Below are 72,089 nucleotides of genomic sequence, written 5' to 3'. Positions count from 1 at the left end.
AAGATATCTGCTACGGCTGTGTCATAGACCACCCGAGTCAGACTCAACATGAGTGTCTCTGGGGGATCCCGGAACATTTCCTTTGGACCCACTTTGACGAGGTGAAGAGAAGGCTGTGGAACGTGAAATTAATCCCCGCTGTGCTCCGACTTCTGGATTCCTACGGCCTGCATGCGTCAGAGAGTAAAATTCAAGGGGTGATTGAAACTTTCTTGTATGAGTGGAAACAAAAGCCGAATATAATCAATGAGATCGCTGAAATAAATGAAGGGTTAGTGGGTGACGATCTGGAGAAACAAACCAGAATTGATGAAGCTGTGGCTATCTGGCAAGGTTAAAAAATGGGGAATTGTTTTAGAAAATTATTTGTGGTTGTCGGCGAGTACATAGTTGTCGCTGAGCTATCAAATTTGTTGGATAATGTTATTGAAAGACGTGTTGCTGATGTAGCCCTGTATAAAAGTAGTAGTACAGTGTGTGAGAATGAAGTATGTGTGTTTGAAAAAGTAATGGACCTAGTGAGAGAAAGTTCTAAAAACCAGCCTTGGAATAACCTAGTAGAGTCAGCTGGTGAAAACGCTGGACTTGCATTTTGTAAAGTTGTGGATGAATTTCCTGAGAATGAAATCACTTTGTTTCATCTGTTTACCCTATACGCTTTATTTGTTGACACAATGACTTGCCTTGTAAAAAATATGCATACTGTTGATGTGTTGCTTGAGTTGAAAAAACTGCATTCCAGCATCATATGTAAGAACGGTTGTGGTGTGCTTACTCATGCTTTGAAAGTGATCAAATACCATGATGTCATGTGAACCATTATGCTTGTATCATGATACACAATAAAAACTTTATGCTTATACTAACATGAGTCTTCTGATTATTTTTTTTTTTTTATGAATTATAAACCATGAAAGTCTCACTTTAGCTTTAGTTTGTAAAATTAAAACGTAAGTGTAAAGATGTCTCGTAAACTCAAATCCTTAATGAGAAAAATATATCTGGACCCACGGCATCCAGCGAGTTTCGGTGGCGTGAGACGACTACAGAAAGCGGTAGAAGAAGAAACTGGTAAAAAAGTAAACATCGATGTAATCAGAGATTTCCTCTCTTCTGAAGACACGTATACATTACACAAGCCAGCTAGAATAAGTTTCCCAAGAAACAGGGTGTTTGTCTCAGGACCCCTCGTACAATTTCAAGCCGACCTTTGTGATATGCAGGCAGTTTCATCTTACAACGACGGCTATAATTATCTACTGACGGTTATCGACGTGTTTTCCAAAAAGGCCTATGTACGTCCTTTAAAGAGAAAAACGGCGGCTGATGTGACAAAGGCTTTTGCCTCCATTTTGAAAGACAGCGGACTTCCGCGTTTTCTGCAAACGGATAAGGGGAGAGAGTTCCACAATAAGACTTTTAAATCACTTTTGGAAAAACACAATATCAGCTTATTTAGCACAGCCAGCGATACGAAAGCTTGCGTAGTAGAAAGGTTCAATCGAACGCTGAAAACGAGACTCTATAGGTATTTTACTGCCGAAAACAGTCTGAGGTATGTTGACGTCATTCAGGATGTGGTTTCAAGCTACAACAACGCTCATCATAGCAGTATAAAAATGAAGCCCGTGGATGTGACGCCTGAGAATACGCTACAAGTATTTCAAAACCTTTACGGATCATTCCCCATACGTTATAAAGACAAATTTAAAATGAACTTTCGTAAGGGTGATGTCGTCCGAATCTCCAAACTACGTGGTGTGTTTGAGAAGAAATATACACAAAGTTTCACGAATGAGCTTTTTATTGTAGACGCCTGCATTCCACGCATTCCACCGGTTTACAAGCTGAAGGATTATCAAGGGGAGCCGATTGAGGGGAGTTTTTACGAAGCTGAGATACAGAAAGTTAATGTAACAGGAGATAAAGTCTTCCACATAGAGAAAATATTGGGTGAGCGTAAAATTAGAGGGGTCAAACAGTATCTGGTCAAATGGAAAAACTGGCCTGAAAAGTTTAACTCCTACGTCCGAGCCAGCACTGTTGTGGATGTATAAGAAAGTACTACAACTCCCAGCAGCCTCCAGTTTCGCCGTCGCCATGGCTGAAGGGTTTTACATCACACTGCCGTCCAATGCCAGCTGTGATATTTTTAAAAACAACACGAGTTCAAATTTCCGAGTGGATTTAGCACATCACATCGACCTGGAAGGGGCGTGGGAGGTGGCCGTCACTGATATCACTTACCCTCATAGTTGGTACACTGTGAATAAGGAACAGGCATTTTTCCACTATGTCGACTCGTGGCAAAACGGTGCCCCAGCAGTGGGGGTGAATAAACCCCTAACCGTGTATGCAAATTTAAAACAAACCAGTGTGACTTTTCAAGATGGCGTGTACGAGGATAAATTTACGATTCTACAACAATTAAATGATCGCTTTAAAGCACAAGCCACGGATATTCGATTGTCTTATGATGAAATCAAAAGAAAATTTAAGTGGGTGGGGAGCGGGCGTTACGCCGTGTGTTTCTTTCCACCATTGTGTTATGTGCTCGGCTTAAAAGAGGGTGAGATGTTTCAGGTTGGGCCGGGGCCGCACCTGTCCCCCTACCCGGAGGATATCAAAGCAGGGTTCGATCATATGTACTTTTACAGCGACATCGTGAAGCATCAGATTGTGGGAGACGCCTACGCCCCCCTACTACGGTCGTTTAAAATAGACGGCAAGTATGGCGAAATCATCAGTCACTCATTTAATCCACCGCAGTACATTCCTGTGGCTAAAAACCATATAGAAAACATTCATATAGAAATTAAAACGGATCAGAATATTCCGGTAAACTTCAAATACGGCAAGACGATAGTTAAGCTACATTTCAGGCCGAATAAAACAACATGGCTCCAGTAAGTTACCAGCCCGACCCCCACCGCTTTGTGAGTTATTATGAAAATCAGGTCGGCGGAGGTCTAGCTGGATTTCACGGGGCGCCTGTGATGTACGGACGAGGAATTGGATCAATTTTTTCTAAATTGTTCCGTTTCGTTGTACCGTTCTTAAAGAAAGGTGTTTCCGTCGTTAAACCACATCTGGCTTCTGCGGCAAAAAACATTGCGTCTGATTTGTTAACTAACGCAGTACAGCGAATCGGAACCAATAATGGGGACAACCGTCAGGAGGGATCAGGAATCATGGTTCTTTCCAGGAGACCTAGAAAACACCCCCCCGGTGAGCGTGTGAGACGGAAGAGTAAAAAGGAGAAGCGCTCCTCCAAAATAAAGTCAGTTGAGCCCAGCAGCTCAAAAAGAAGGAAGTCTGATTGGAGTAAGAGTGATATTTTTTGAGAATTAACATGGCTCTTTTACATGAGAAATCGTCTGAATGCACCATGTCGGAGCTGGATTTGTTCAGCTGTCCCCTCTCACAGCTGAGTGTAGAAGATAAGCAATATTGTGAAATCAGACCAATATCTGCAATCACCGATCAAGGACCGATCGAGTTTTTTATCCCTGGAGATGGTGAAAAATATCTGGATTTAAACGACACCTTGTTATTTTTACGGTTAAAAATTACAAACGCTGACGGATCTAATCTAGCTCAAGACGCTGCAGTTTCAGTTATTAATTATCCTATAAATACTATCTTCTCCCAATGCGATGTGACGCTGGGGGATCGTCTCATCTCGCAATCGAGTGCGACTCATCCATACAGAGCAATAATTGAAACGTTACTCAATTTCTCTGAGGACACCCTAAAGTCTCAGTTCAGCGCAGGTCTTTTTTATAAAGATACAGCCGGGGCCATGGATTCCTTCGTCGTTAATAACGGACCAAACAGAGGTCTAGTGAAGAGAGCAACATTCAGTGAGCAATCTGCAGAGTTCCACGTGATTGGTCCTCTGCATGCGGACATTTTTTTCTGCGAGAGGCTCCTTTTGAACTCTGTGGATTTGAGAATTAAGCTGACCAGAGCGAGTAACGCGTTCTGCTTAATGCATGCAGCAAATGCCGATTACAGGTTAAACGTATTGGGTGCATCTATGTATGTGAAGAAAGTGACAGTTTCACCGGCGGTGCGCCTCGGACATTCGGCCGCATTAATGAGAGGGAATGCTTTATACCCACTCTCGCGCATTAATGTAAAGACATATTCTATTCCTGAGAATTCCCGTGTGTGCACACAAGAAAACCTGTTTCTAGGTAATATGCCTCGGTATCTAGCGATCGGTTTGGTGAACCACGAAGCGTTTACAGGCCGATCAAACCTATCCCCGTTCAACTTTATGCATAATGATATCGAATACTTGGCTCTGTGTCAAAACGGAAAACAAATCCCTGCTAAGGCCTTCCAACCTAACTTCACCGAGAATCAAGCCGTGCGTGAGTTCTATTCCCTGTACACAGCGACAGGCAGACATCTAAAAGATTTACCTCTATGCATTGACAGAAATGATTTTTCGGAAGGTTATGCTTTTAGATGTCTGCCTGTCGCTGTGTACAGGGAATAGAACTCACGCACGGCTTGATTCTCGGTGAAGTTAGGTTGGAAGGCCTTAGCAGGGATTTGTTTTCCGTTTTGACACAGAGCCAAGTATTCGATATCATTATGCATAAAGTTGAACGGGGATAGGTTTGATCGGCCTGTAAACGCTTCGTGGTTCACCAAACCGATCGCTAGATACCGAGGCATATTACCTAGAAACAGGTTTTCTTGTGTGCACACACGGGAATTCTCAGGAATAGAATATGTCTTTACATTAATGCGCGAGAGTGGGTATAAAGCATTCCCTCTCATTAATGCGGCCGAATGTCCGAGGCGCACCGCCGGTGAAACTGTCACTTTCTTCACATACATAGATGCACCCAATACGTTTAACCTGTAATCGGCATTTGCTGCATGCATTAAGCAGAACGCGTTACTCGCTCTGGTCAGCTTAATTCTCAAATCCACAGAGTTCAAAAGGAGCCTCTCGCAGAAAAAAATGTCCGCATGCAGAGGACCAATCACGTGGAACTCTGCAGATTGCTCACTGAATGTTGCTCTCTTCACTAGACCTCTGTTTGGTCCGTTATTAACGACGAAGGAATCCATGGCCCCGGCTGTATCTTTATAAAAAAGACCTGCGCTGAACTGAGACTTTAGGGTGTCCTCAGAGAAATTGAGTAACGTTTCAATTATTGCTCTGTATGGATGAGTCGCACTCGATTGCGAGATGAGACGATCCCCCAGCGTCACATCGCATTGGGAGAAGATAGTATTTATAGGATAATTAATAACTGAAACTGCAGCGTCTTGAGCTAGATTAGATCCGTCAGCGTTTGTAATTTTTAACCGTAAAAATAACAAGGTGTCGTTTAAATCCAGATATTTTTCACCATCTCCAGGGATAAAAAACTCGATCGGTCCTTGATCGGTGATTGCAGATATTGGTCTGATTTCACAATATTGCTTATCTTCTACACTCAGCTGTGAGAGGGGACAGCTGAACAAATCCAGCTCCGACATGGTGCATTCAGACGATTTCTCATGTAAAAGAGCCATGTTAATTCTCAAAAAATATCACTCTTACTCCAATCAGACTTCCTTCTTTTTGAGCTGCTGGGCTCAACTGACTTTATTTTGGAGGAGCGCTTCTCCTTTTTACTCTTCCGTCTCACACGCTCACCGGGGGGGTGTTTTCTAGGTCTCCTGGAAAGAACCATGATTCCTGATCCCTCCTGACGGTTGTCCCCATTATTGGTTCCGATTCGCTGTACTGCGTTAGTTAACAAATCAGACGCAATGTTTTTTGCCGCAGAAGCCAGATGTGGTTTAACGACGGAAACACCTTTCTTTAAGAACGGTACAACGAAACGGAACAATTTAGAAAAAATTGATCCAATTCCTCGTCCGTACATCACAGGCGCCCCGTGAAATCCAGCTAGACCTCCGCCGACCTGATTTTCATAATAACTCACAAAGCGGTGGGGGTCGGGCTGGTAACTTACTGGAGCCATGTTGTTTTATTCGGCCTGAAATGTAGCTTAACTATCGTCTTGCCGTATTTGAAGTTTACCGGAATATTCTGATCCGTTTTAATTTCTATATGAATGTTTTCTATATGGTTTTTAGCCACAGGAATGTACTGCGGTGGATTAAATGAGTGACTGATGATTTCGCCATACTTGCCGTCTATTTTAAACGACCGTAGTAGGGGGGCGTAGGCGTCTCCCACAATCTGATGCTTCACGATGTCGCTGTAAAAGTACATATGATCGAACCCTGCTTTGATATCCTCCGGGTAGGGGGACAGGTGCGGCCCCGGCCCAACCTGAAACATCTCACCCTCTTTTAAGCCGAGCACATAACACAATGGTGGAAAGAAACACACGGCGTAACGCCCGCTCCCCACCCACTTAAATTTTCTTTTGATTTCATCATAAGACAATCGAATATCCGTGGCTTGTGCTTTAAAGCGATCATTTAATTGTTGTAGAATCGTAAATTTATCCTCGTACACGCCATCTTGAAAAGTCACACTGGTTTGTTTTAAATTTGCATACACGGTTAGGGGTTTATTCACCCCCACTGCTGGGGCACCGTTTTGCCACGAGTCGACATAGTGGAAAAATGCCTGTTCCTTATTCACAGTGTACCAACTATGAGGGTAAGTGATATCAGTGACGGCCACCTCCCACGCCCCTTCCAGGTCGATGTGATGTGCTAAATCCACTCGGAAATTTGAACTCGTGTTGTTTTTAAAAATATCACAGCTGGCATTGGACGGCAGTGTGATGTAAAACCCTTCAGCCATGGCGACGGCGAAACTGGAGGCTGCTGGGAGTTGTAGTACTTTCTTATACATCCACAACAGTGCTGGCTCGGACGTAGGAGTTAAACTTTTCAGGCCAGTTTTTCCATTTGACCAGATACTGTTTGACCCCTCTAATTTTACGCTCACCCAATATTTTCTCTATGTGGAAGACTTTATCTCCTGTTACATTAACTTTCTGTATCTCAGCTTCGTAAAAACTCCCCTCAATCGGCTCCCCTTGATAATCCTTCAGCTTGTAAACCGGTGGAATGCGTGGAATGCAGGCGTCTACAATAAAAAGCTCATTCGTGAAACTTTGTGTATATTTCTTCTCAAACACACCACGTAGTTTGGAGATTCGGACGACATCACCCTTACGAAAGTTCATTTTAAATTTGTCTTTATAACGTATGGGGAATGATCCGTAAAGGTTTTGAAATACTTGTAGCGTATTCTCAGGCGTCACATCCACGGGCTTCATTTTTATACTGCTATGATGAGCGTTGTTGTAGCTTGAAACCACATCCTGAATGACGTCAACATACCTCAGACTGTTTTCGGCAGTAAAATACCTATAGAGTCTCGTTTTCAGCGTTCGATTGAACCTTTCTACTACGCAAGCTTTCGTATCGCTGGCTGTGCTAAATAAGCTGATATTGTGTTTTTCCAAAAGTGATTTAAAAGTCTTATTGTGGAACTCTCTCCCCTTATCCGTTTGCAGAAAACGCGGAAGTCCGCTGTCTTTCAAAATGGAGGCAAAAGCCTTTGTCACATCAGCCGCCGTTTTTCTCTTTAAAGGACGTACATAGGCCTTTTTGGAAAACACGTCGATAACCGTCAGTAGATAATTATAGCCGTCGTTGTAAGATGAAACTGCCTGCATATCACAAAGGTCGGCTTGAAATTGTACGAGGGGTCCTGAGACAAACACCCTGTTTCTTGGGAAACTTATTCTAGCTGGCTTGTGTAATGTATACGTGTCTTCAGAAGAGAGGAAATCTCTGATTACATCGATGTTTACTTTTTTACCAGTTTCTTCTTCTACCGCTTTCTGTAGTCGTCTCACGCCACCGAAACTCGCTGGATGCCGTGGGTCCAGATATATTTTTCTCATTAAGGATTTGAGTTTACGAGACATCTTTACACTTACGTTTTAATTTTACAAACTAAAGCTAAAGTGAGACTTTCATGGTTTATAATTCATAAAAAAAAAAAAATAATCAGAAGACTCATGTTAGTATAAGCATAAAGTTTTTATTGTGTATCATGATACAAGCATAATGGTTCACATGACATCATGGTATTTGATCACTTTCAAAGCATGAGTAAGCACACCACAACCGTTCTTACATATGATGCTGGAATGCAGTTTTTTCAACTCAAGCAACACATCAACAGTATGCATATTTTTTACAAGGCAAGTCATTGTGTCAACAAATAAAGCGTATAGGGTAAACAGATGAAACAAAGTGATTTCATTCTCAGGAAATTCATCCACAACTTTACAAAATGCAAGTCCAGCGTTTTCACCAGCTGACTCTACTAGGTTATTCCAAGGCTGGTTTTTAGAACTTTCTCTCACTAGGTCCATTACTTTTTCAAACACACATACTTCATTCTCACACACTGTACTACTACTTTTATACAGGGCTACATCAGCAACACGTCTTTCAATAACATTATCCAACAAATTTGATAGCTCAGCGACAACTATGTACTCGCCGACAACCACAAATAATTTTCTAAAACAATTCCCCATTTTTAACCTTGCCAGATAGCCACAGCTTCATCAATTCTGGTTTGTTTCTCCAGATCGTCACCCACTAACCCTTCATTTATTTCAGCGATCTCATTGATTATATTCGGCTTTTGTTTCCACTCATACAAGAAAGTTTCAATCACCCCTTGAATTTTACTCTCTGACGCATGCAGGCCGTAGGAATCCAGAAGTCGGAGCACAGCGGGGATTAATTTCACGTTCCACAGCCTTCTCTTCACCTCGTCAAAGTGGGTCCAAAGGAAATGTTCCGGGATCCCCCAGAGACACTCATGTTGAGTCTGACTCGGGTGGTCTATGACACAGCCGTAGCAGATATCTTTCTGGTGTGTGTACAGAGTTATTTGCAGCAAACGACTGACCAATGCCTTTACGACGTCCAGCAATAAACTCGATAATAATCCATCTGTGACGTCAGAGCCACTCTCCTCAGCCGGCGAGGCCTCGGGTGGGGGCGGGGAATGCTGGGCTGATTCAGGCGCATCTGAAGGAGCAGGAAATAACGTTGAGTTAAGTAACTCTTTGTAGGTACCGCAGTGCCTGCAGTGTGTGGAAGTACAGCTGGTCCAATCCACTGGCCATGAATTCGGGTAGTAGCTGACATTCACCGGCAGCTCCGGTAAGGGGGCGCACCCGGTACACTCCCCACAATCACACACCGGGGACGGTAGTGGTGACGGCGTTGCTGACGACGTAGGTGACAAACTCACAGTTGAGGGGTCCTCATCTTCTATCTCAAAGACTTGAGTTGGCTCTATGGGTGAGTAGTTGAACAATGTTGGCATGCTTTCTTCCCAAGTCATGTTTTTTTTCTTTGGGGGAAAATAACACAATAGGGATACATCAACTCAGCCCTCAACGTTAAAATCACATCTCTACAAGCAGTTTTGTTAAGTTTTAATAAATAATTACAATTTAGCTTAAGTTTTATACAACAAATTAGCTTTATTTTAGCACAAAGTAAAGAAACTTACCGTTTTCAGAGTCAACGGTGTCTTAAAATGGCGATACTTGCTGAGGCACGACCGGTCTGTAATGGCGATGGCGGCGTCTCGAACACTGGGCAACTTAAATGCTAGTTTTTCCGCGGGGTGGGTGGTGCCGTTTTCTGATTGGCTAAGAGGGTGGTTGTACCACCCCTCGTGTGATCAGATCCACCAATTGCGAGACCCAATGGGCGTAACGCTTGATGCAAATGTGTGTGTGTGTGGCACCGTTCTCACGGATTACCAGACAATCTTGAACTTCTAAGTTATTCCTTTGTATATTATCCCTGTCTTAGACGGGTCTGACGGATGTCTGAAAGTCAATAAAAGGTCATCTAGACGTAGTGAAAGGTCATCTAGACGCCATTACAATGACATCATTATACCCTTATTGGAAAGGGGGGGGGGGGGGGGGGGGGGGCCGTGGGAAAGTAAGGTCACAGTGACCTTTGACCTTAAGATCATCAATCATAATTAAACAATAGATCCTGACAGGAAGTGGTCAGGAGCATCTCTAACGTGGTTTTAACTCTAACCACCTCTAATGACATGTTTTTAAGACTGACTCATCGCTGCTTGTGAAGGGAGTGTGTGTTTTTCAGGGATGATGTGAAAGGGCTCTTGCACAATTTTTATACTGTAATGATTTTGCTGCTCCAGTCTTAGTTCACTGATGTGGCCAGATCTGACTGTTAGTGAAATGTACATAGGTGTTAGTTAGATTACATAAAATGGAGTGTGCATTATTTATCATATCCCAAATATAATATTGACTCTATTGTGACATGGTTTGTGTAAAATGTTAACATGGTAAGTATTGATTTATATATAGAAAACTAATTTAATGGAGGCATGAAGTAAAAATTATGAAGTTCTTGGCATAATCTTTCCTAATTAGTGACATTTCTTATCTGATGTTTATTTATTACATATGTCATGCACAGTAATTATCAAGCTAAATAATTCAATTGGAGATGATGCCAAACCAAAGCTGATACAGAGTACGGAGTACAGAGAGAGGGAGACAGAGAGGAGGAAGCACAACTGTGGGAGAGAGGAGAGGAGAGGAGAGGAGATCAGTGCATCAGTAGCGGTCTAATCTATAGCAGTATAGCTAAGCGATGGTTCAGAGTCACCTGAGCCATCTCTAACTATAAGCTTTATAAAAATGGAAAGTCTAGTGTTGAATGTAGAGAGGGCGTCTGCTTCACGAACCTGAACTGGCGGCTGGTTCCACAGGAGAAGAACTAATGTGTAGGGGAAATATAATATCTCTTGCTAATTCCAGTCAGAACTCTGGCTGCAGCATTTTGGATTCACTTTTTAAGGAGTTGTTTATCCTATTAATAGTGAATTACAGTAGTTCAGTCTGGAAGTAACAAATGCAGGAACTAGTTTTTCAGCATCACTTTGAGACAGGATGCTGCTAGAGATTTCTTTTATGTTTGATGTGAAGGAGATATCCTGGTCAAAGATGCCTCACAGTGTTACTTGAGGCCAATGCCATGTCAATATTTTTTAAGATGTCTTCATAATTCCTAAAAATTACTATTTAGCTGCTCCTCAGTACCTTCATCTCTTTTCCTTTTTATATACTAATGGATGACATGCCTGATAGATAGATTTTTTGACCGCAGCTGGCTAATAGTAAATAAAGTGCACAAGTACTTTTCTCACTAAATGTAACATTTTCATTCAATGTGAATTGAGGTTTAAAAAAATCAAAGCACTTTTTATTATTTTGATGAAAGACCTGCTGAATGTCCACATGAACATAGCAAGAACAATTGAAATACTCATCTGGTGTGGTTTAGCATTATCCAACACAGTGCCTCGTGACAATGTGGTGAACTTGTGTATTTCAGTACTGAGAGCCGCGCTGTTACAGTAAGTATGTCAGAAAACACATTGCTCACGAAACAGGAATGTCAAACTAAATCTGCTGTTACATATCTTCTTCAAAAAGCAAGAGAGTATGCCGCGCTCTTCTGCTTCTTCAACCACAATAATTTATGCATTGACGAGGAGATGCTGCAGACTGTGGCATGTATTCAGTGATACAACCCAGGCGGCTTTATCACGAGACTTTTTACATTCGCACTGTCTGGATGATGTATTAAGCTGAATATATCAGTTAAAGTTGTGTTTGCGACATGCAGTAAATATGCAGACACTGAAATCCCAACATTCAAACCAACACACAAATTTAGTTTGAATCTTGAAGATTTTATTTGATTTTTTCTGTCTCCGTCTTGGAAGCAGCTCTGTGTGGGCAGAGGACACAGCTAAAGTGCAAAACAGCATTTCATCTTTTTAACTGCTTGAGAAAAGCGAGGTGTTATCTAATGAAATCTAATGAAAACGAGAAACACTATTCCCCCTGCAGAGCCTCTGCCAGAAGAATGTCAGAACAACTGAGCTCGAGCCCCCGATGTTGCTCCTGCTTCCTTCTTTCATAATGAATTTAACAGGCTTCCATAACGAGGCTATTATAGACTCCAGCCTTCCAGCAGAACAGAGAATTAGATAAGAGGGCACCTGGACACTTCAGCAGCCATCAAAATAGATGCCAATCAAATTAGCCGAAGTCTGTGTTTCTCTCTTGTTTTTCTCCTGAAAGACAAGACTACACACTCGTCCACAGAAGGTCCCCTCACATCCAGAGTTACTGTTTTTGTTTTCTTCGCCGTTCTTTCTACAGTAACTCCAGAAAACATTCAAATCTATTTTAAGATATATGAATCGTGCTTTAAATAGCAGCGTTCGTTATAGGCTGTACAGAACGACTTGAATAGTGCAAAGTGAATAACAGCGAAAGAGAACAGCCTCTGAGAGATTTAATGACGAAAACGCTCCCAAGATTTGTACTAACTGTTGTTTTCAGTGAACCCTTAAGATCTAGAACAAGACAAACAACAAAAGAAAGAAGCACAGCTGTAGTCGAACATGTGGAAGATAAGGGAGTTGGATGGTGGCAGACAGAGAAGCTACAGAACACAGGGAATGGAGAGATCACAGCCCCAAAGAGAAGGAATGGCACCACCAAGAGCCGAGTAAGACGGACCAATAGATGCCAGGAACGACAGAGCACTATGGACAATGTAGAGCTTCAAAGCCATGAGTATAGGTTTCCTCACAGGCCTTCTGCCATTCAGCGCTCGCCTCCATGCTCCCTGTCCACTTGCGCAGTTGGACTTCACATACTTCCCTAATTGTAGTTTGGTAATTTGCACGTTCAGAGACTAGTCTCTAGTTTTGTGGCAGTATATTACATCACCCTGCCACTATGTGTCTACATGGACTAAAAAAAAGTTAGATGTAAAATTCTTAATTCTCACGATTATGTTGTTTCTTACTGAGTTCCCAGTAACACACTCAGCATAAGAGGAGGCAAATTTAACACTTCTACCAAAGGCTCTGTAGGTTATCATCAGAGAGGGAGGATGAAAGAAAGAAGGGCACCAAATAATGCTAGAGTTTGCCTGTAGGGCAGAACAGTCCCATCAACACAAGTGGCGCCTTTTGTTAAAGGAAGTGAAGATAGATGGCAGCAAGGCAGTAAAAAAAAAAAAAAGATACCTCTTCCCGGTGTGCACCACATATTATTACACTGCTATGATTCACTGTAATTAAGACGTGAAATGATCCACGTGGTAGGATGCACTTGAAATGTCATTTCTAAGCCTGCAACTTTCTGAACAGTATCTTACAGGGAATTGTGTCCCAAAGATTTAAGATTGGATATGGAATTAAATGGGTTTTATCTAAATGTCACTGCCTTAGTGATTGTCGATTATGTCGCCTGTATTGATCCCAAATCTTACCTCATTTCGGGGTTTGTCATCATTTGTCCTCAGGAACCCTGTAGCCTTTGCAGCCACCACCCACAGCTTAGTCAGAATCTCTGCAGCCTCTTTCTTTTTTTTGTGTGTGTTCTGGAGGACTTGATTTCCTTCCTTAATGCTTTATAACCCTGACACTGTCTCCAGGCAACTCAAAGGCTCTTGAGCTCGTTAAGTCTCTATCCCCCGAGAGGCTGAGTTCCTTTAAGATTTTATGCACTTTCAGAAGCTCTGCAAGTTTCTGTTGAAGATCAGATCATATTCACACACCAAGCACTTTGAGAATAATTAGAACAGTAATAGTGTTAGGCAGCCCGAGCCCTCATTAAATTGCTGTTAATGCGGCTATTTGAAGCAGTTGGTTTTGACACTGCTGTGATGTCAAAGAGACGAGACGCAAGAGAGGGATGGCCATTGAAAACACCAGCCTTCGCTCCTATGTCCATCGTATATTTATATTGTAGCATTTCCAACAGAATACATTTGGAGGGACAAGGAATATGTGTTTCTCCAGTTTATATTGTTGTGTTGATCATTCCCTTAAACATATCATCAATATGTCTATTGTTAGAGTTTTTTGTATATATATATTATATATCTACTTAAAATGCCACTAAAGTATGGTTAGAATATGCAATATGCGTTAAATTACTTAAGTGATCTTCGCTAAAGCTATGGAAAGATTGTGGAAGGATAGTTTAGATTAGGAGGCTGCATATGATCATTCCATGTCCTATATTTGCTCTGAAAATTGCCAATTACCTTAAAGATAATCAGTAAGGATGCATATGAACATACATAAACCTTAGATTTTAAACCATGTGACCCCTGCAAACAGAGCTACATGCATCATTTCCATTTTCCATTTGGCAGGTGCATATCTATAGATAGGCTTGTGTGGGCCCGGGCAGATCATTGTGTGCTAATTAAAATAATTTACTTACTCAAATTGCTGGCTTTCAATGTATTATCAGGGAAAATGTAGAATTTGAAAGACAAAACCTTAATGACTTGGCCTGCACAACATTTTTTAATTATTTATTCATTTATTTTTGCCTATGCTGCTGGTGTGGTGTAAAGAGCATGTAAAAAAAAGCTATGAAAAACTCAAGGTATAGTCACACTGCAGTTATAGTATGATTTAATGAAAGCAAGATAGATGGATCTAATTTAAAGGTAAAACAATTTTACATTTGGATTTTTTAGTGCCATTTCAGTATGATGTAAACATTTGATCAGTTAGTTTGAAATGTACTTTCAAACTACTACATATACTGCATAATAGTTTTCATCCATCAAGGAGTGGAACCAGCATGTCTAAGATTAGATTGCCCTTTAGTTGTAAAACCCAGTTTCAAGCTCCACTGACAGAAAACCTCCAAAAGTCTGAAGTGTTGAACAAGACTTGAGCACAACTCGAGAGACTGTTTTCTGACCTCCCACTGGACAGGGACAAGCCATAATTAAATTTTTAGGAGATCAATGCAGTGTAAAAAAACAACAACAGCTAAAAGTCAAGCTCCACAACCGCGTGACTGTGGGGAATTGATAACGAAATGTGTGGACTAACAATGGCCAGAAGCTTCCTCTTGCAGATACTGATAAATCTTCAGACTAAACAGAAAATATTTTTTGTTACCCAGAGGCAGAATGAAACAGCACAAGCAGTGTTAAGCATTTTTTAAAAAGAGAATAAAAGGAGAAAAAGTATCAGGCAAATTGTGATCATGTCAGAAAAGTTATTTTAAAGTTGATGTTACCTAACGACACACATTCATATTTACACTCAGAAATATGTAAAAATGCAGGTACTGGGTGCTCCTTCTTACTAATGTTGCATTTCACAGATAGATGTTTGAAAAGTTTGGTTTGGTATGTGCAGCTTTGGAGCATTTTTCTGAGAAAGAAAAAAAATGAAGAGATGGATAAAAATGTTACAGAGCAAAATCCCAGAGAGAGAACGAAAGAAAGTCACACCTGAAATCAATGTTGCGGAAATGTTTGTCCCAAAGGACAAGAACGGACACGGCTAAGATGATTTTGTGAGTACGAGTAAAAAGAAAATCTTATTTTATCAGAATAACAAAGTTATTTCTTAAAATTTAGCGGTGATCAGTGAGTGCAGCATCACATTACCCTGGAAATTGCTCTTTGAACATGCTTCTCATTGTGAGGACCAGTTAAAATGTCCTCACTTTGTAAAAATGTCCTCAGTCCAATGGTAAAAAAATCATGGTGGTCCTCACAATAACACACAATAATGGAGTTAGCAAATTAGCGGTGGTAAAAGCCACAATGTTATTTTGAAATGTGTCATACAGGACATCAAGGACTGTTTCACAAAAGACATTCATGCGCATGCTTTGAAAGCACAAATTACAAGTTTAATAAGGAACCAGAGATGCTTGGAATTGTTGTTTTCTTAAAGATTCTGGGTTTCTTCTCAAAACAAGATGCTGTGTGGCAGCTTTGAATAAATAAATAATGAAACAGTCTCATATTTCAGCGTGGAATGAGTAATACTTCGCATTGCAAAGGCATTGCCTGTGCCTGCCAATCATCCATATAAGCAAAAAAATATAAATAAATAAAAATAAAAAAGTAAAAGCACCGGTCAGTGAAAGATGATACAAGGAGGATTAGGTCAACTCTGTGTTGCTGCCAGGAGAGTGGCACATTAATTAGTGCTGTTAAGTATAATAGAACGAATCCATGGAAATCTGTTTCTGAAAAGCAGCCATTGATCACAACCGTCCCAAGTTACACAAGATCCCACTAATGTTTCACTCTTTTTTTTTTTACGGTCACAGTTGTCTGCATCTATCACAAAAACAAATTAATCCTACACAGTAGCTTCTTAGTGCATTTCAGGTGACAGATCGAAAGTAAAGTACATCCTTATATCAGCCACATTTCTAGCTTGTAGTCGTTTTTTCTGTTCCTACAGACAAAATGCCCGACCTATTTTTTAGTCTGATCACTTTACAAAGCAGCACCTCCGCTCAGCTGGGACACATTATAGAATGATTCAACATTTTTTTTTTATGAGCATTTGTCATATTCGCTTTCATACTTTGCTCTATATCCTAAACAGATTTGTGTCTTTTGCAGTCACTTCCTTTGTACTTACTCAAACATGAGATTTAAACAATCTCAACCGTAACCCCTCTTTTAATCTCACTTGATGACGACAACAAAGACAATGCATCGCATTTTTTCTCTGAGTAATATCTTCGCAGGCTTTCTGATGTTTGCCTGTTCGGTTTGTGAATCGCTCCTCTGGCATTACGGAGAACATCAAATACGTCTGCGAGAGTATATGGCACACATTTGTTTACACAACTGAGGCAAAAAAAAACTTGCAGCATCACAAATGTCTCTGGCAGCATTTGACAGCTCTAAAAATCAAAGTTCATCCCAGATCATTCATATCAGAGACGTGTGAGTGGCGTTAGTATTAGCAGACAATATAATTTCACATAAAATTATTATCCAGTCTAGACACTTTGCATTTGTTTGCACCAGAAGTGATTGCATATTGTTCTGCATTTCAATATCAGAATCCAAGCCATTAGACAAGGGCAATTGAGTGGAGTTGTCAAATTCAGGAAGATCTATGGAGACAGAAAATACACAGTGCTATTCCCAAAAGACGCAAGGGAGGTAGTCATCTGGGTGCCACTTTGCTCCTACAGTTTGATGGTTACAACATTATTTTAAGAGTTTTAAAAGTCGTGGTGAAGTGCTGCAGTGCATTTAAAAGTGTCTGAGTTTCGGCACCTTCCTACACAATCAATAACAAGTGACAGTTGAGGGTTTGGAGCAAAACTTTGCATTAGCATTTAAAACAAAGATATGACTCAAAAGCAGCGCTGATATGTGGCTATATCTAAATTAACAGATAGGCAAGGAATGCCGAGTACACCAGGGGATGTCTGGAGATAGCATATGCATTTTTGTCATTCTAGTGATAACATGCAGTTGCTGCGGCTCCGTCCTTAGGGGACTGCTCACGTGAATCTTCAGTGACAACTGCATCAGTGCGATTCAGTCTAATTTACTTTCCATTCTCATTCTAATGGTGCCTATTCAAAACTCATAGCAATACGCATCTATTATGATAAAACTGAAGATGATGATTAGTTTAAGCTATGAACAAGGGTTGATTCACTATTTGATTATTAAGCCCAATTAGATCATCAAATCCCCATGTCACACAGAACAATATGTTATTTTCACAGCTTGAAAATGTTTTCATATTTTAGCACCAACGCCGGAATTGCAGACCCTCTTCAGGCAACCTGATGTGATTTTTGCAACAAGCTTCTACTGTGTCAAACGTCTTTCTTTATAAAAGCGCTGTCTGTCCCACACCTTACCCAGGGCTGTGCATTCTGTCACCCAAACAGAGCGTGTCCATCTGTCCCTTCCCATTTACTCTCTGTTGTTCTCACCACGGCCGAGCCCATCATGTTACGCAGGGATGGCTGACAGCTGTTTGTTGATTCAATGCCACGGCTTATTTCCTCTGTCTGTTTGTTTTGATGTCAGCATTCAGCAGGATCAGTGGGTGAGTCAGCGTGTCTCTGTTTCAAGGCCTACCCCTGACATCAGGACACACAGACACCACAAAGCAGTTGGTCTTTTTCTGGCACGTCTGGCCAATTTGAGTTGACCATCAGTAACTGTACCCACTTGAAAAACTGTCTGCATGAGTTTTACTATCTGTGTGCTCAAAAACCACTTGTGGATGAAATAGTAATGAAATAAAACTGTTAAATGGTACTAAAGGGATTTTCTAAATGGATGCATAATTTAAAAGGCCATGTTGCACCGTGGCTTTTTTGGTACATTCTCTTTCAAATATCTGTCAGTTCACCAGTGAAATTAACCAAAACTGACATGACACTAGCAGCTCTGTGAGGCTAGGCTGCTAAATTCTAACATCTGCATGCTAACATGAAAACCCACATAGTTATGTTTAGCACAGACACTTTTTAAACATATTCACTATCCTATTTATCAAGTTAACTTTTGATAATTGGGAATGCAGCGATTGCAAGCACTTGATCATAAAGCACAGTACTAGGCAAAATCACCCAGTGTCCCAGAAATAACAAAACATACAGAGATAAAAGCTTTTTGTAGGGAATGTAGTCACTCATTAGCATGTTCCACACTGTCGTTTTTGATGTACTGTATGGATGAACCAATACAATACTTAACAGAAAGCCAGTGACACGAACATATTGGGTGTGCCATGTGCAGGACTGTGCAGGAAACCATAAATCCAGAGTGGTGTTTGGGTTTGTAGATCAGTTTCTACAGTTTAACACACCTTGCCATCCACAGAGCCCACAATGTTCTCTTGAAGTTCGATGTTTTGATATTTCAAAGTAATTAATATGAAATGAATTATTTTGTCCTTTGCAGTGACTGGATTCAGTGACTCTCTGGTCACTTTGAACCTTTAGCATATTTTCTTCTACACTTTTTTGTTCTGCTATGTTCAGTTTTTAATTTTATAGGTCAACTCTGACATCAAGGACTAAAAGAGCTACAAGTTACTGTAAACATTTAAAAAGGCGGAGGCCCAAAGTAATATTTAATATTGTACATATCTAGATATTTTGTGACTCATGACTCAACTGTTTTCCTGCTATCCACTTTATTAAGTACACATTCTCATTTATACAAACAATTTATTCCTCCTGACAGTGAGTCACACTGCATATAAATAATGCATGAGTGTAAAGCATGCAAAGAGTGTTGAGAGGTTCAGTAACTAAATGCTGGAATGGGCAGGATGTGATCTAAGCAACTTTGAATGTGGTATGATGTTTGATCCCAGATGTGTTAATTCGAACACAAGCACATTCACTATTCTGGGAAATTCACCCACAACGGTGCTTTTCTGTTTATTCAGAGTGGTGCTGTGAGCAAAAAAAAGTGAACAAACAAACATTAAACCTTCCAGTAAGTGACAGGCTTGTGGACAAAAATGCCTTGTTGCCAGGAGAGGTCACAGTAGGATGACAACATTTGTTCAAGCTGACAGATGGCCTACAAAAATACAAGTAACAGCTCTGTATGACGGTGAGGTGCAAGGGGGGGGGCTTCTCAAATAAGACAACTAGTCAAATCTTAGAATGGATGGGCCAAAACAGCAAAATGCCATTGCGGCTTCCACTCTGTCAGCTTTAAAAGAACGAAAAACCCATGTGGGATTCCTGCACCACTGCACATCGTGGGGCTTTTGCTAGTCTGAAGGGATCAAGGTTTGTGTGGCAATGCTGTAATGGCACGGTAACAGTTTATTGTAGGCTGTACAAATCCACATGTCCATTCGATATGCAGGCTACAACTAATGGTGAATGTTTTTTCTTTGCACATCAGTTCCTCCAGCCAACTGAGGACCAGTTTAAAGCTGCAGCATAATGAACCTAAACGTTTCTGATAAAATATGCCTTTCCATGTCCACAGCCTTCCCATTTTTTAGACTAACTCTTCCACCAGGATAATGCATCCAGTCGTCTTAAGACAGTTCTAGAAACATGACAGTGTTTCCGGCTCAGTCTCCAGTTGTCACTGCCATAAACCTCTTCTGGAGATGAAGCCTCGTGTTTACTAACAGCATGGAAACTCCACAAAATTGTTTGTGTACACAGGCAGAAATGAAAATCGGTGCGGTTTTAAGATTGTCAAACACAGATACACTGCAGACAAACTGTACTTCTGTATAATTCAGTCCTGTCCAGCACAGTATAAAACTAATATGTAACCCTGCCTCATATTTTACAACATATACTACATTCAGTGTAAGATGAACGGCGATGCTATGAAATGAGTTCACTCTTTGTTATAGAAGTCACAGAGCATTTAATGACATTTGTCAAGATAAAAAAAAAGGCAGCGCTGGGAATACTTTGATATCAAACTGCTATTCACTACTTCTCTATGAATATGATAATCACAGAATGGCAGGTACTACTCGCTTATTGTTACAGGAAATTTACTTTACCACGTATCTGGCATTTCTCCATTACACAGAGCTGTCATCACTCTTTGTTACAAGCATGCCTTCTGAGTCTTTTGTTGACAAACATATTTCCTGAATAGACTCAAATAAATTATTCTCTATATTGTGGGTAAAAAAAGGGGAAAAAATGAAACATCTTTTGAAAAACTCCAGCATCTTGACAAAGGCTTAGGAACATTAAAGTGAACGTGTCTTGTCTCCCCCAATATGCACAGCTAGTCCATCTTACACCTTGATGCTCCTGTGCTTCATGCGAGACGAAAAGTAGAGCCGCTCCCTGACTAGCTCTATATGAGATTCATTGTGAATACTGTCCATGGCATTTAAAGGCACATTCAGTCTGTTTTTTTGCACTTTAATGCTCAGTTATTAATGATCTATTGCTCACTGTGGCTAATATTTCAACATGAAGAGGAAGAAATTGTAGAAGAACAATAGGCCTTAAAATACCTGCAAGTGGCTGCAAATACCTCTACAGTACCTACATAGGTATGTTAAAATCAAAAAGGATTCTTAGCCTCATGTGATACTTTGGTGTGTACTGTGGTAACATGAGGTGCACAATCAATCTAGTGATCAGTGAAGACATTTCTACTTACTCTGACTGTGTCCTGTGAAGTGTCCATTCACAGTACTTACTTGGCAGTACTAGTTCCACTTTTTAATACTCTGAGAGTCTAAAAGAACCACAGAAAGATTAGCTTTTTAAGGATTTTTGCTGTAGGAGATCATTTTATAGGAGCATACCCCCCAGCTCTACTCCACCAGCTGCTTCAAGCCACTGCAGTGGGCTCTAGTGCTCTCCTGCAGAGAGTTTCCCCCAGATCTGGTTTAGTCATACTACAACCTAGCTGTGGAGTTTTCATTTTAATGAGTCTGCATCTGCATCTCTCTTTTTTTTTTTTTTTTGCACTTATGAATGCATAGCTAAGCATTGGTGTATTATTATTTGCATGCAACAAACCATGTTGATAGTTAGTTTGCTAACTTTCTTCTATTCAGTATATCTAATAAAAAGTCAAACTCAATGTTGTAGCAAAAAACGCTCTGCTCAAGTGAGCTGTATTTCAGCTAATCTTCTGTTCAGGGATGAGATGTGTATCCACTGTAAGTAAACAATTTTCTTTCTTTTTCATTGTACAATCAGTCTTGAAGTCCTCACTAACACGTGTATTGCAGATACACGGGTGTTATATAAATAGAAACTGGAAAGAAAAAAAGTTACTGTACGCAAACTTCCTCCTCATGTTCTAAATCAGCCACTCTGTGAAAAGATAGGTCAGTAACAGCAGATGAAGGTCTCTTAAGTGCAGCCAAGATTGCTTTTATTTCACTCCTCTGACAAATGTGGAGTGATCTTTTGGATCCACCAACATTGCTGTGGACTGTGTCTCATATTGAGCTCAGACCCTTTTAATCCCAAAGTGGTGCAGAGTGGATGATAACCATGCAGATGGACTGAGGACCTGAAGAAATGTATGAATATATGTAATTTAAGATACTAAAGAAGGAAGACACAGATAGATAATGTGTGGCAATATTGGACACACTAAGCTTTCACAGACATTTCTTTAAATATAGTTCCATAATACATAACCAATAATTCTCAAATGATATATATGTATGTATACTCAGCATGCACTACCACTAATATTAATTTTAATATAAAAAATGATCATTTAAATCGCCCCTTTTTTTATAAAATCTGTCAATCTACCAATCAATCGATTAACACAGACAGCCATCACAAAACATATTTATAGTTTAATAATCCAATCTTCTGCAGTAACCTTGAACGGGAGATCTACTGTGAGTCAAAAGAAGCCATTTGAATATCAAATATCTAATTGGAGCAGAAAATCTGCATCATGCCTCTGCTCTCCGATGGGAATGCCATCCGATATTGCCACGTATAGATTTAACTTACAATACACAACTGGAGCAGCTGCTCTGTGTGTCTAATACCGCTGCCAGTGAGTTAACGTTGCAGTCGATTGAAAACCCTGTGTGTCAGATGCAGATGCCAAAGGGTACCTGGTGCCTGTCTCTGAAATTCCAGTAGCTTTGACAAAATGTCACTATTTGATGCCCTGGGAATGAGAATGGGTAGAAATGTTTGAAAGTTACACTGTTGCCTGTGATGTAAGTACTCTGGTTCATGATTTCAGCACAGCTTTCTCATTAAGAACAGATCTTTTAATCTTTAAACTGGAGAAATAGCATCAGAACCCAAATGTCAGAGAGTCTACATGGAATTGGTTGTGCAAAATCCATGCAAATGACGCTCAACTCACTGCAGTGCAGAACAGAATATGTGCAGATCTGATCGCATTAATGTGAAACGTGAGAGTCAGAGACGCGGTCCAATAATGCACTTCTGAAAGAAGCGTGCTGTGTGTGAAACTTTTATAAGACAAAGACATAATGCAGATTGAAAGGGTGGTCTCTCCAAAGATTTCCTGTAGCTGTGTTAATATGGACGACTTAATGCTATGAGCTAAAGGACACAACATCATAATTAGGTCACATTAGTGCACTTTCCATCACAGGGTATAGTAATAGTTGGAAAAAATGTAGTAACCTGCAGAAACAGCAGTTTTATCAGTACGTACTGTTTTCTGCTTCGTAACAGGTCAGGCATAGTGACAGTCGTGGTCTGGGGGGAGCTGAGTGTGCAGGTTGTAACTCTGGCACCTTCTAAACTGTCCATTGTACTGCATGTGAGCTGTGAAGTGTCAGGAAGTCCCAGGAAAGCAGCATTTTAAATTTGGGATGCTTAAGAAGGGGCCACTGTCACTCTTACGGTTTATTTTGAATTGTAATTGTACTGCTCATACTGCAAACGGCTCTTGGGACAGTCAGCTACTATTGTTGAATACACAGCAGAAACTCTAGACCAACAGTTCTTTTTATTTAACAATATGTTAAATGGCTTCAGCTTTTTTTAGTGCCAGTGCTGTTCCATAGACATGTCAAAGACTTTTGGCTATTTGACAATTTCTCTACTATAGAACACTATAGAAGGACTATAACACATTCAGATTCAATTCAAGTATAACCCGACACATAGAATTAAACTTTAAAATAAAGGTCCACATTAACAGCCTGCAAGCTGTCGTACAAGATGATTCTTCAACTCACTACCAAGGTTTGTAGTAGAGTGAAAGGTGACATTTTTCTTCACAAAATGAAACCCTCAACATAGCTGCAGGAAGTAGATGTGCTGCATGATATATTTATTTATAGTAAAAGCAATTTACATACACAGTTATCCACAGTTGGATCTTGAACAATCGAATGTGGAAATATAATATAATATACGTATACAGTATATTATAATATGATATAACACTCCTTGGATTTCTTCACTAAACACATTGTTGCAGCATCGAGTCAGTGACTGACCTTTAATTCATGACTGCATTGAGAAAGGTGGTCATGTCGCTTTAGCTGTATTAAAGCTGTTTGTCATGGTTTGATGATACATGCACTTAGATGTATCAGTTTACAGTTATAGGCAAGACGCAACAGGGTCTTAAGTCATTGTAAGGGGACACAAAGGACATGTAAGGTGGGGGGTGAGTGTCTGTTATTATTGGGTTTGGCTGTATTTCTTTAAATTCCTAAGGTTGTGCCAAAATTTGGTTTCAGATTTCTCTAAAATCCATGTTTAAAACAACGTCTGAGTTATGATACAACCAGGTTTGGTAAATGTCAACTCTGATGCCAAACCACCTTCTCAGATGTGTCAATTCACATCTTTCTTACTGTGTATATAGTAAAGATGCACATCCCCTATAGACTGGAGAAGTTTCATATTTTACACAGAACTATGGCAATAAATTAGCATTTAACATGTGAATTATTCGCACATTGTGTCCTGATGATTCTGATTAGCAAACGAGGAGTTGGTGCAACTGAAAACATTTCACGCTGAGAACAGGGTGAGCCCTATTGATTCACTTCACAGCCCGGGGAAAAGCACCATTTTTATACGATTCAAATACCATATAATCATACAATCTTACCTGGTCATTGCGGATGTAAACAAATTACTGAGTTGTAGTACATAATATGCTAAGTACAACTCGTAGCCACTGGCCATTGTTGTGCATGAAGAACAAAGAGCACCATGATGCACATATTGATTTTGCTATAAAAGTACAAACTCAGAGGGAGCATTCGAACAAAAGGTCAAGAAAAATGAGATGGAACTTTCTTATTATAATACTGACATTCCCCATTATATTCAGAGTCATGAACTGAATCCTTAGTCCCCACTACTCCCTAGTGAGTAATGCAACATTTTCAGTTCATAAGTGCATGTTGCTCAAGGACACTCTATCCCACTTACTGTGAATTGAGGTAGTTATTTTTCGCTACAATTATGATATACTACAATGTGTCAAACTCAAACTCCAACCAGATAGGTGTGAATGCAAGGTGAGAGAAATTGCTCTATATACCGTATGATAAGTTTAAAGGCAAAAGAAGACATCTTGAAGAGAAAAGAAGGATTATTGGTCTGGATTAGTATTGGCCTGCTTAGTGAGACTGCTTTTTGGAATATTAATACAGAATGGGTTCTTCCCTTGACGAGGATAATTATACTGCTTTTTCTTCAATCAGCTTTCTGGCTCAGCATGGGACCCAGAAGTCTAACTTGGATAAATTTTTCATAGCCTTTCAACAGCGTTCAGCTCCAGCCAGCGGGAAACTGACATAGGAAGAACAGGATACTTAGTTAACCCAAATAAACAGCATCAATGTGCGAAACCCAACAGGAGGACAAAGCACTGAATGTTCTGCAGCTCTCTGATCTTGTTTTCCTGAAGAGACAGAATGCTCTACCTTAACCATTGTGTGCAATGGCTTCATCTCTTATCTTTTTGTTTCTTTCCTAATTTGACAACTTTCAACAAGTTGGCAAATTACTTCAGGAAAGGGTGAGTTATTTGGCAACTACATGTTGCAAAGAATAAAGACGTGGAGCTCTCTGGCACAGCTATAAATGCATTTCACAGACGCCTGGTCTAAACTACGTAAAGTTCCCATAAAAACAAAACAAAATGAAAGAAAAAACGACTTCTACTACTTAACTGGCATTGGTATCCACAAAGGAATGATGCTGTGATGAATATATGCTTGATCAGGAGTGATTTAACATTGGATAAGAGCAGCTTCACCAACTTAATAGTAGTTAAAAGAATCATTTGCACACTAATTGCCCAAAAACACTTTGGCCTCTGCGAAGGTGTTCTGACATGATTTATATAACTAATTTCATGTGCACACATCTTGCTGGGGTAATTCTCCTTTTTTTTTTCCATTTAATTTTCATGAAAAATTAAAAGTCATTATTGGAAACTGGTTTATCAGATCAGTGTGCACAATGACTCTCATTTGTTATGACATTATTCCTTGTACTATGTATAGAATAGAGAGTGTTGCCATAATGTGTTGCCATGTGGGAAGAGTCATGAAGCCAGGGGCTAGCAGCCGAGCCAGTCGAAGCCAAAGTCAGAGCCATGTCCGCCCTTCACATGCACTCACAATACACACATCAGCTACCCTACAGTACTTTCTCAACCACTGACTTTCATTGCAAATGACTGTTCTCTGAATGTGTCCAGGCTAAATACATTCCTCACGCGAAACAGGGTTTATATCATGCATTATACCGATTTATTAAAAGTAATGAAAGCTGTGATCTATATGCCCATCATTCCTACCCTATTTTTTGCCTGAGAAGCAGGTTTTAGCCCTATAAATTTGAGTCTATATACAGTAGCTTGTGCCTATGGTGCATGAAGAGGAGGGTTTACTCCTACAGGGACCGGCCTTTGGCAGACTCACTAATGGGATATGGTCCACAGCTCCACCTGTTCCAATGAATTTCTCTCCTAGATCAGCTAGACAGCATCACATGAGAGGCTGCAATAGGGAGGTAATGGGGAGGTAGTGGTTTGAGAGACAGCAATGATCATCCCTGATTTTATGGCTATTATTCCAGCAGCCATTTAAAAATCAAACATCACCACTACTCTCTCAGGAGGGGAGAAGCAAGAGGTTGAAAAGTGACAAAAGGCTTCAAGGACAAGAGCCAAGCAAAAGAGCTCTGACAGTCTAACTTGTCGTGGCTTTCCAGAGGATGCGACAGTGTCAAATATGATTATTTACTTTGACCACAACAGAGTGACAGTGTGGAAAATTCCTCTGGCTATTCTATTCCAGAAGGGTATATCTGCACATTAAGCAACCTATATCGTGTATAAACAGTGTTTGAAAGGTAATTATTTCCGACAATAAAATCAAAAGAAGAGGTTGCATGCAAGTACAAAGGCTGAGCTAAGTCTGCAGTGTGCCTTTCACCTCTGCTTGACACTTATTTGAAATATAGATCATTTTTATTTCAACACTGAGACCCCCACTTATCTTTTCAAATACACTGTGCATTCACGGCAGTATACACACTTTAGTGCAAATCCATCTTGATAATTGTCATATGCCGAGCAGAGTGTGGACAGCCTAATGTATTAAGGAGGAATTCTTTGTTTCATTGGCATTCACACTCTGTGTACTGTAAATCATGTAAATTGAAAATGTGCTCATTTGAGCAATGATATTGCAGAATGTAGTGACAAGGAGGATATAATCTCGAGAATGGGATAATTAAAGTAAGAATTAATATTGAATGGGGCTGTCAATCTACTCCTCTCTTATCCTTCACCATATTTATTGTCTTCATATCTCTATCACTCTGATAGTATGTACATTGACTTGTGTGTGTCTGTGTGAGAGTGTGCGTGTTCTTGTTCACCTTATAGGGTAATAGTCACAGATCTCTGCTAGAAAAAGATATTTTCACTTTCACTTTTGACCATTAATACACACAGAATATCCTGCAATATTCCTGCATGTTAGAGAAGATTGCGTCAAGTGCATTATGATCTTTGCTTCGAGAGCTGTCTCAGCAAAGAAAAGTTCTTTTCTGTGCTTTATACTTGGCAGTTGAACCATGTGGGGAAGAAAATGTCATTTTTGTTCTGCATCAGCTGTGTGTCACCATAGGGAAATATTCCTACTATGCATGCTCTCCAAAACACTCACTGTAGGCTACCAATTATGCAGTTTGAACTGAGGCATAAAGGAGAAAGGAGACATTAGAATTTATGGCTTACTGCAGCTACACATTAGCCTATGTTACATGATTAAACTAACAAAGAAGATCTCTGTTTTCTGAGAGGATTTTGAAGGCTCTGGGGTTATGTGCAGTGAGGGGGGTTATTTCTGATGACTTGGTCATCTCCTTTCACCACTTTAATCACACTGTGTTGTTCAGTAACTATATAGCCACATTCAGCAGCCACTTAATTTAGTATATGTTTTTTTGTGCAAAGTTTATTTCAGTAACTTTGGACAAAGACAAGACAGTAGGAAGTTACTGTACCTGGCAAAGAAGTGGTTTGGCACTCACTCCTCCATAATGTGCAATGTGTTAATATTCTAATCCAACTGTTGGCAGGAAAGCAGATAAGTGTATTTCTCAAAATTATTACTCTAATGCACAATGTATCCTATTGACTACTGTGAGATGGTGCCTTTTTGCTGAGGTGCTAACATTATTCAGCTTGTAACAAACAGTGGTGGCCTTGGGTGTATCTGGTTGGTGAAAGGAAACCTTGCTTTATTAAAATGTAATGCCTCCCAGTTAGCTACCTAACAATGCCCCACACCAACAGCTTGTTAGATTAACACTGAGCTGACTTTTTAAAGCTACCCATGCAGGGTTTGGAGGTGAATGTAGAATACGGACAAAGTAAAGCTTGTTTACTGTGCAGTACTAACACTACACAGATACATGCCCAGGCCACAGTTTAATCAATTTACACATTATGTCTGTGCACACAGGGTCATCTGAAGCAGCACTAGCTGAGATTCTTGACACAAAGTATTAGTGATAATATTAGAAGCACACTTTTTTACAAAGTCACCAGGCAAAGGATGATGGAATAAAAATATAAACACTTCAGAAAGCTGACAGGAAGATCATAGTGTGACCGTACATTTACCATTAGGTTGAAATTGCATTTTGCTACTAGAATGTGGGTCCATGCAGAATCTGAAAGTGGTGGGTCTCTGTGTTTCGAAGCACACTGGCACCATCCTGAGGCACCGTGTCGTACCTACAGCACTAAAAAAAGACTTAGAGGATTAATGTAGAATCCTTTAGATCTAGAAAGGAGGGAATAAGTACAAGCAAAGTAAGTGAAATGCCCAAAATATGTGAGTTACCATATTACATTATTACCATATTATCATTTAAACATATAGACTTTAATTCCTTTACATTGACTGTGTATGTGAAACTTTTCAACTACTCTTTTATAGAATGTGTTTGTGATTTTATCTTTGGTTTTTATTTCTGTTGTTTTATTGTGCAGCACTATAAATGAAGTTATTATTGTAATTCTTATAGTTATTGTTATTATTGGCCTTAAAATTACTCCATCACTTCCAATTCGAGGCACTAAGTTGATGCCCAAAAATGTACTTTAGGTACCAATGAAAAAGTAGAACAAGAAAGAGTTTCCTTCTGAATGCAGAAGAGTAAAATTAAAACAAAAAAAATTTACTTTGTTTTACAATCATCAATAGAGTTATTTTGTTACACCTTTTGGTTTTGTGTGGATGGCTGAGCCAAACAATGGAATTTACCGTGGTTGTGAAAACCTGTAGTTTTGAAAACACTGAAACACTCACTTAATGCAGCTATTATCATAAATGCCTGCATTTTTCAAACTTGACTAGAATCCAGGATGTGGGTTGCCACTTGGATGACCTCTGTATGTCCTTCAATGTGCTCCTACTCTTTTAGACCACCAGGCACCTGTCCACACTACCAACAAGGTTTTTTCTTTCTGTTGGCTGAAGTCCAGCACCAGGTTATTTTTGGAAAATCAAGAGGAGTGACGTGTTTCCAGAACTGCACCAGTGAGTCAGCCTCCACCTAATAGTGGATGGGTGAACAGAGTGCAATGAAAAGGAAAATGCCTTTGTTCATAAGTTTTCTGCCACTTATCAGTTGAATAAAAGGAAAAAGAAAATGGATTGATAGATGGATGGAGGGAGTACCACAATGTTTTACACAAGACAACACCAAATCTTTATTATTAAATAGGTCTACAGTTTGTACTTCTACACTCAGTCAAGACTTCAGAGTTTACTTGTGGGAATTCCCTTTTCCCCACTGAGCATCCCAACAGGTTGGAGCAGAAAGAAAGAAACAGTAAGACATCGATCGAGTCTGTTGAAGAATTTGAATAAAAGGTTCTCTAGGGTGCACAAGCAGCCAAGACCACTAAAAAGTGTTGCTGGACTCAAGGTTGGTGAAGATAAATGAAGGAAGTCTTTGTGGCTTTGAATGAACACTTCAGTTGCACAGTAAAAATGTGATTCTATACCTTCTTTGCTTTGATGCCTTCATTATTTTTTGCACTATGATTAGTAAAGTAGTCATCAGGGATGAAAACTGGCAATACAAGCAGTAGGTTGTGTTATTGAGGCGTTTAGATGTCTTGCTCAGAATTTAGCCATATTAGTTAGATAGTTAAATCTCTCCACTGGCAGCACTGACAGCCGTAGACTGAAACTGAACCCAATGGACTAACACCTTGTGGAAGAGTTGGTCTATAATCAAAAATTCTGTTTGAATGCTTTCCCTGTAAATATTTTCTTTTCCCTCTAATGCTGATGCTAGCAGACATCCTATTTCCTTCGCTTTGGGAGTTGAGGCTGATGGTTTGCAGCATCTGCAGTAGGCTCCTGTGGGTTTTAACCTGACAGCTTGTCTCCATGAAGGCTTGGTAATGAGAAAGAATGTGTTCATCCTGTCTACATGTGTCAGAACGACACATACACAAGTGTTTTAGGAGCTTGTGTACTGTGGTTTCCTTGAACGCTGCTTGGCAAGTAAAACAACCAAACGCCAATGACAACGCTCAAAACATTTATCTACGCCATCTCCTTGTTGAAGTTTAAAGTTATAATCAGCTGCTTTTTAGATTTCATGTCTCTGTCCCAAACCACAAGGAAAAGAAATGTTGCTAAATCAGTAAAGTTGCAGGATGTAACACCAAAAACAATGAGTTCAAAGAACCTGAAAAGCTTAGTAAAGCTGCACAGCACTTGAGATTGGTGATAATCCTCTATGAGCTCGTCTCCAGTGATCTCTTTTAGATTGCATGTTGTCATGTGACCCGTCGTTAATATAAACGCGTTAATAAAGCTTGGTAAAAAATAAATCCCACGGTTTTTAACACGTGTCTGCTGTCTTCATGGACTAGCAGGACACTATACATTCATAAGATTTTGAAGTTTGTAAGCAGTCTTTGCCACAATTAATTTAAATCTGTTTTTTTCTGGCAAGACCCAAAAATCAACTGGTTAAATGTGATTGAAGGTGGCAGAGGCAAGGCATGCAGAAGTGGCACAAATGGTTTGTGGTTGCATGTCAGAAATTTCTGCTAAGTGTTTTTTTTTTTTTTCTTCTTCCATAATTACATTTTGAATAAAACCCCAAAAGACACACAAAAAAACAAAAACAAAACAACTTAGAGTTTATTGTGTGTGCCAAACGTGTTTCCGATAAAAATGTTCTATTGACGTCATTGACACTTACACAGGTTAAACAGGATGTTAGACAGTCGGGAATCTTTTGCAAAACTTATGTTGAATATAAGTTTAAAACCTGCAGCACAGTTTACATAAGGACAGTGAAAACCAAGTCTAAGAAATCCCAAGCAGTCCTCATTTGCGTTTCTTTCATTCTCTACATGACGTAACCTCCATCTAACTATTATTAATACTTTGTTTAAAGTTCTGCTAAAAGCTGTAAAGTGCATTTTCTTTTATTTTCTTTGTACTTCAACTTGGACTCTAAAATGTGAATGGCCTTGAGGCCATCTCACAATAAAGGCTGATGATCTGCAGCAGGATTCACTTAGTGGCTGCGCTGTGTCCTAAGTTGAACTAACATACAAAAAGCATTTTAATTAGTCAGAATAGTTCACATCTGAATATTAGCTCTAAATCTCCTTGACCCTGTTTGACATACCAGTGGCTCCATTGCATGAAAAACGAAGGCGACCGAAGACAAATAAAGAGAAAAAAAATAAAAGCACACACTCTGAAGCTCGGGGTATTTTATTTTGAAGCATCATTACAAGCTAACACAGATCCTAATAGAGAGAGTCACACTGACATCCAAAAAACGAGGAACTAACAGAGGCAAAACACAGCAGAGTCACAGTGATACATCCATAACTCCAGTAACTACATTCATTGATCATCTCTCTGTTAGGCTCCCTGTCAAAATCCATTAATGAAAAAGTCCAGGCAGTCAGCTGATCTCATTGTGTTGCCAGCTGAATCATATTAATCACTGCAGTAATTAGCCAGTGGAAGGCTGTTACATGTTTGCTCAGTGAAATCCAGGTAAATCCCTAAATTCAGCTACTACTGTATTACTAACTACTTTTTTACCGTTTCTTTTTGCACCTCCCATGATGTCATTTTAAACTCCCCATGTGAGTTTCCTTTTTCATAAAGAGTGACTATAAAAAAACAAAGACGTTAAGTCATCCAGGTCCTGAAAGTGCTGCTCGGTGGCAGCTGAACTTATATTATATGTAGCACTATGTTTGTGCTATTAGCTTCATTATTAAAACTTTTTAAGTAGTTGAAAAGCTGAGTGACATATGTTTGTTCACTTATAATGGTGCATTTATATTGTTATTTTAGTACTTTTACATAAGTGAAGGATGTGATTACTTCTTCTACTGCTTCACAGTTATTGTACAGACCATTAAGATTTCACAGGATGCTGTTGAAAACTGTCTCTGCATTTTGAAAATCTGTGTTTATTCACACTACCTCTCTAATGTGCTCGTCCTCCATTGAAATCAAAAGGAGAAAGACATAAACAGAAATCACTCCACTTAGCTGCTGTGAAAGCAAGATATTTATCATCTTTGAATACTCTGTCATAGATCACACATTGATCTTGAGACAACAGGGACGTGTTTGGTGAGGCTAGTTCTTTCTAGGCAGAGCATGGGGCCAAATGGTGTTCTCAGTTCACAAGTGGAGCGGAACAAAGACATGACATGCTGAGATACACACGTCACCCTTAAGTTTAAAGTGATGGCACAGTGCATGAACGTCTCACAGGGTTTGAAAAACTTTGAACACCCCTGTGCATGTTTGTCACATCTTGTGAAATGTGCAACAGAGGGGTGAAGCTCAGTGTGAAGGTGTTTGTACTGGAAGTTACAGAGAGAATTGGTTTCCCTGACATTGTCACAAGTGTTATGTCAAGCACAGGCAAGGATGACTCAAACACAGACACACTCAGGAAGGTGCAGTGAAGTGGCTTTACTAGAAATAGTACAATATAATATACAACAGGGCTTACAGGCAGACCGGTTGACAGCGAGACTGTCATACAGTAGGTAAAATGCAGATTGGCAAGAATGGAAGAGCAGAACATGAACACAATAATCATTGAGTAACTCACTGTGGGAAATGACTGGTATGTGCAGTATATGCAGGGAGGTAATGGGGTAAATGGCAACAGGTGTGAATGTAGGCCGGAAAGGTCCAGGGACTGATAAACAAGGTGGCAGAAGGCTCAAACTTGGAGTCAGCTGACTGGGAAAAGGAGGAATGGGACTTAGCCATTTTCCAAATAAGCGATCATGCTGAAATGTTGCTGATACTTTTACACATATCTGGACCCTCCTATGTTTTTTTCCCCTTACTCTGTAAATGTGGAGGAAACTGTGTTATCACCCAACTGAATCTCTTTGAAGTGAAAAATTGAGTCAGCTGGAATGTGAAACACAAAGATATAAATGGTTTTAAAACTAAATCCCCAGCAGGTGATTACAACTGGTGCTGATGGCTTATACTGAAGATGATGCGATTTTCCCGTAAAGGCCCCTCATGACATGAGGTAGCCTACAATCATATGACATAAGAGTGTGGAGAATTATCTAGGCCAAGTAATATAGTGTGTCAGATATAAATAAATAAATTAACCTAAATTTATACTTACACAGCTAAAGTTAACCTGGTCTGTGCAAACATGTAACTTCTACTCCAGCAATGATTGCGTTTGTTAGTCGGAGTAATAAATATTCATCCCTCTGGATGATTGAATAGAAGTAATGAAGCTTACATGGAATGTGACCTCTCACCACAGCAGAAAACACTGGGATCTCGTCAAGTTGTTTTTGTCCGACAGCACTGTAATCTCAAAGTCCATGTGCTTCTGAGAGACAAAACGAAACAGAGAGAGAGGAGGAGAATAAAGTGTGAGTGTGTGTATCAAGCTGCAGGATTTAGGAACATTACGAACTCACATTTGGTCGACTGACACACAGGAAAAAGTTTGAAATGTTAAAACTGAGTAGAAGTAATTAGTGCTCAGCATTTAGGGTCTGACATCATCACCCGCCGCTGCATCCCTCCTTTTGAGCCCGCAGTGGTTTTGGAAGTGACTATAAGAAAATCTTCGCCCACAGGCACACTAGAATGAGAGCCTAGAGCTGGAGTTGATTAAATACTAGGGAGCTGCAGTGATGCTTGCAGCGCACAGCGTAGCTGTAGCAGAATAGGCAGAGCAAACGTGTGCAGAGCCTTGACAGATTAAATGGACCTTGCTTTTAAAGGGTACACTGAGTGAGTCGAGTCTTTTTGTGTTGATTAGAGGAAGAAACAAACAACAACAACAACAAAACAGAAACAAAATAGATGAAATATATCCATTTCTAAATGTATTAAATGTTTTTTAGATTTTTTTTTGCAACTTATTTTACTGATGTTACTGTAAACAACACACAATTAAAAGAATGATTATGTGATAATACCAATAAATCTTACTTGACACTATAAGTGTTTTACTATTAATTTGCAGCTAAGTTAGGTTCATTGTCCACTGTAAAATCACTGGGTTGCATGCATGTCAGATGCATTCTGTCTGTGCCATCCTCATGCATGAATACATGATTACCAGATCCTACAGTTAGCAGCTTGTTTTTCTCTCAGTGCCAAAGGTCAAGCGAGCTTTCAAAGGCAAATTGTTCCCGTTTGCTTCATTTACTTCAATAAAAATCAACCCCTGAACAAGTGCTGTCTTTCAAGAAGAGGCCACTGATTTGGCTTCCTTTCAAGCCTATAGATTATGTAACAATGTTGGGATTCTCTTCACTGTGGCACGTAGGAAAACACTTGGCATGGTGCAGCACTGACAAAGGCGGTAGCTTGTGTCTAATGAACCATGGCAGTATTACTCAGTAATGAAAACATGTTTGTTACCAGAGACAGTCTGCTTAAGCTGCCTTTGGTAAATCCTGAGGGTTACAGCTGGGATTGAATGTAAAAAAAAATAAATAAATAAGATCATGGACAATCTGGGTTTGGATTACCACTGTGCTGTTTGAACATTTGTTTGATTTCGTCTTTGCATTTTTTAAATTAGTGAAAACCACCTACACACTGGAGTCACGTGCAACATCAACCTTGCTGTTTGCTGCTGTTGTCAGTGTTTTTAATAAAATAATTTTAATCCACTAGTTTGAGCCAATAATTACTTTTCTGTGCACATTTAGAATAAAAGTGCAAACAAACCAATCAGTAGGGCAGTCTAACCAAAATATCACATGTATCATATTGTACGAGTAAATATTAATTGACTAAACTGTAAATTAACCATGGCAGTATTACACACAAGTCTGTAGAGTTATGGCAAGCTTTTAATTAGTAAAGAAAGGACTCCTCTGATGTGTGTGGTGCCTAGAGGAACTATACAAACAGGATCCAGGAAAAGAAATCCACATAATATTAAGTAACTGTTTTTCAGCAATTCATGTAGCTCATTAATGTTCCAGTTTGTATAGTGTGCAGATTTAAATTTCAGTGTATAAACACAGCTTGTGGCCATATTTACTATTGTAAATAAAAATGTACTGTATACATAAATGTCAAATCATGTATGTGGTGCATCATGTAACTAATTATATGGTGGTAATTATATGGCAACTCTATGCTCTTCTCTTCAACTAGACATGTAAGATGATACAAACACACACAGGTGAAGAGTGATGAATGAAGACAGTACAGTAAATCCCATGACGTTTGATTCAAAGTGTTGCTTCAGTATAGTACTTTGAAAAATTCACCATCATATTGAGTTTAAAAATATACTTGTGATGTGTGAACATGTGTGCTGTTGGAATATGTTTGTGCTCATGTGGAGGAGAAATGTAGGTCATCGCATTCAACTACTCAGTCAAATTAACACAGATAAGAAAAAAAAAATTAAACCAACAAAAGTAGGCAGGATATAAAAGGGAAAGAAAGTCAGTGCACAGTGGTGCCATGGCTATAACAAGTTATTAAACATATGTGTTGCTTAATTGTTTTGTATTAAAGTGGGTACAGTATGACACAATAGCAATTTTTCAAAGGAACCTGCACCAGGCTACCCAAATGACTGCTGGCTACAATATACAACTTTTAGCCATCAACCTGGCAAAAACCTGTGGCATCTCATAGATTCAGACATGGACGAAATTATTGGTTCCCAAAAGCTTTGTGGTTTGTCAATATGCATTTTCTAACAGTGGAGTTCTCTCCAGTCGTCTTCCATTAAGTCCACTTTGGCTCAAACTGTGACTGATAGTGTCATCTGATTCTGATCTACCTTTAAATTGGAAATCTTTTTTTCTAGGGGTATCATCATTTTTGTCCAGGCCTGTTTCATTAGTTTGTTTTTTATAAAAACGTCTGTTGAACCTCAACTCAAAAGCAATGTCTGATTTTCACAAGTTATTTTTTAGTAAATTTTTATTTACTTTTGTCAGTTTCAAGTTATTTCAGTGTCTGTTTTTCTTTTTAAGGGAATGGTGCCAGTCATTTTGTCCACATCTGTAAGCACAAAGTATCCTTTTGCATCAATGTGTGACACATAGTTTGACCTTTTGTGATTGGTTCGGAGGGGGAGCTTACTCGATAACCTTCTCAAGCCAGTACCTCTGTGAGTCTGACTTCCAAACACAAAATAAGTATTTGTCCATGTTGTAGGAAACTTTTCCATCAAAACTTCAAAAAAGTTCAACAAGTTCAACCACTGACCCCTTGCATCACCTGAGTTTGGTAGTGGATAGATAGTGATTTGTATTCTTCATCGCAGCCAACCGCACTACATTTCTTTTGTTTCTTTTCCTCCAGTAATTTTATCCACCAAATTGCTGTGGTGCAGTGCTAGCTTACAGAGCTTTCTCCAACTAGCTCCTGCAAGGCAGATGGAGCTTGGGGGAAAAGGTTCACAGAGGGGATCAGGGTTATGTCAATGAGCCTCCAACCTATGTCACTCTGGGTCATAATAAAAAAAACAAAAAATTTTTTTAAAATGTATTTAAAAATAAAAGTGTAATTTAATTTAATCCAGTCTTTTAGTCTGCAATTGCAATAAAAGACCTTAAATTATTCATGTTATTTCATGTTAAGATGTTTATTTTATTTATCTATTTACATAATCACTCAACACTGTAGCAATGATTTTCAAAAAAAGGTTAAAGTAATGTCAAAAGAAATGAACCAAAAGTGTGACACAGTCGAAGCGAGGGTTTACTCACAGTGACTTTTATATTTGTCCTACAAGGAATGTGACGTTTGATCCTGATAAAGATAACGTGTTTTTCTTTCCATTCATACTGAACAGTCCATGTTTCTTTCCGGAAGCTTATCGTGGAAAAGATAATGAAAACAAGTACTTCAGCACTTGATCCAGATAATAAAGAAACAGACTTTTGTTTCCTTCTTCACCCGGGAACAGAAAGTTATGAATTAAATTGTTTTTAGATGTTGCACATCTTCTAAACCTGATAGCCTGTATATTTCAAAACTGACAGATTAAAAACAAGGCTTTTGCCGTGATGAATCCTGTTCACAACTGCACAGCCAACTATGACTGGGATTCAATTGTGATGACTAGTTTGAACCCATATACGTCTGGCTCAGTCTCTGTTGCCAGTCTGCAGAGAAAATCGTTAAACATGTGTAAAGATACCAGTCTGAAGTTTAAAAAACAGTTTCTGCCAATCATTCTCATAAAGGTTTTCATAAACACTTTTAATATTTTGTGTATTGGCAGTATTGTATACAGCCAGAAGTTAGCATAGAGTTAGAGCCCATAACTCTGATAAACACTAACATCACTTATTGGGTACCTTGTACCTCACTTGTAAGTTGCTTTGGCTAAAACGTCCATCAAATGACTAAATGCAAATTTAAAATAAGCACTTTCAGTACATGATCAGTATGTGCATTTGTTAGCATTACTTGCCTGTTCATGCTTATTACTGCATTGAGTAAGGCTAATTCAGGTACCCTTATTGTAAGGTGTTACCAAGCATTGCATCTCATCTTTACATTATAAAACATTAAACATCTTTGCACTGCAGTTGTTGCTCTAAACGTAGGTCTGCTGTCAGCTTGATATAACTAAGATGCTGAGATTAACCAAGTCACCGTACAGATGCACTTTGTGCAACAGTGCTACTCTTTGCACTGCAAGCAAATCTCATAACTCCTCCCCTGAGCAGGCTGTTTAATTCCCGTGAGGTTGTGCCCGGTTACTAACTTAATAAAGCTGCTGGATGCAATCCCAGGGCACAACGCATGGCTCTGGTTCGGATGACAGACCTGTTTTCTGCCACTCACACAGCCAGCTGCTCTTCTGTAAGTACTGCAGGTCACAGCCATTCCAGATTTCAGATGTGATGACGGGAGATATGACTCTACTGGTTGAATAACTCACAAGGATTAATGAATGAAGACACATTTAACACAACTGGGACAGAGAGAGGGAGAGCATGTCATCGCATTAGGTAAGTTTAATCTTTTAACAAAGGCAAAAAAAGACTTTTTTGTTGTTGTTTTTATTGTTTTTTATTATATGTATGAATATGAATACATGATTCCTGGCAGGTTTTATGAAGATAAATCATTTTTAATTTTTATAACTAATATGTGTTTACTTAATGACCATCTTCTTTGTGTGTTATTGGTCAAAAGACACATGCATTTTCCCTTCCTCTTGGTTAAAGTTCAATGAGTGACAGCAATTAAACTTGAGCTATGATAATTTGCCCCTTTACACAATGTTTAAAGAATGCTCTGTATGGTATTTTATGATGCAAAGTCACTGGCTTTAAATCCCTAGTGGAGTTATAAATGCTGTGCCCAGAGGCAGCCATCCTGATAGAGCTCACTGCATTTTCTACCACATGCACACACAAGGAATACGTAAGTAGGCTAATCATTTTACTCATTATTCTTTTTGCCAGGAGGTTCCTGTCCTGGTGTAACTGTCAAAGCATAATGGTGGCATTTAAAGGGATCTGGACCAAGGACTTCTGGAGGGCTGTATCTGGAGAATACCTGGCCACACTCATCTTTGTCCTTCTCGGTCTGGGCTCTACGATCAACTGGGCCGCAGAGCAGGAAAAGCCCCCCCCAGCTGACCTAGTCCTTATCTCACTCTGCTTCGGCCTCAGCATCGCAACTATGGTGCAGAGTTTTGGCCACATCAGCGGTGGACACATCAACCCGGCTGTCACTGCTGCGATGGTCGTAACCAGAAAGCTGAGCCTGGCAAAGGCGTTGTTCTATGTGGTGGCACAGTGTCTGGGAGCCATTACGGGAGCGGGGATCGTCTACCTCGTCACACCTGCTGCTGTTAGAGGGTCACTTGGTGTGACCATGGTAACAATCTGACCATATTAATTCTTATTTGTGTCCATTATGATTTTGCTATCCTTTCTAAGGATACTGTTGTTGTTTCCAACCAAGGTGAACTCCAACATCTCACTAGGACATGCACTTCTTGTGGAACTCCTCATCACATTTGAACTGGTCTTCACTATCTTCGCAACCTGTGATCCCAAACGCACAGATTTAAATGGCTCTGCCAGCTTGGCTATTGGTGTAGCTGTAGTGATTGGTCACTTATTTGCAGTAAGTACCTTCAAACAAAGTTAGATAAAAGATAGATGTGAAATGTCGGTTTGGGTGAGGGGGCTTCATCCTGTCATTTTCGTCATAATGTTGGTGGCAAACCAGATTAACAAAGATTCAATGACAGCAAATTCGCATTCAATCAGATACAAAAAGGATTAAAAAAACAACAGCCTTAGAAATATTCTGCAACCGTATCTGCTCTACATGTTAGTTGACTTTCCCAGTAGTGAAAGACTAGAATTTAAAGATTCATCTCGAAATCATATTCAACTCAAAGCAACACATGAGAGCATTGACAAGAGCAAGATCCAGCAGATGAAGCAGTGATGCTTCTTGAGAACGCGTGAGTGCATCAAAGAAGCTTTTCTTTAATGTGTGATAGCGTTCATTTTCTTTGTGATTCACATGCACATGCACATTTGTTTTTGAGGGCAACCACTGCATGGCAACCAGTCTCTGGAGTCTCTCCCCGAACGCACAGGGAAATAGATGTTATCTCTCACACTGCTTAAGTGATTTCTCCCGTGGTCTGTTTAATGATACATGCATACATACATTAAGATATACTCATCAGTATTACTCAGTGTCCAGTATTACATATTTCAGTATACTTCACTGTACAGTATACAGTATTATATTCTTCAGTTCATTCCCCTCACCTCCCTGATCATATTTATTATTTTATATATTACATTTTATCACTTATTCTGTCAGCTCTTTTGTCCTTTCGTACATGTTTTTACTACTGCTACTTCTTACCTTACCAGACATAATGAGTTAGTCACAAAAGACAGCAGTATGGAAAACATATATCTTGTGATAATGTTTCTCCAAATTATGTGTAATACTGTTTTTTCTAGATTCCTTATACGGGAGCCAGCATGAATCCAGCTCGTTCTTTTGGACCTGCGATGATCACACTTAACTTCGAGAACCACTGGGTAAAAGATACTTCCTTAAGAGTACAATCTTTCTTTCAGGAGTTTGCATGTGCCCCCTCTGTTTTTACAATTGATACAGGATAGATTAACATGACCTACGTGACAGTAGGGGGGTAGGGAATGCATTATGTCAATGAGTGTCTTCACACTGACTGCCATACAAAACACACATGCTGCATTAGGATATGTTACATCACTAAAGCGTCTTCCATGGACAGTAATTATCCTGCTTACTATTTGGTGTGTTTGTCTTGCCTCATGATAGGTGTACTGGGTGGGACCCATTCTTGGGGGCATTCTGGCTGCTGGCCTGTATGAATACCTGTACTGTCCTGACCCAGAGATAAAGAAGAGGCTGAAGCAGGTGTTTCAGAAGGACTCGTCAGGAAAATACAGGGAAGTGGAGACGGATGACGTTGCCATCAGGCCAGGCTCCATCCAAACCATTGATCTGGAAAAAACTGGGAAGAAAGGTCCTTTTCAGGACTCGACCGGAGAAGTGTTGTCCTCTGTATGACTATCACATGCACTGGAAATGGAGACCAATCTGTAAAACATAATGACAACGAAACTTTGGAGTTGGAGTTGAACTTTCCCCCCCCTCCAGAGCAGAATATAATTTCTCTCCATGAGGCGTTATAGCAAGGCTGAATTATTCTTATTGTCATAACGCTAATATGATTCTATGCCTCAGTCTCGCAATCGTCTACAGCCTGTTCAATACTACTCCTCAGGTCCTGAATGGTTTTGAAGCAGTGTTGGCATGCGGCGCACGTTGTATGCTGCAAAATGACAGCCCACCATACATTGTATTAAAGAAATATGTGTAGGGTCAACCAATTATGGAGGGTCATCATGCTGAATGGGAGAAGTGATGAAGTGAACTGCTGGCTTGTTATTTTTGGATTAGTGTCACATTTGGTCCATGTTCTCTATATGTAAGAAGAGATTTTCCTTGCAATCATTAACCACATTCCAGGTTGCAAGCAATGTAAGGCAGCTCTGACAAGCTCTATTATCAGAGTGATATTACACTGCTCTCTATTTTCAGTGCATTTGACAGGGAAACAATCAGTTCATCATTATGAATACACTGGCTTATCACCACATTTTGATGTTTATCATGTTTTCAATTTTGATAAAATTGTAATACGTCATCATTCTATGTTGTATATCAACAGTAGATTTGGTTCTTGCACCATATGTTTTATTTATCTGTACGATTCGGTTTATTTCCCATAAAGGTATTTAATTTATTGATATGCTACTCGGGTAATCTTTGTTATTTAGTGTTGAACTTTGCACAGTTCATGTTTTATACTCAGAAGCTAAGGGCTAAAAAGCTAAAAATACATTTGGTAATATTAAAATTGTACTAAAAATGGTCTTTCTGATTTATTTTATTTATTTATTAGTCTGTTAACATAATAGCTACACACATCCACTGCAACACACACATATTTACAAGGAATCTAGAGACCACACCAGGAGTTTTTTCACTTGAGCCACTTGGTTCTGTTATTAGGATGTGAACACTGGGGAGAGGAGAGCATTAGTGACAGATTGGTTCATCTACCTTTAGATTATGTCTCACTATGTCTAGATAAATGTCTGTGGTATGTGTTTCTTCTGAGCTTGATCTCTTAGAATAGCTTCATGTAATCTCATTCCATCAGTAGAGAGCATGGGGAATGATACCACTTTGTGATAGGAAATAGAGGTGATTTGTTATGGCTACACTTTATTTCCTTTGCTAAAAGAACAGGTGCAATTCAATCTTTTGCTCTGTAATATGGAGGATATTACCAGCTCCACTGATCCTGCTGCACCAAATGTAGCTGTCTACATGCAGCACATGATGCACGATATTGTGCTTGCAAATCTAGAAGGCCTGCGATCTTCAGATACTACATCAAACTTGGTTTCACTCCTGCATGAACCCACTCTTCCCTTTCACCTTCTTCCTCAGAACGAGTAGTTTTAGCATGTGACAACAGTAACCCCTACTGGCAACAGTGTGAATAACCTACTGTGATACAATGCTCCCTCTTGGATTTCTCCAGGGGAGGGCAGCCATGAGCCTTGGATGTACAGGTAGACCTCTGTTGACTCAAGTCAGTTTTATTCACAAATCTGAGTCATATTTTATTTGAAATTGGTCCAGGCCATTAATTAAGAACTACACAGGATTATTAATAATTCCCTAGTCCTCTACCAAAGGCTCAGTATTGAGTAAAAGCCTAGAGAAAGAAATACTTCCTTGTGAATCTTAGTGTTTCTGTGAGAGTAGGAGAAATATTGGTGCGTTTATTTTCACTCAAACTGTCTAAATCCAACTATATTCCACTATTTAAATTAAATTACATTTCTACAAACCAGCACAGCGAGTTTGTTATGATCTTAACGAACATTGTTCTTCAAGGCCAACAGTGGCTGAACAGCGCTGAATGACTCTGCAGCACTATTCTTTACCTGCAGGCAATGCCACCTCTGTCCCTTTAGGCTTCTGTGGCCCGAGGCCAGCACACTCTCAGCTGCCTTTAATCATCTTTATGGCCCAAATCAATGAGTACATAAATCTGATATTTCATGCACTGACTATTCCCTCTTGGGACAGATTACGGGAAAACTGGCTTACTCAGGTTAGATTTATCGGCCCTTGCTCGTCTGAAGATTAAACAGGGGAAGACAGGTGAGGATAGAAGTCCCTGTTGGATTGGAAATTTGGTTTTGTTATGAATTTCATTCTGGTGATGGAGTGTAAAATGTAGTTTGTAAAAAAGTATTATGTCTGACCTGGAATACAGAGCAAAACCCTGTTAAAATTTTTTGTAATACATTTTCGAGCTGCTGTATGAGCCGTTGCTGCAAAGTGCCAATCAAATCCTGGGGTTTCATTGGAAAAATGTCCTCTCTGTCTTCCAAAAGATTCCTGCATACACCTCAGTTAGTGAAAAGCAAAAAGGAAGTGACAGTAAATAGTAACCCAGCACTTTTTCAGCTGTCTGTTTGTTAACATTTTGAGTGACTTGTAAGCAGGCTGATAATGCATGGTCATAGTGGCTGACACACCTTCAATGCAAATGAAATGAAACAATGCAACAAAGGCTGTATCACTGCAACACTGGTATTACCAGAACTTAATTTGCACATCATAGAGATGCCAGCAAATTATATCTCAAAGTGCATCTCGCGCTTATCTAGCTGAGAACAGATTTCTTGCAACTTCGAAATTCAGATTCTCAATTCCCAGCATACAACACAAGGGGCAAAAGATAAAACACACACCTTAAAGATCATTAGCAATTAATATTTGGGGGATTCATGAAGAAAAACAGCGTTAAACACTTGTTTAATAATTCATACTATAAACAAGAAAGTCTCCCACTTCCTTAATAATTTAGACGTAAGCTAATGTTGATTTATTCAGGAAGGTCTCTGCCACCAGCACTGCCTGGAGTGCCCAAATTTGAATTAAAGTAGGACAGTAGCAGGCGAGTCTGTAATAACATTTGTATAATTTTATTATTGCTCTGGGCTCAGTTCATTTCCTCCTCCAGTAGCTGCGTGAAATTGTTTGATTCTGGAAACTGCCTTGAGTCTGCGGCTCTGGGGTTGGAGGGTGGTACAGGAACAGGAAGGCATGCGACACTCTCTCTCTGTCTGATGCTGTCAGACACATAAACACACACAACACACACACACACACACACACACATGCAGAAAGAGAGATAAATAACTTTGTTATTCTGGGTTTTGTAATACTGTTACACTGGATCACTTAATAACTCAAGCTGTCTTGAGAATATGATTGATATTTTCACTCACCTTGTCACGTATGATGAATGTTTTACTGCATTTGTGTGAGATAGCTAGGAAGTGGAAGGACTCATTCATTACTTTATCAAATCACATAAATATGAGAGTTTGTGTTTACGTCCTTTTCCAGTAGGAGGCTGCCATTTCTCGTTAATATTAGCTTGAGAAAGTCACTTTCACTTTTTCCGCGTTAGTTTGTAAAGTACCTCATCTGATGAAATTCCATCTTTTTGTAACTTCAAAAAAATATTTAATTTCATTTGGCCCACAAGGAAGAATTAAACTTCATAATCATTTGGAGGTTTACTAAGCTATCAATTCTTATCATGGGATTTCTAGTTTGTGGTGTTCCCCAACTATATTGTGATTTTGTTTATCAACGATAGGACTATCATTTCTAAAATGGTAATTTACAAAACTCTGATTACTCTAACACAAACAATCAAGTTTGGGAGGTATTAGCTCATGTAACACACACCTGAGACCCCGGTGGCTTTGACACAGGAAGGGAGGGTGGAGAAGTTCTGATTGGTTTCCTCGGGGCTCTGTTTCCAACTTCCCACCCGCACACATTCCCTCACTCTTCCTCCTCCTCGCTCTCCCCCCCCGCTTCAATTCCTTTATGCAGAGAAGCCCAAACTGCAGTTTGATGAAACACATTTGTTTGACTTAACTCTTGCTTCGCCATCACGGCTAAATCTCGAAGGCCTGTCGGTGTAATTTGGCCCAACAGCAATTGGGTTAATGAGAGGATATATGTACAAGTGTGGGACTTGACCGGAGGAGCTGTTTTCCATTTGGGTTTGGTCTGCTTGTGTTATTAGGGAAACCTTTATTATTGTTGCCCTCTAGTGGGAACCATATAATAGGATTACATTTTATTAGAGCCTCCCAGCATTACCCAAGCAGCCCCCCCCCTCCCTCCCTCACCCTTGTCTCTCTTCCCCTCATAGTAGTGTCACTGACTCCTCTGTCCACTGTGGGTGGGATGGGTGCATTTGGGGCTGAAAGGGAAGCCAGTGAGTGGGGCAGCAAGTGATAACACACAACAAGGATTCCTCATCTCTTAGTTAAGAAAATAAAAAAATGACGTCACCTAAGTCTTGATGTTCAAACAGTTTTGTCATTTTCATGTGCAGATTAGACTCGTGTGCCATGTTTACTTTGTAAAGTATAATAACTCTATTGTTACAATGAGGCGTACATGAAAACTCTGCAGAGTCTGCGTACTGCACGTTTCTGGGGAAAGGAACAATGAAACAACTGTACTACACAGGTGTCCGTACTGTTGTATTTACCGTTTGTTGGAAGTGACTGAACAAAAGCGCTCCTCTGTCATGTAATTACCATTATTAATATTGCACAATGGTTAAATGTTTTTAATATTTAACAATGGTAATTATATATAACTCCAAGGGCCATACCTGATGATATGACTTGGACTGCACTGTAGCAGTGGAGATATTCTCCAAATGTAAATTTCTTTGTGCCAAACACAATATTTGATGAACAGTTCTGGCCTAAAACTGAGCAAACCTGCAGGGCAGATTGAGTCAGGCTCTGGAGCAGCTTCAGCACTTTCCCTTATCCATCCCACTCCCTTACATAACCATGGGCCATTAGAGGGGTGTGGTGAGTATAGCAGTAGTTATTAATATAGTCTGAGGCTAAACCAACAGCTCTCTCAGTCCATAATGATTTGCAAGGTCTGAGTAGCCCAGTGTCTTTTGGTAGGGGCAGGAGTTATTCACCTGGTACTTAAATATTGCACAGGAATAATACAAACCACTAAAAATGAGGGTTATACAGGTGTTTTGAACAAAACTGTATTTCTGGTTGATATTAAAATATGCTTTCAGATGCCAAAAGTGTATAGACAAATAATGTAAGTTTTGATAAACAGTGAATCATTTAAATGCTGGACAATGCTAACAGTAGTACCAGTAAAAAAAAAACTCGAGCTACTGGTCACACTAAATCATGTTATGTTAGTTATGAATTGTTATTTCCAATGGAAAAAAATATAGCATTTAAAATGTAAATAGCTTTGCTTTAAAAGTTAAGTTGTCACAGCAATGATTGATGACCAAATTAATGACTACGTCTTTGATTAGTGCTGTAAGCCTCAAAAAACTCGAGCCAAATACATTTTCCAGGGTTCCTCTCTCCTTTCTGGTGTGCATGCTTTCATAACCCTATGATGTCATTCAGGCTCAGCAGTTTGTGTTTGGGGCAAACTCACATCTGTAACCAATCTGTATAATTTGTCCACCAAACTACGGTGCAGTCAAGCCAGTGTTTGCCTGCTGTTGCTGCTGTAGCAGCCATATCCAAGGAAAATACTTCTCTTTCCACCACAGCATAGAACAATGAAGCATATTTTAAATACTGAAGCAAGAAGATCCCATGATGAATGGGAATAGATAATGAATGGGATTTAAAGGCCCCGTTCACCAAAGATTGTGAACTTAAGTTATGTGTGGGTCTGTGTACTGTAGTTATGGGGATTCTTGGTAGGTGAAGCTTGATATATTGTGAGCCAGACAGCCGATCTCTTGGGTGGATAACTGTTTGTTTTCCTGTGGGACGTGCTAGTCAAAAGGTGGAAAGTTTGACGGACCCTGGATCGGATTAGCGAGGGACAGCTGGCCCTTTCCTCCAAAGCAATTCTGTTCATCATCTACAAAAAGATGCTCTGAGCAGGGAGAACTGAAAAATGGTTGTGCTCTTAAGCTTGCATATTCTCATGCCACCGGTGCGTGAACTTGAAAGCCAACTTAGATTCAGATGAACGTTGACATACAACGTTCATCTAAGATGTTCGTACTGTTACAAGCGTGTGATGTGTCAGTTGTTGAGCTCTCCTATTTCTAACGTTGATTTATGTTAAACAGCATAAACTTCAGCTGCAGTTTAAAAAATAATTTAAAAAAAAAAGTTGTCGCTCTCACCAGTAGGGGGCGGGTATTGCAGTCTAATTCTAACATGGCCGGGGATATAAGAATGTAAAGAAATAACTATTTCAATACTGTGTCCAGATGTGCACAGAGTAGTGCTCCTTACAGACACAGAGCAATTATTACTATTCACATGAAGGGATTTTACAAAAGGAATTACTTTAAACATGTAATTCCTTTACTGTCTACATTCCCCAAGTACTTCTAAAAGCCTCAGAAGTGCCTCAATCTTCCTGAAATCATGCATGGCTGAACATTTGAAATGAGCTCGCACATCACCCTGAGGCATTGATTCAGACTTGATTGGGGCAAGGCAAGCTGCAAGTGCTTATTTATACAACTACGTCATTTGGAGGTTGTCCAAAGGGGAGGAAAGATACTGAAAAGATTACAAAGGAGAAAACCAAAGAGTCAGAATTTCATTAACCATTTAATTAATAAGTTGATTCCGAGCTAATCAACAAGTTGCCTGATGCACATGCAGAGAGTGAGGCATGTGTAGGAGAAGCAGACTAGATAGGTTAGATGTTTGAGAGGTAGTGGAGGGGGGGGGGGGGGGAATCAAAGGACTCAACCAACAATCTATATAATTATCATCATCTGCTGCTTTTCCTCTCTGGCAAAGAAACACTCCATCCATTTGTAGAAATCGCCCGGGGCAACGTTACATCAAAACTAATCATAACGATTAAAATCAGCTTCTCTGCGAGAGGGAGGCATAGGCAAGTTGGAAGCAGGAGGAGTGAGAGTGTTGTAAATGCAGAAAAAAAAAAATGATTTCTTTATTTGATTTTATAAAAACATAAACTCAACAAAGACTGAGGCACTGCTGCTGTGATCTCTCTTCCTTTGCTCGCCGTTTTATTCTGCAGATTGGTTTAGACTGGGGCAGAGACATGAGCTAATTGTATCCTGATCTTTGCCTTGAGGGGTTTCGGAGCCCTGGAGCAAGTATTCTCTGTATTTTGTTCTGTCTACCTTAGCCAAGCTATTGCATTTCTCACTGGTGTGGGAAGAGAAGCAGATCGTGAGCCAAATCGGAGGGAAAAGGTGCACAAAAAGATACTTTATGCCGCTCTGTGTTTCAGGTAAGCGGAGATTTATTTGGTTTGCTGTTATTTCCTTGGCTGGATGGACTGGGACATTGAGGCGCAGCAGCTTTTACGCATGTGCCAAGCGATTCGAGTGGTACAGTTCTTAAAAATATTTAACCACTTCCTGGCTATTGTTCATTAGTTACTGTACTAAGGTATGCGCGGGGCTAAAATGTGCGAGGCTTCGACGCATCTGATCTCACCGAACAGCGGATCAGGCTAAGATCTTGTCGAGCAAACACTCTTCTTATCCACCGTGTGAATTCGCTCCTGGTGCGTTACAGCTCTGAACACGTCGCCGTCTCCGTGTGTGTCGGCTGTGTAACTTGGCCATAACTTAGTCAAGCCTGCTTTTCGCCGTTTCCCCCAAGAATTTTTGAAGTCGGTTTTGTCGTGAAACTGTTCTATTTCCTGGCTGCCCCAGATCTTCTAATGAAAGACGCCATTGTGGAGTAATTTTGCCGCAGGCGTTTTTTTCTTATTCTGTAAGACAGGATGTACCGTTTACACACGTCAATGCAGAATATGTAAATCATCCTTTAATACGAGCCTCGGCGGTGTTAAGAAAATCCTATTTATGTAAACGAGCACAAAAATAGCAGTGACTTTTATCCTGTTCTTTCCTCTCTTTGCTCCGTGGCCGCGCCGTGCGTAATCAACTCCAAGGTCCGGATTGCGAATGGGCAAATATAGTTCACTAATTAGGAATAAGGACTTATTTCATCTATAGCATCATATATTGTGTAAATAAACATGTACTTATCTTCCTAATGTTTAGACTTTACAATCTTCCACCAATAAAGAGATACTGTGTCTTTGGTTATTTTTCTCGTTGCACTGTCGATAAGGTGAGATTTGTATTAAATGACATATATCACATGTAAAAACTGGACGAATACCTCTAAGTTTAGGTCACCTGAAACGAAAGCCAGTGGTCGGTTTCACCAGCTTCATGGAGCGCTTGAATAAACAGAGGGCTGTTGGGCTGTCAGCTCTGATCACTTGATGGCGCTGTAATAACAAAAGCATACCACTTAACAGAATGTAAAGCATCTGTACATTTGTCTCCCAGTTAAATTACAGCCTACTTAACAAACTTAATCTGATCTGGCAGAAGGCAAATATTTCCAAGACAAATCCCTAACTCCACATTACATTTGTCAGACTCCACCCTTTTGGTCTGAGTTAGAGGTTCTTGATGCATTGCAACTCCTGGGAGAGAAATACTATTATTATAATTCATATTATAGCTCTGCCACTCCTGCGCCTTGGGACAGTTCGATCCGTGCCAGTGAACATGCACCACTGTCTCCAACAGCCCGCGGCAACGCAGCACTGATCACACTTCCTTATGTGTGATGTCATGCTGATGTACTGCTGCAGTAACTCCACAAAGAAGTCGCTCTATTTGCAATAAAGCTCAAAGGACAATAATGTGTTTCTATTTGATTTATATTGGAGATATAACATCTAGATGTGAAATCTGAAACTTTGCATTATTTACATTTAGTCATTTGGCAGATACTTTTATCCAAAGCCACCCAAAGGACCCCTGGGGCCACATCCGGAATTCGAACCCCAGTCTTCTGGCGATGTTACCACTACACTGTCCAGCCACACTGAGTGAAAACACTAGTTCAGATTGCCTTCTGTTCTTTATTGACCGAGTGGCTCATGTTCTGCAACACTATTGATTCTGTGTATTCTCAAACACTGACTGATCACCATAATCCAGAGACACTGCTAATTATCAATTACCTTAAAATGCCTCCTCAACTCCCCAGATGTTTGCAAACTACAGATGTGAAATTGAAAGCGATAAATACCTGACCTGACACTAATCTTAAAATGTTTACGCAGGTCATGCTTTTGCAACAGCCTCGCTACCTGGTATTCTTTTTGCCCCTAACAGCTGCGAATGACTGAAGTTAACCCAAAGTCTGTAGTTTTCTGTGTGTGGACATCTGAAACAAATGGCCGTGGGCACCAAAGCAGAGACAACCCATCGAGATTATGTAAATACCAGTCTCCCTGCCTCGAACTGAATGTTAATGCTCTGATCTGAAATGCTAATTGTGTCTTGTGCGTTATGTCGAAACACTGAGGAGCTGTTTTGTGGGATGGAAAATTGAAAGCTAGTTTGTTGTTTCTGCTCATTCCAATAGGCCCTTTGATTATTGCAGTAGCAGACAGACACTCGCTTCCTATGTTTTTTAGGAGCATTAGTGGGTAATAGCCAGCGCCATTGTACCAGGAAATGAACATGAGCTATAGTTTGTGTTTCTACAGATACAAGTCAAGATGTTCCATAAAAGCCGTGTCCCTGAAAACCCACTTTTAGTGAAAAGCAACAGCAGTAAATGGAGCAGCTCAGGCACTTCAGGCTTTGATACACACTTCCTGTTTTACATTAATTTAAGAAAAACGTGCAACAAAATGACACAAGATGGGTAAAGGAGCGAATCCCCTGAATGCAAACGGCCCATCTGGTTTCAGAAAGGCTGGAGATGTTGGACACGTCTACAAATGTCGCACGTGAGACTTTCATAGCACCGTACCCAATTCAAAACGGCAACAGGTAGAGACCCTTTATCCCATGCTTACTGATGCAATCACGTTGCGGTGACCTTCAAACTGTCCCTGAACTACAGTAAAAGTGCAAAACACAGGGACGCGATGTGGATATCAGTCCACGAAAGGGTCTGCAGCATATCTTTACTTCCACCAACTCAGTATGATTTTGTGATACAAGAGCACATTCTGACAACCACCCACCCAAGCACCCGTTCTCTTTCACTCTCTCTTCTCTCTCCCCTGCAATTTTCCATAATGCCTTACAGATTTTACACTCAATCCACCTTTGCGATGACAAGGCTTTGAGGAAATCCAATTCCACCAAGCTGTTTTCAGAACTTACTCTCCACAGGCACACGCTCACTTCTTACAGTCACTCACACATACACACACACACACACACCATCATCTCCACAAATTAGTCAGGGAACAAATTACCTGCATTCTGAGTGTGATCCCACGCACTTTGCCGGCTGCCTTACACAGGTCCCCTTTTGAAGAGCAGCCATGTGATTTCTCTCTCTTTTGCCCTGCAGGCCCCTTTGCCTTCTGCGAGGGATTCTGGAGTTGAATTTTAAAACTATGTATGGCTGCTGCCTGCGCTTATCAGCGCGTGCACAAGCGGCATGCAAATCAGACCAGGATCACACACCGCATTGGAGGCCTACACTCAAAGGCAAGCTTAATTGCTAATTGGGTATCTAGGTGTGAAACTCGCACTGCCAATGAGAATCAGGAATGTGGATGTTTTAAGGCCAGTGGTTGAACTAATTAATTTTAATCTGAATGTTATTAAAAATTGTGGATTCCCTGCATTTTCTATTGAAAAACAGCCCAGGAGAGTGCTGTGGTAGTACTTTTAACTGCATTTGGGCATGTTGTGGTCTGGTTTGTACTCCTCATGTCATTAGTGTGGTGGTTTTGCAAAACCTGATATGGTCATCAGAGGTGGTGTTTACACACTGCAGTTATTGTACAATGCTGATATTTGTTAGGCATAAAGCCAACCAGTACGGGTCAATAAGAAGTTTTAAGTGTGTCTGCGGTCTCTGATTGACAGCTGCTTTGGAGGGATGTGATAGTTCTTTAGGCTCTTAAAGGGCATTAAGTCATTCAAATGAATGAGAAGAGTGTTTGTCCTTTCATACTTTTATAAACAGGGCATCTGAACCACTGGAAATGCTTTTACTCACTGCTTATCATTCTCTGCAGAAGATCATGATCAGCCAGGTGCTTGTGAATGACGTGTTTTTATAGGTAGAGGGAGTAAAGGGGCACACTGTCCAGGTGCTTGAGTGGGTTTTGGTGACTGGTCTGTGGACATTTGGTCTGTTGTGTTGATGGAGAGTTTGACCTGGTGAACGAATGCTGTTGAGCAACGGGCAGCCAAATAAGGAGGAGAGCATCCGCGCGCAGAACCACTGCTCCAAAGGGCAAAGGCCAGCTGTGGCAGGTCCAAATGTTGCGCGTTGACCCGACTCGCAAACCAGACGACAACATTTTCGTAGGCAGGATTTTGTTTAATTCTGCAAAATGCGACACACATAGGCCTACCTGCCGCTCAAACAGCGACAGCCCAAAAGAGCCCCAGGCACTACAATGCTAATGTTGTCGGGGGCTTTGACTTCTTCCAGCCATTGCAAAGCAGCTGCTCCGCGTGACAACCACGGCGCCGCTCTCTTCCCCCGGTGCTCTCCATTCCGCCTCTCACGCCTCTCCACGTTTGGCAGGTGTGCGTTTTGGCAAAAAAAAAAAAAGCCGACCGCGTCCTATCTGTTCACCTTAGAAACTCCGAGCTGTAATGGACGAAACGGATATCATGGACTTAACGCATCAGAAAGCGAGAAAGCGACCGCGTCCAATCCAATCCGTGGATGAGTCGGTGCACGCTTCCCTCAAACGGCTCCCGATCCGAGCGGCGGAGTGCAGGGAGCCCTCGCTGATGTTCGCAGTCAGAGGAGAGCCGGTCCCCGCAGCATCACTCAAGCAAAATGACCATTCGGTGACTTCCTCTCCAACCACAGTGATGCCGGCGCAGGTAAACGCGTAAAAATCTGATACTGTGGCGGGAAAGAGAGACGTTGCTGACATGCTGGGGAAGTTATTTCTGCACAATTGCGTTTTACTGAGTGCACGGTTGCAATATTCTGTATTCCTGATGTCCTTAAATGTACAGTGCGCACTCATTGTCACGTTATTCCAACATCACGCACGCACAGACTGTCGTTGCGCGTGATGTGTCCTTTCAGCTTTAATTTACAGTTGCATCTTTTTAATCCTTTCTCCAGAAAATACCCATAGTATCTTCATCTAGCAACCTCCGTTGATTGAGATGTTACAGTGTCGTGTATTTTCTCTCATCTTCGCGGTCGGAAACTTTTTGGGGTGAAGTTTTTTTTTTTTTTTTTTTTAAGAGCTTAACAGAAATTGTCTCCTAATGGTGTTTGTAGGTTAAGAGGAGACGATTTCTCCAAATCCTATTACAGTATTCAAATCAAGTGCCATTATTATTACTCATTTCCAAGACTGCGAGATTGATGCTCCAAATTAATTTGGTTTTGGAGATTATGGCCCACAGGAGTGGATGCTTGTGCTTTGTGGCAACATTCAGGTCAAGGTCAGGCTGCTCTAACTTGCAATGGAAAATCTTCCTTTGCACTCCTGAGTGTGGAGTGTGTTACCCTACAGAAATAGATTTTGGATTGTTTAGTGTAATTATTGTCTCTGATATTATTATAATAATAAATCCCCGTGTAATTGTTCTAATGGTGCCTTTTTTTTTCTATCTTGCCTTATGTTGTTTGAAACAGGATAATCGCTCCAGCATGTCCAGGCCCATGATCACTCGGTCACCAGTGTCCCCCTTGAGCAACCAGGGCATCCCCACACCTGCACAGCTCACCAAGTCCAATGCTCCCGTGCACATTGATGTTGGGGGACACATGTATACCAGCAGTCTGGCCACCTTAACAAAATTCCCAGAATCCCGGTGAGTCTGCGCTAACATGTATCTGTAAATGTGTGATGGAGCTAAAGTTTTTGTTGTTGGGCTGTACTGAATATTAGTGTCAAGTATGTAGCCTTCTTGTATCAGAGGCATGTCTTCTCTGTCATCCTGTGACATTAAAGCCTCACATCTTGAAATCACAAAAAAAAAATAATCTCAGACATGCAGATGATAGAAATTTGTTTAAAGTTGACTCGACATATCAGCTGTGTTTTATCAAGTAGTATAACAATGTGTCTCCCTGTCGAGTAAAGCCCACTGTTATTTTGAGAGGTAAACAATTTGTAGGCGCTTGGATTGCAGAATGCAGTACACAGACAAAAGCAACTTGGTTATTCTGACAGCTGTCACAGCAGCAGTAAAGGGCCAAAGGGCATGGGGCCATCTGGAGGCTGGGAGGCTGCACTGTCGCTTCGAGCCCAAGCCTGAGGGTGACTGGCACCCAGCCTTAGGCAACCAACTACCAGCTGGCCCTGACCTCTCAAGACCCGCTCTGTTTTTAATCTATTCCATTTTTTCCCTTTCTGCCTGACTGTCTGTCTTTCTTTGTATATTTTCTTTGTGACTCGTTCCTTTATTGAGCGCAGTGATGTGCACGTGTCTGTTTAAAGGTGTGACAAACTTTTCAGAGCTTGAGAAAATTGAGTCAGTAACATCCTTTTGCACATGCTCTTAGTTGACTGTATCATTTTAGCCTCTCTTTTTTATCCCATCCTCTTCCACTATACAAGATTCAGGAGGAGTAGTAGTGCTATAGAGGTTTTCAACATCTATAGAAGCAAAATTAAGAAACATAAATGCCAATGTTGACGTGTTGTCTCCTTCTCCCACCATCCTCTGTCTCTTTCTGCCTAACCTTCCACCCATCCCTTCTCTGTGGCTAGAATTGGTCGTCTCTTTGATGGCACAGAGCCTATAGTCCTGGACAGCCTGAAGCAGCACTACTTCATTGACAGGGATGGACACATGTTCCGCTACATCCTCAACTTCCTCAGGACGTCCAAGCTCCTCATCCCAGACGACTTCAAAGTGAGTAGATGTCCATCCTTGAAACTGTAAAGTCCCATCAGCCAGTCAGCAGTCCTACAACTTAGCACACACAATGAATGCTAAGGCTGTGGCATGCCCTTGGTCACTAGTCTCTCTTGAATTATTGAAAATGGTTCCCATGCTGGAAAGAAAATATGAGAAGTCAGCCTAATGTATTTACTGATGATGAGATACAATTTGGTCCCCTCAGACTATTAGCAGCCAAAGATTCATTGAGATACAATATGTGAAAAAACAAACTCCTTTCAAGACCAATAAATAAGTGATCTGGCGCCCCAGACCGTGTAATGTAGCTAGATTTTCCTTTGCTCTATGTTGCCATGCCAAGTGTCCATTCAGAGTCCCACTGTATGTGACATATTAACATTCCTCCTTTTTTAGTCTTATATGTCGTTTAGTCAGTAATTACTTAACTTGCCTGGGAGAAAACAAATAACCACATTATCTGATGGACTGTCCACAGTATGACTCAGTCTATGGAAAGTATGTCAGCTAAAATAAGCAAAGACAAAAGACAGGATCAAGTTCAGGCTAAGGCCACATTCACATTGAGTAGATTTTGAGAAGAGCATGAGAAAACTAGAATGTGGTGCAATATATGTCCTGAAGCCCTGTGGGTACAGAATCCGCTCCTCTACCCCCCCCCCACCCACACACACACACACACACACAACCGTGTGTTACATGTCGCACTACGTCTCATCTGCTCAGTATCTTCTGGAATTGTGTTGAATTGTGTCGTGATGAGAGTTTATTACTTGCTCTTGCAGAGCAGTGGTTTTCAGACTTCATTGTTGTTTCTCTTTGGTTTGGAAAGAAAATCACAATCTAATTAGCTTGGTCTGTTTTTGGTTATTGTGCTCTCCCGTATAACAAGATAAATTGTTTGCTGAATTTAGGCTACCAGGTTCCTCCAGTCCAGCTCAGTCTACCTTCATCCAGGGTGGTCATTTCATTTTTATAGTAATGTTTAGCACCGTGGTCTCACAGCTAGGAGGACCCAGGTTTGAATCAATGGGTTACCTGGGTCATCCGGCTTCCTACTACTGTCTAGAACCATTCAGTAAGGTTAGGGGTCAGGGAGCCCTCACTGATGTTTGCAGTCAGAGGAGAGCGTGTCCCCACAGCATCACTCAAGAAAAATGACCATTCACAATCAGTAAGGTTAGGGGTTAGGGTTAATTGGTGACTCTAAATTGTCCATAGGTGTGAATGTGACTGTGATTGTATGTCTGTCTCTGTGTGTGTGTGCCTCTTGCCCAATGACAGCTGGTACTGGCTCCAGATCTCCTGCAACTCTTAACAGGAAAAAGATAATGGATGGATATTAATGTTGCTTGAATGAATTCCCGAGCTTGATGTCAACAAATCTTTGATTGGAGGGACTATTGGCGTAGCATTTAAGCATCTGTAATTAAAAGCATTCAAACTAAAATGAATATTGTAGAATAATGATATTGGCACAGTTCAAAGTGTGGACCTCATGACCCAGATTGAGTAACATGTTTTCCCACTGTTACTTTGTGAAGCTACAGTATACAATACGCAACACCTTTAAACTCTATAGACAGTGTCTGTGTGGTAAATAAAGTATTTTTCTGCAAACGGATAAATTCCTTCATTTCCTGTTTATGTGTTTGCTTCACAAACTTGTTAAGATATCAAAAGTTCTACAGAATAAATATTAATGTACACTACATTTAAATGTGGTCCTGTTTGGTGGCTTTATTAGATAAGAGACAGCTTCGCAGCTGGCAGGAAATAGGAGAGAGACAGAGGCTCATCTCTTACCAGGGGATGTTTCAATTACATGGTCAGCGCCTTAGAGCTTTGTAGGCCACTAGAAAGCCCAAAGCGTGTTCTTTAAAAACAATTGGTAGTAATGATAAGACTTGTTACTAACTGAACTAGTACAGCACAAAATAGGCATAAATGGAACGACAGATCCAGCCACACCTTCAAGATAAGAAACAATATTTGCCTTTTTCTTTTAGGTGAAGTTCTTTTTATTGTTTTCTAAGATGTCAATCTTTTTTGTCTCCCACAGGACTACAGTCTGCTGTATGAAGAAGCACGATACTTCCAACTGCAGCCCATGCTTGCAGAGCTGGAGCGCTGGCGCCAGGACCAGGAGCTAGGCAGGGTGTCACGCCCCTGCGAGTGCTTGGTGGTGCGTGTCGCACCTGACCTAGGTGAGAGGATCACGCTGAGCGGTGATAAGGCCCTGATTGAAGACGTGTTTCCGGAGATCGGCGACGTCATGTGCAATTCTGTCAATGCTGGCTGGAACCATGATTCCACACATGTCATCCGCTTCCCACTTAATGGGTACTGCCATCTCAACTCTGTCCAGGTAATTGTCATTTCTATTGAGCATTTCAGTATTCCTGAGCATGTCTAAATGTACAGAAGGTTAGAATGACTGTTTTCAATATTTCTCCATTCCATCGGATGCCCAAGTAAGAGACGTCTGATCTGATGTCTTATCTTTTTTAATCTAATCGAATCACAAGAACAGCCTCGCAGAAAAAGAAGCTCTTTGATGACTTAATCAAAGCATCAATTTAGCAAGCAATCATTATACAAGCCTACCACTATCCTTACTTTTCTGGGATCTGATTGGAATAATGATTTGGACTTTAAATCTGGAAGCGGTCAGCTTCAGTAATTTTTCTCTCATATATCCAATAATCTGCAGGTGTCAATCTGCTTCTGTTCTTCAGTTCCAATCTCCTACTATGCTCTATTCCAATGGAAAATGTTTACAATAAAATGCTTCAATCCTTAAGTATTTTAAACTTTCAATATTAAGTGGGCACCAATGACCAAAAAAAAAAACAACTTGGCCTTGAATCAGGTTAGAGAGTTACCTGATTATGCAAACTTGCTGATGGCAAGAGTACGTGGGCAATTCAGGATGCATGTAAACTCTTAAGCTGACAAAATGTATGATGAGATGATAACCCATGAGCTGAAGGAACACTAGTCAATTTAAAACAGAAATAATATCTAGGAACTCCTCATATTTTAATTTGTAACATCTGACAAACATATTTTCAGTAAGATTTCTTACTGAATAGTAAGATCAGCACCTATTTGAGGCTCTGCAGGCTATAGGAAGTTTAACACCATTTAAAGCAAAGTTGGAAAAGAAGTCTTGCCACATGCAATTAACTTTACTGTTGTCCTAATTAACACTTTTTATATTGGTGGGAAGGTTAAGTTGTGATTGAAGTATTTAATTATTCATATATAAAGAACTAAAAAGAAGTTCCTTTAAGTACTAAAGGTCAGTGTGCGATTGATGCTTGCTGTCACAATTACACTGTAGATAAATTATTTATGTTATCTTTTTGTAGGTTCTAGCCAAAACCAAAGACTAACACTAAACAAGACTTTAAAAATAAAACTTCTAGTTGTGGAAAAATATGTGTTAAATGCATCTTTTATACTCAGCATGTATTTGGCAATATTTTATTTCCCTAATTATATATTGATATTCCACTAATTCATTGATGGTAAAATCCTCAGATATGCGTTAATAAATGATGGCGGAGAGGCATATTTGAAAAGATTTCACAATGATTTGGACTGTGTCTCCATGTGAGGAAGTCAAATCTCCATCTCTTTCCCAAAAACACACAAACAAACCCGTCTCTGAAGTGTGTTAGTCGTGGAGAGCGAGCAAGAGAGTGAGCATGCTCCCTGGCAGGTTGTCCCCAGGCAGGGCCCATAATCCTGTTTGGTTATTAAAGTACGCCGGCGGTGGATGCTGTATCTGCGGCTAATGGAGGCAGGGCGGGGGTTTTGAGAGAAGAAAGGGGGGCAGAGAGAGCTGCCAGCAGTAGGGGGACCTTTGTAGTTTTGGCGGAGGCTTGAGCCTGGGGGCTGGGGGAGAAATGGAGAGAGGGGGTTTTGCTAAGCAACCCGTACTGAGCCAAGTGGCAGAGAGAAAGCCTCAGTGCTCCCTGGGGCCTCTTCGATGGAATGTGATCCTACAGCCCCCCTGGACACGTCTGTAGATGTCTGCAAGGCTGCAAGATCAGGAACAGTTACACACACAGGCAAACACACATGTGCACCAGAAAACAATGAAAATAAAGCATGAGGCAAAACGAGAGGCTCTTGGTTTCATGAAAGTCTCGTGAATGTCTCATGCAAATTTCCATCACAGGCCGTATGTTGCTGCAGCTTATTCCCAAAGCTGTTCCCAATGCTAGACGTCTAGTTTCTGGTGATTCTACACAATTCATTTATGCAGTAATAAACAAAAGGTTAGAGGTTAATGCTTCAACATCAAAGTTTATTGTGTCTGTCAGACTCTAACAATTAAGCATCCAGATCTGGCACTAACAACTTCTTCTGTATTTCTTTTTCTATCTTTTCCAGGTTCTAGAGCGTCTCCAACAACGTGGCTTCGAGATTGCCGGCTCCTGCGGCGGAGGCGTGGACTCCTCCCAATTTAGCGAGTACGTCCTGAGGAGGGAACTGAGGAGGACAGGTCAGCGAGGACCCAATTCAAACAGGATAAAGCAGGAGCAGCTGGACTAGAAACCTCCTGAGCAGTAGGAGGTGCTAGACTTTTTTTCTGTGGCAGCCAAAAACGCTCGATGCTGCAGAGCTCTGTGGACTCTGTTTTTCTTCGTTTCCTTGTTGATGTTTTTGTTTTCTGAAACTCGAGAACCATCTAGAGAATAAAAAAGAGGTGCAACAGGAGATTTTTGCCATAAGAAGATACAAGACATTTAATAAGTTTGAGATTGCAAAGACATTTGTGATTGTCTAGCCCTGATAAACCAATTTAAAAAGGATTTATATATGCTGGATCCCCAAACAAAGTTGGTTTTAAAACTTGGAGCCTACATTAGGTTGAATATGATTTCTATTATACCCATATAAATTTAAAAAAAGGCTTTTATCATTGATGTAGTATGTTGCATAGCTTGTCAGTGACTTGATTTTGTTGTCTCACTGGCAAATTGGCTAAGTCTGTTTTTATTCCTCACTGTAAAAAGGTCACTAATGTGTTGCTTACAGTACAGAATGTCTCAGTTGTCATAAACCGTTTGAAAAAGCATCTTTTTTACAATTCATGTTGAATATTGTGATACCAATGAAGTGTTTTTGTTTTGTTTTTTTTTTGTTTGCTTTCTTTTTGGAGGTAGCTTTATTGGAGTATGACATAAAACATAGTTGATAGTATCATCCAAATTTAACGTCAAAGACCATTTTCTACAAATACTTTAGTAAATTATTATCACTGGGGAGTATGAACCACTAACCCCCCCCGTGTGAAACGTTTAATTATTTAATTGGATCATAATTTTCCTCTGAGTCATGACCTGTAAATTTTCCCATTGTATACGTGTTTGTGTTTTTTTTACATTGAATATTTTTAAAGCAAAGTTGTTGCCTCAGACATGACTGAACAGATTAAAAGCATATTGTACAACCCACTCCACCATCGTCTTTACTTGTAGCACATATTGACATGAAGCTGAATATAAGGTATTTCTAAGAAGGCTGACCCACCTATGCTCCCTAGATTTGAGTTAAGAGGAATGTAGCAAAAAAATGTGAAATAAATCTCAACTGAAGTTGTCCTGGTGTCTGTTCACTGTTTTTACCTTGATGGAGAGATTGTGCACTTTTCCTACTCTATTCTTTCCAGTTTTCCCAGTTTGGTTCCTTATATTTAAATTGACTGCATCAATCCTACATTTTAAGACTCTTCTATCATTCTCCAAGTGTTTAGTGGCAAAAAGAAGAAAAACCTCCCCACAACCAGAGAGGTGAAGCTAATGTTACCAAGGCAAAATTGTACCTTGGAGCATTTATGCTGGTGCATCAGTGACTACATGGGGCATTCTTTACTTAGTTATATTGAATAGAGCCGACTTCTCTACGCAAGTCCTGTCAGTTGTGCTTCCACACATCCCTGCAGGGCCAAAATCCAAAGTGAAATCCCACACGGAGCCCTGTCGTCTTGTCTTCATCTCTTTTGGCAGAATCTCCACTTTCTTTGGCTATCTGCGGTTTATGCTATATGTCTCCCTTTCAGGCCTCTTTGCCCTAGATTCCCTTTTGACTGACTTGACTGTTATTCTCATAGGCTAGAGGTGCAGCTGTGTTGTGAGTGGTACAAAGTGATGCTTTGCTCTCAATCATAAAATCAAACTTTACTGTGTGTGCGTGAAATGAACAAGTGTTAATGAAGCAAGTTCTTCCGAGCATTAGAGCTGGAAAAAGTTATGTGTTTAGGGCAAAATGTCACTGATGGAGCAAATGTTTTTAGGTTAAATTCTAATGATCAATACTCAACCTACATCGCAAACATCTTATACTCTACCAACTGAAAAAAAGAATAATTCTCAGACATTTTTGTAGTAACACTTGATAATTCGATTATTTAATTTCTTGCTGAGAGTAAAATGAGAAGTCGCTACCGCTCTCACATCTCTATCATGAATCTGATGCTACAGCCAGCGACTGGTTAGCCTAGTTCATAAAAAAACTCTTCAAAACAGGAGCAAATAGCTAGCCTGGCTCTGTCCCAAAGTAACAAAATCCACCTACCCGCACCCCCGAAGCTCACAAATTAACATGCTATATCTTGTTTGCTTAATCCATACAAAATCCAAATAGTTTCCGAGCCGGACACAGTCAGTTACATTGCTTTCTTGAGTAATGTAACTTGGTTGTAGCCAAATGCTGTATTCATTGTACAGAGAGTAAACTAGAAAGCCAACAAGCCTATTTCCTAAAACATCAAACTATTTCTTAAATATATTATAGCAAAGATCTTGGTATGCTTTCAAGAATTGAAAGCTACAGGAAGGGTTTTAAAGAATTATTGATCATTTTCTAAGATGTAATATTGTCCAGAAAGGTGTAAGAGAGAGTGAACATATGTGTAGTTTCAAATTCAGCAGTACTTTTTCTGCATCCTATGTGAATTTTTAAGTTTGTTAGCCTGAGTATAATGAGACCCTGTCCAGCCCTATCTCCACTCACTTCCTGGATTCAGACTAACTTGAAAAGGAATTAGAGATATCCTTTTCTCAGGACGCAGGCTGTCGGAGAAAAGATGAATGGTATTAAGGAACTGACTTCCAGTGCTTTAGAGGAAAGGGGTTTTGAGGAGAATAAAGTAATTTGAGACCCTCCTCTCTTCTGTAGTCTGTCTGTGATCATGTCTCTTTCACTCGCTTTCTCTCTAGTGATTATTTCCAGTCATCAAAAGGCAGAGTGGGGCCTGGAGAAAGTGACTGTGGCCATCTTTCCCTCATTCCCCGGGCTCTGCTTACTCACCACCAGTGAAGGTCAGTGGATGGACTCATTCACCTCATCTTCAAATCATCAGCCCTCACATTCAGTCCCACAGCCCAGTGTAAGCAGTGGCTACTATTTCTAATGAATGCCCTGACTAAAAACACTTATTAGATGATATACTTTGTACTCTGGATTTAGCCTTATTCTCTCTGCACTCCTCTCTCTTTCTCTAAGTTGATCTGTAGGCACTATTCTGTACTGTAGGTGCCTCCTACCTTTATTGAAAAAGCCTCGTGGCCATTTTATGCCAGCAAGATAATTATAAATGTTACCTTTGGCAAAAAAGCAAAACACAACTCCCACATCTCTCCCTTGCCATTTCTCTGTGTGTGCATGTGTGTGTCTCTCTCTCTCTCTCTCTCTCTCTCTCTCTCTCTCTCTCTCTCTCTCTCTCTCTCTCACACACACACACACCACCCCCCCACCATCCCCCACCTTCAGCCTCAGGAGCTTATTTCAAATTTTCAAAGATATCTCATAGTGAGGATGTGAGATTGAAGGCTCATAAATACCTTTATTATAATATAATGGCCACATATTTCTAGCCATTATTTCTAGTGGAAAAATTAGTTCATCTGTGTGATGAATGCCTCCACAGTCTTTGGGGCTTTAAATGTTCTTAGGTGGACAATTCATGGTGGTAGAATATCTCAAATGGACCTTCACTAGTAGAATAATATGTCGCAGTGGCTTTGCTTTAGTTTTAGAAATTCAAGTCTTGTATAACATGTGGTCAGTCTAAATTCAAAATGCAACTCAGAGCCTGTACTGACAGGTTACTGAGCTTAGACTTGTTTGAGAAGCATTTTGCATGCAAAGGAGAAAACCTTGTTGTTTTTTTTCTTTCAGCAGTACTACATTAACACATAATCCTTAATGTCCCCCAAGTTTTCTATTTAGCAGGAGCCCAGGGCAACTTGTAATAATCCACTTTTAATGTATAACAGATTTTAACCCAGTAAGCTTTGATAACCTCCATGGTGGTTTTGTCAGCTCAGTAATACAAGATATTTTGGCAGCAGCACAGTTTCTTGGAAAGTGGATCAACAATGGTGATAGATAGTTACAAAACCTAATGACAGCCATGTTTTATTCACAAAACGGTGTGTCTTCTAATACAGGATTGTTTCTTTGACTCCCAGTAATTGAATAAGCATCCAAAAAGTTGGGGTGGATATATGAGAATGAGAAAACTTTTTAAAAAAGGTCAAAATTTCTGCAAGAGAACCCAAACTTGATTTTCTTTGACTAGATCCAGCAACACCATCCCACACATAGCATCTTAGATTCTCCCTGACCATGTCTTTCTAACCCCACACCTCATGTTTGCAGCAGTAGCTTTGTGTTAACAAGATTAAGAGTTTTGAATGACACCAGCAGCTCTGTAGGGTTGTAGTTAGCACAGTGGTGCTTTGACTCAAATGCTATTGTCAACATGTTAACAATGAAAATGCTAACATGATGTTAAGTGTGTCTGATGTTAACCATAATAATAATGACACAATTTACTGATCCCCTTGGGGAAATGGGTGTTGGTCAGCTGCCAGACAGTACATGCTGGAACTCCTGCGGGGTTCGAGTTTCTTGTCCAAGGACTCGGAATAGGAATAGGATTCGAACCACTGACCCCAGGGTGCACAGACGATTGCTCTACCAGCCTAGATTACTGTGTTGGTCTGCTTTACTAAATAAACATAGTGAAATCTTAGGAAGGAGTTTAAAAGTTGCTTAGGTTACAAGTCATCCCATTGGTAACATACATATCTGCATTGTATATCATGGAAATCCACACAATGGTTCATGCTATTAAATTTTTCCTATGCTGTCTGGACTATGTTAAATTGGTGTGAGTGAGTGCCCTTGAATCAAAAAGAAAGGGTCTTACTCTAGTTATATGAAATATCATTCTATCCTAACCCTACACTGGTAAGTGCTTATTTTATTCTTAATTATAAGTAACTATTAAGAGTAACATCCTAGCCCTGTGTAGGACTACTGCTTTGCCTTTTTTTACTGTAGGACATTAGACTTAACACTCACCTCATGGTGATTGGGTTGTAATATGTGACAGTGCCCCAAGTGGAGGATTTGAGGAAGTGCTCTACAACATGCTGTGCTTTCCATTGTTTATTTATCAGTCAGGCCTTGAGTTATGGTGCGCTTGCAGTGAGGAATTTTAGACCGGACTATGGTCGCTGCAGGCCCCTTGGCATACACTGTACACTGAGAGGGAATCATTTATATTCTACTCCAGAGGTAACAGAAGAACATGAGATTGGGAAACAGCTCAAACACCACTCTGCTTGTGAGGCTTAAGGCACAGAAAAGTCAAGCTGTTATTTGGGGCTGCAGAGTATTCAAGCAAGTTCTGTTTTTCCTTTCTATTTTTTTAAATAGTTTCTCCTAAAATCTCCTAATATATAGGGATGTGCTGTGCTCAGTTATACCTCCATGGTCACACATTTTACACTGAAGCTATATGGCTCAGGGGAGGTGTGATGGAATGCTGGCTTTGGTGAAATTTTCAGCGGCAATGAAATCTGACCAGTCAAGCTGCCTGTAAATGCTATAGGTGCCACATTCGAACCTGCACTGAAAAAGCCTGGAGGGCGTTTTAACCCACTGAGATAATTGCAAATGTATCCTGTGGCAAAAACATCAGCAAACTTCCCCCCCTACCTCACTGCTTTTCTTTTTCTCTCTCCCTCTCTCTCTCTCTCTCTTTCTTGGTTGAGAATTAATAAGGGCTAGCTAGCCTTGATTATAAGGTCTCAACTGTACGGTATTGCTCACCGGTAGCACCCCTCCCTGCACCAGCCTTTCACATGGGTAGACCTTCATGTTAGGAGTGCTCTAATGATTCTGGAGCTTGCCATTCGAGGGCCACCCATCCATCATAGTGGTAAGGCCAGCGGCTTTATTATAATACAGAGGACAGATGTGCTCTGAGGCTATGTGGGACACAATAGAGGTCTTTCAACAGACCTATAAATACATGATCTGTCAGAGTTGCTGTCCTGAGGGCGCTCTCAGCCAGGCTCTAGCCCTCTGGTTGGCCATCACTTATGCTAAGATATGCACCAGCCCCGGGGCTAAGGCTAAGGCTCAGTTCATTTCAGCCCCTCATCAACCACCTCATTCTACCTCCAGCCATGAGAATAAATAAGAACAAGATGAAAAAAGTGATTCATTATGATGGAAAGCAAAACCTTAACAAAACAAACAAGTGGAGGGAGTGAAAACAAACAGTGATAGCCTACTATTGACTCTTTGGCAGCAGCATCTGAAAAGCTGTTGCTGAAATAACACAGGGGGATTTGGATTCAACAACACACATGAATATGAGGGAAAAGTCGACCATACGGGGTTACATGCTTTGATATTTGTTTTGTTATGTCACTAGCATGGACACCTATTTTCAAACAAACTACTCTGCACTTTAAGCGTTTTCACTAAATAAAATGTCTGGGTATCAGTTTAAAAGGAAGAAGTAGAACATCACTGTCTCCCATCACCCTTTTTCCCCAATATTATATTTTTGTAAGTATATTTTAAGTGACATATGCAGCTCCTCCTGCTCCTCTCTTCACCTTATCTCAGGTGAGAATCTCCTTTCACTTTTGCCTCCGAGCCGAGATCAGCAATCTGGGAGTTGGGTGTGTTCTTTTGGAGATTAGTGTGGATGGAGGCTGTTGCATGTTAGAATAATAAACAGGTGAACACTTTAACTCTGCATAATTCTCTATCTCTGCACTACCTTAATGTATTAAAATCATATTCTTCCTCAGGGCAGAAAACCAGCAGCAGATTATGTCCAGGGCACGATGAGTGGAAACCCAGTGACAAATCCCAGCACTCGCACAACAATGATCACCAGGGCAGGAGCTTGCTATTTATCACGCTTTTCACTAAATCCTGACATTTAAGGGTGCGATTCTGGCTGTTTGAATAGTAAGTATTGCTAATGTGACCGGTGATGTGGTAATGCCACGTTTACACTGGGACACACTTCGCTGTATCTGTAAACAACACCTCACTCCAAACACATGTTCGCATACGCACCCTCCCAAGTTTCTTCCTGTTCCCATGCAGAGCATACCCACTCCACGAGCCCCCTCTCTGAGCACTCCAAGGGTTATTCCGTTCCCCTTGACAGCTAAGCCAGGTTCATAATGGCTGGTGTGCTCAGCTTTAGATTTTAGTGCCCCCCCACCACCCCGTTCCACTCTTCACACACATGCATACAAAAACGCCCCCTGCACCAATCTTATTCCCCCCCCCGAGCACTCCCTCCCCAACTACTACTACTTCTTCTTCTTCTTCTCCTTCCTCTTCTTCTTCTTCTTCCCTTTCATTGTCTTCTTCGTCTTCTTTCTCTCCTACCCCAGATCTCTCTTTGCCACAGCTGCTGCCTGCTGGCCTTGCCCAAAGACTTCAGGAGGCTTCCCAGTTCCCTCTCTTTTTCCTTGCAGCCTAGAAGGAAAAACCGGCAAAGGAGGAAAATAAAACTTCAGGCACATCACGCAAGGCCATCTGGGTAATCTTGTTCAAAAGGCTTGAGGTGATAGCTGCAATTTACACAGGCAAAAAAAGAAAAAAAAAAGAACAGACCTCATTTCCATACCTACCAGCCTCAAGGAGATGAAATTGAATAAACTAAGAATTAGAAAAGAATTACAGTAAAACCAATACAGAATATTCAACATTAGTTCATTTTGTCCTTGCAACAACCCCCTCCTCTTTCACACATCTTCTTATTTCCTAAGAAAGAGAACAGTTGGGTTGACATTAAGGTGCCATGGACAACTAACAGAAGCATACAGCCATACACACTCACACGCACTCACTTACACCAACACAGCTTCACTCAAATACACGTGCAGACACACACAGCCAAAGGGGGAAACAATATTTGCGATGAAAGCAAATCAAACTGAAATCCAACATGTTAAAGTCAAGTTGATTAGTGTGGAAATGTAAACGCATCTTCAACTGGCATATCCCACAGTCATAAAGATATGTTAATTTGCAACTTAATGGCTGAAAGCATAATTTTGCTTATATAAACCTTGAAACATGCTGCATTTCTGAAATGTGCCTTAATTTAATGAAGTAAACACCACCACAAAACAATAAATGCCCCAATTAAAGAACAGGCATGAAGAGAAGTGTCTATTTCCCATTTTGCCCCTGCGGACATATGTACCCAAGCGTGTCTGTGCATTTACCCACACGCACAAGCATATGCATCGTGTGCAGCTTATAAACATCATGCCTTCATGTTTCCCATTAGCATATGTGCCATGTTGTTTAAGCTGTAGGTTATCTGGTGCGAGATCCGTGCGGCTACATCTTTATGGCGACACCACCGCACACGTGAGTGTCTGTGTCACATAGAGGTCTATGTGTTTGTGTGTGATTTCATTGAATTGTATGTCTGTGGTGGCATGATGTCACTGTATAATCAGTGCATAATGCAGTCAGGGTTACTATTCATAAATGCATGTTATTGGAGCATATTGTGCATTAAAGGAAAGATGTGCCATCCTCTATTCTTCTTTCCTTCTTTGCCTGCCCCTGTGTCTGTATGTCATCTGGCCTGCTTCGCACCCCTGGGGGGCATATCCCATCAGGCTCGCTGTGCTCCAATGTGTCCCGACAGACCTGATGTGATCTGAGTGGCTGACGGGTTTGTCCCTGCTGCCCGCTGTCTTTTCTCTTCCCTGCTTTACTCACACATGTGCCTAAGAAACACTCAACCTGATGCAGGATGATTGAAGTTTGCGCCTCCTGCGGAAAGCCTCCAATAAGTACATGCGTAATTATTTTTTTTGCATGCGCGCCCGGGATGTAGAAGTCATGCACGATACCTCGTAACAGTAATCTTTTGAGTTTAATCTTGAGTTTCAGCTTTATCATGTATTCAAGTGTGGAACATGTTTACGCGCTTCACTTCTACTTTTAGTATCCATTTGAATGAGTGCATAAATGTGAACGTTCAATTATGAAGCCCCGCTGGAGAGAAACAATGCCCTCTTGGTTCAGTAGCCATCTCTCTCTCTCACACACACACACACACACATACACACAGGAGCCTGGGGGGATGCAGAAAGAGTGGGGGTTGGATACCATGAGACTAGGGCATCACACTGGGGCTTAGAAACAGAGATATACCAACTGGAACCTTCTACCTACAGGGTGTGTGTGTGTGTATCTATGTGTGTGTCTGCTCATGCCCTTGTGTTAACACAAACTCACACATATGGAGGAAGCAAGTGTCACACTGAGGAAGGGAGAATGCTGCATAGGGGGAATACAGTTTGTGGAGACTCTATCTGTGTGTATGTGTGTCTGAATATAATCTAATTGCTTACTAGTGAAGGACAAAATTGTTTCGCCTGCAGGTATAAGTATGGGTGGTGCTGATGAGAACTGGTCTGATATCTCAATCCACCAATCAGCTATGCAGGGCCACCCTACAGCCTATCCGTGTACTTCATGTTTGTGAGCAGAAGAGGTTTTTGTTAAAGTCTCCACTGAACTATAACAGCAAGAGGGAGAGTCAGGCTTTTAGCCTTTAATTAAAAAAAAGATCAGGGTTTTTTTTATTGATATTTTCTGCACACTTCAGGCACAAAACAATAATGCCTGAAGTCCACAGTAATGTTTTCTTTTTTTTTTTTTTTTTTTTTTTTGATCAATGATTAACTACCTTAGTTGGGATCTTAAATCACCTTGAGGTGCTCCTCACAAGCTAGTTTGTCTTGTGGCAAAAATGAGCCACAACATGGAGGAAATGGCTTCAGAAATGGCTTAGGGAGGACGGTGACGAAGCAATGTTATTATCCTGCTTGTGTCCATTCGGGCAGCACAACTCTAGTATTTTCTTGAACTCACGGCAAAGGTCCCACAAGACAGGTGCTTTCTATCACTAATTTGCTCTCAGTGACTATTGCAGGAATGATGGATGGCTTGTTTAGTTTTACTGTAGTGCTCTAACTTTTTTCCACATGAATAATATTGCAGCTGTACTGCTTTAAGATGACACATAAGGTTGGCCGTTTCTGACATGATGTTGTGACACTGTCAACTCAGAACAGTCTTCCTTCAAAAGCCAAAGGACATAGCCGCCATTTTGGGGGGGCACATGTGACCCTTGTGCTGTCTGTGATCATTCTTACCGACTCGCCAACAGGAGGGGAGGAAAGATTGGTTGTAGGAAAGCCAGGCTGGTCAGGAGTCACTCAAGTCATGTGACAACCCCAGGGCATTGTTGGGAGTAACAGGGAGACCAAGGAGCAGAGATGTGGTGTAGCTGCAAGCCCACGGGTGAAAAGGAGGTCAGTGGCCACAGGAAGCAGTGCAAAAGTGCCCAGAGCTGCTGTCCTTAATGAGAGCACATCCCCTGGGGAGTATATCCCAGCAACTGCCACATGAAAAACTCCAATCTATACAGAACGCTGCAGGCACAAGAGAGCAGCCATTTTCATGGTCCATTCCCTAAGCCAGAAGCCATCTTGTGAGGTAAACAAATCCATGTACAAAGATGTGCACCTTGGTACAGGGCCAGGGCTGTTCCATCATTCACACTGTGCTAAGTCATTGTCTCATCATGTGTTTGGCTTGGAAGATCTTGACTGCTGGAATCTCAGTAGAGGCCTCCTCCAAAGCATTGTGAATTAATTTATTAATAAGGTATGTGCTGCTGAGAAACAGAAGGTAATAAAACAGGAGCCCTATAGGGTGAGTGGGAGAAATACATTTGAAAATAAACTTTGAGTAACTCATTAGATTAAGAAAATTATAAGAATAATAACCCTGAGCACTGCCTGGGGAGGGAAATCTCATTAACAGGTTTTTCGATTCCTCCCTTCAATACATTTGTTAAAGGTGCCAGGGAGTGTTCAATTATCACCCGCCCTCTCACCTCCAAGACGTAGGGTGACAAGAAACCCCAGAGAAACCTGCAGGGCCAGGGAGGGCCATGCACACAAGAGCGTACACATTTACTGTAGACACACATGCACACATGGTTTCACTTTATTCCCCCATGAGTAATGGGTTTTCTGACCATTTGTTTAATACTGTAAACAAACAAGAGAGCTGGAGGGCTACTTAGACAATGCCATTCCACTCTTGAATGAGCAAGAGCACATAATAGGCACACACATGTTTACTGTCGGGTCTATACATGTCCAAATGTTCATAGTCCCCAAAAAGCAGGCTTTTTGCCTATTGAGTCTTTTAACAAAAAAAAAAAAAACCCTACGTTGTAAAGAAACTCTTTCATCCAGCTGTGTTTCATAAGAGCAACCGAGAGCCCCACCTAAGTTTCTTTCTTTCATCTGTTTCCAATCTTCATTGGCCTCTGGGCTACGTCCTTGAGGCAGAAGGTTTTGAAGGCTATGTTTGCTCTGGAACCATTTACTGTGCCGTCCTCCTTCTGGAGACATGGCAGAACGCCTGAGGGTAGTGCAACTCGGCACACCTGGAGAGCTGTGTCTCCACCCCACCCAACCCCCCTCTGGTGGTAGTCACCAACAGTGTGCAACACTGATTTGTGCCTCGCAGGCCTCCAACTACAGCAACTGCTTGAAAGGCTTCACAATCTGGAGATCAAGATTGAATAATGGCGGCTTCCAAACACCACTCGCAGTACAGTGCAAAGCCGAAAAATGGATTTGAAGCGTATGTGGCCAATTAAAAGATTGACCACAGCTATGCTATGACAATGCTCATCATCATTTACAAGCAGGGATTTTTTTTTTTTTAAACCAGAGACAACATGCTGGATGAAAACAAAGTTGAACAGTATGCTTTAAGTGCACACGGTACTATTTCCATGTTTATTTCTGGTACCAACTGGCTAACAGTTAGCTTCACTGCAGCAACACCTGGAGCTAACACCTCTTGCCAGCTAATATTCCTTAAAATAAGCTTTAAGAGCCATGCAAAGAAGGTGTAAAATGGACTAATGTTACTGACTAAGATAGCTAATTAAAAAGTCTTAAGTTGCACCATCTGTGGTTAGTCTGCTTATAAGTGCCAAATTCTGAATAATTTGCACAGGCTATAAACTATTTCTGCTGTACCAGGGAAATAGAGGATTTTATAACTGTTTTTAATGATGTTTAAAAAATAAATTGTTTAAATATATGAATTGTATTAATAAAATAACGAGTGTATTTGTGGTTATACCACTTTTGTCAGTTTGACTGATGTGCTTCATTTGTGTGATTTACTGATAAAAACGTAGGCTGCTGGGGAGTCGTATGTGGTTAATCTTGAAGCTGTGTGCTTCTAAAAAAGGACAGATCAACCATGTTGTCCCCAGGTGAGACTTGAATTGTGACATATGAATGCAAACTAAATTAAACCTCTAGGAAAAAAAAAGATATGAATGTTCTTATGTAATAGAGTATAGTGACTATTTGCAGACATGCGTCTGTTCTTATGTAAAATGGCAAAATGATTTGCAGATAGGTAAAATATAGTCATTTCTCTCTTAACCCTCTAGCATCAAACTTGGCATCATTCATTTCTATTTCTCTGTTGCCGGTACAAGTGTTAAAACCGCAACATGCACTTGTTTTGTTTTATTTTATATCCAGTGGATATAAAAATGCCATTTAGTGTGACAGAGAAAAAGGGGAATAAGTGAAAAAGTCAGTTCTTTACAAGTAGGTTTTGACTTAAGGAACAAGGGCACTGAGGGCTATAGCTACATTTCTAACAGAGGCATTGTGGCAAAGTGGCAAAACCAAGGGCTGGAAATGTTATAAAATTATAAAA

The 72,089-nt window shown here is 40.5% G+C and overlaps 2 protein-coding genes across 4 annotated transcripts; both read left to right on the top strand.

Annotated features, from left to right (window-relative positions):
- Positions 1-38,282: 38,282 nt before the first annotated feature.
- aqp4 (aquaporin 4) lies at positions 38,283-41,722 on the top strand. Its single transcript, XM_026374669.2, has 5 exons — positions 38,283-38,391; positions 38,851-39,268; positions 39,356-39,520; positions 40,384-40,464; positions 40,730-41,722. The coding sequence occupies exons 1-5, from the start codon at positions 38,330-38,332 to the stop codon at positions 40,979-40,981; spliced, it is 978 nt and encodes a 325-aa protein (XP_026230454.1). The 5' UTR covers positions 38,283-38,329; the 3' UTR covers positions 40,982-41,722.
- Positions 41,723-47,972: 6,250 nt separating this feature from the next.
- On the top strand, positions 47,973-60,421 carry kctd1 (potassium channel tetramerization domain containing 1). 3 transcript variants are annotated; one of them, XM_026375375.2, is made up of 6 exons: positions 47,973-48,328; positions 51,445-51,584; positions 53,719-53,897; positions 54,800-54,944; positions 57,013-57,318; positions 59,355-60,421. In XM_026375375.2, exons 2-6 carry the CDS (start codon positions 51,495-51,497, stop codon positions 59,514-59,516), a joined length of 882 nt encoding a protein of 293 aa, XP_026231160.1. In that variant the 5' UTR covers positions 47,973-48,328; positions 51,445-51,494; the 3' UTR covers positions 59,517-60,421. The 3 variants fall into 3 exon arrangements, with proteins under 3 accessions (XP_026231160.1, XP_026231161.1, XP_026231162.1); XM_026375376.2 differs by lacking the exon at positions 51,445-51,584 and having other exon boundaries at positions 47,974-48,328; XM_026375377.1 differs by lacking the exons at positions 47,973-48,328; positions 51,445-51,584 and adding an exon at positions 52,490-52,946.
- Positions 60,422-72,089: the final 11,668 nt, after the last annotated feature.

This window comes from Anabas testudineus, chromosome 17, assembly GCF_900324465.2.
Source record: "Anabas testudineus chromosome 17, fAnaTes1.2, whole genome shotgun sequence".
In the NCBI taxonomy this organism is placed as follows: Eukaryota; Metazoa; Chordata; class Actinopteri; order Anabantiformes; family Anabantidae; genus Anabas; species Anabas testudineus.
This window is presented reverse-complemented; position numbering and strand designations above follow the sequence as displayed.

Excerpts from the sequence above, each read along its gene's own strand:
- aqp4 (XM_026374669.2), top strand. The coding sequence starts at position 38,330 with ATGAATGAAGACACATTTAACACAACTGGGACAGAGAGAGGGAGAGCA. Across the intron at positions 38,392-38,850 it reads AGAGCATGTCATCGCATTAG|GAGGTTCCTGTCCTGGTGTA; the intron begins GTAAGTTTAATC and ends TCTTTTTGCCAG. Across the intron at positions 39,521-40,383 it reads TGATTGGTCACTTATTTGCA|ATTCCTTATACGGGAGCCAG; the intron begins GTAAGTACCTTC and ends TGTTTTTTCTAG.
- kctd1 (XM_026375377.1), top strand. The coding sequence starts at position 52,710 with ATGGACGAAACGGATATCATGGACTTAACGCATCAGAAAGCGAGAAAG. Across the intron at positions 52,947-53,718 it reads CCACAGTGATGCCGGCGCAG|GATAATCGCTCCAGCATGTC; the intron begins GTAAACGCGTAA and ends TGTTTGAAACAG. Across the intron at positions 54,945-57,012 it reads TCATCCCAGACGACTTCAAA|GACTACAGTCTGCTGTATGA; the intron begins GTGAGTAGATGT and ends TGTCTCCCACAG.